Source organism: Mesocricetus auratus, unplaced genomic scaffold, assembly GCF_017639785.1.
Source record: "Mesocricetus auratus isolate SY011 unplaced genomic scaffold, BCM_Maur_2.0 Super-Scaffold_100714, whole genome shotgun sequence".
In the NCBI taxonomy this organism is placed as follows: domain Eukaryota; kingdom Metazoa; phylum Chordata; class Mammalia; order Rodentia; family Cricetidae; genus Mesocricetus; species Mesocricetus auratus.
The window spans coordinates 9703794-9775882 of record NW_024429270.1 but is presented as its reverse complement, the minus strand read 5'-3'; the positions used below and the strand labels follow the sequence as shown (position 1 = coordinate 9775882).

Genomic DNA, 72089 nt, shown 5'->3' with positions numbered 1-72089 from the left:
AGAAACATCTGCAGGGTGAAGTGAGGTAAAGTGGATATGCTCTGGACTTCCAGGCAGAGGGATGGTGGCTAATTAAAAGACTCAAGTTTTTCTTCTTAAGCACACAATAGCTTTCGGGAAAATGGCTGACTGTCCCCAGCTGCATCTAAATAACCAACCGGAAACGGCAGACAAAGCACTGATTATGACAGAGTGGCACGGGCCTGTGAGAGAGGAGCTGCCAGATGCTGTTAACAAGTGGGAATAAACGTGAGGTTGGCAACTTGCCTGGAGAGAAGCGTCTTTGTAACTCACAGAAAATCGGGTGGGCAGTACAATGCAGACCGAGCTCTGGCGGGGCGAGGTTCAAGGCTGGAGATGGAAGCGTTCCAGCCGCGGTCCAGAAGAGCACGAGCACCCCAGAGGCCTCAGGAGATGAGGGATAGGCCGGAACTGATGGCAGGCAGGAAATGAAGCCAGGCTGAGTGTTAGCGGCTGAGCTGTGTTGAACTATGTCCCTCCTCAAAGACATGTCGATGTTCTAATCTTCATACTACATACCTTATTTGGGAATGGAGTCTTTACAGGGTAATAAAGGTAAAAACAAGGTCATTGGAGTTAGCCCTAATGCAAAGATTGTCATCCTTATAAAAGGAGGTTTGGACTCGGGCATGCGTGGAGATCGTGCAGCTGAGTGATGCATTGACAAGCCAAGGGCCACCAAGGTTTGGTGGCAGGCTCTGTCTGTAAGGATTCTGTCTCGTGTATGTCAGACAGCTCCAGGCCCTGCCCACACTTCAGTTTGGAACTTGTATCCTCCAAGGCTGAAGACTGAGCAGCCCATGTGCTTACACCAGCACTAGGGAACTGAACACAACTTGCTTTCTTTTTACTGAGGAGCATTAGGCTTCCCAGACTCCTCTGCTAAGACAAAATGGGTGATACTTTCTGATTCATACAGGAGTGAGGTATTAATCTTCCCAGGGACATTTGTCAAGAACTCAAATACTTACGGCAAGCTGGTCATTATGTCTGTCTGTATAGTGCCCAGATTTGGTCCTGTAGGAAATGTGCCCATAGCGACAGCAGGTACTCCACAGAAAATCAGACTCTGCATAAATCTCAACATGGCTGCCCCTAAACTAGGTAATCCTGAACATGTTATCCTACCAGAACTCAATTTTCATTTTGGCCAAATGAGAAAGATAACCTTTCTTTCTGGGTTGTTGTGGTGGCTCCTGGAGAACGCACAAGGGGAAGAGATGCTGAAACCCATGACTGATGACTGTGAATTTGATCCTGCCCAACAGATGTTTCCTTAAGCTAACAACATCCTGTGGCTTGGGTATCAGATACTGTGGGAGGAGTTCCCACGCTCAAAGGTGATGGGAGCGGAGTAGACAAAATCTGCCACCAGCACACTCCCACATCCCTCTAGCCTGGACCAAGGAGATGGTGGCTTGTTTACTCGAAGCTTTTCATGTGCATGAATTCTGCTGTTCCCTGCTAAGGATTTCTTTCACATATTTCCTTTCTCTTGGGTCTCAGTCAAACTCACACATGCCATTTCATTATGACTAATCCATACATGCCTAAGTTAGGAAGCCAATTTGATTTTTAGACAACTCTTCAAAGGTTTGAATGAATGATAGTTGATAATTTGTGTTTGTAAGCATGTTTTATCATGTTTCAAATAGTTTGTTAACTTCAAAGAGGTTCTATTTTATGGGATGAATGTGGGAAGTATTGTTTTACTGGACTTGGGGAACAGTGCCCCTTCTTGAGGACACTAGTAAAAGGATCAATGTATCAGTGATATGACTATTCTTTTTTTCTTGAGACAGGGTATCATGTAGCCCAGGCTAGTTTTGAACTTTCTGTGTAGCCAAGGATGACACTGAATTCTTATTCTCATGCTTCTGCCTCCTCAGTGCTGATATTGCAGGTTTATGCTACCTCATCCTACCTATATGACCTAGGGCGTGGGATCCAGGGCTTCCTACATGCAAGCGCTCTACCAGTGAGCTGCAGTAGCAGCTCTGAGAGTTTACTTTTGAAGGCTATCTCCATGGCAAGAAGGAGGCTTGGGACTTCTTTTCCCTTCTTTTCTTTCCTCTCCTTTCCTACCTCTTTTCTCCCATCCTTCCCCCTCCTCTTTCTCCTTCTTCCAGGGCAGAAGTCTTCTTTGAATCAGCCACATCAGTGTTGGTTAGCTCACTTACTATCCCTATATGTTCTACTTATTTCCATTCTAGTAATCGTGTTCCATGACTTTTTTCTTTTAGTATGCCCATTTTAACATCATCAACTCAAAATACAACCTGTAAACTTTGACCATGGTCTCAAACAGCACTAGAAACAATTCTGAATTCATCCCAGACTCTCACTTTCCACCATGATTTTCCCCCCACCTGGGACATCCTTTCATCACCATATCCTCAAGGTCAACCCCTGCTTACCTTTTGGGGTCATGCTCATCACTTGAGGTTGTCTCTGACACTCTACAACCTTCCTGAGGTGTCTGGCACACTGTGTGGTTCATATATTTGGCTCTGCCTATAAACTTAGAAAGTTATTAGGAAAGGAGGTAGTTCATAGGTCCTGGAACATCATTGGGGTTATTAATAACTGAGGCACAAATGAATAAATGGGAAAAAGAGATGGGGAGAGATGAATGATTGGGAAGATATAGTTCTGGAATATTGCAGCGTCTCTGCCTGTGGTTTAATTAAGATTGAATTTATCCCCATGTTTGCCGTATCTTAAATCCTCATCACTGGTGATACAGGAGTGCTCACTGGTAGGTAGGTAGACAGACAGACAGATAGATAAATAAATAGAGGAAAAGGAAAAGGCTTGAAGCTCCAATCGAAAAAGGAAGTTTGGGGAAGAGATAAAGAAGAGGAAGAGAGTTTGAAAAGCAGAGATTGGGAGGTGACTAAATAAACACTTTCTAATAACATAAAACAACAGTCCATACCTTCCTCTACATATTTCATAAATGGAAATTTTTGAGAGCTACATGTGAGATTCATGTACCCCCATGCCCTGCTTCTACCCAGGACACAGGGCTTGCTGCCCTGTTGGTGTTTGCTGTTGGGATCTGGATAATTGCAACTCTTCTTCCTCTCTGCCTCAGAAGAAATGGCTGTATTGTTTTCATGTAAATGAACCTGCAGAACCTCTGAGTCCTGCATGGTGGTGCCAGAGAATCAGCAACCCTACTGCCCCCATGTAAGGTGGAAGAAAGAATGTGGGTTTGGAGTCAGGAGTGGCCTAGCTGCTGGCTGTGGTGTGAGGATGAATGTGTCACTCCATTGCTGCCGAGCTCCTAGCTGCTTTCATACAGAGGTATCTGCATGGTTTTCTTTACTATAGTTTCTCCTATTCCAGGTGAGCCATGGGAGGCCTGAGTCAAGAAACATTTATGCTGTGTCCTGAAAAGAGGGTTGACCAGTAATAAAGTTTTATAAAAATTCATGGTTCTTAAATGAGAGAGCTGTGTGATTCAGGGTCCTGAAGAGTGATTTATATGAAATGTGTGTAGTCATCCCTTGATAGGGATAGGGCATTCATTCCAGGTTCCCCTAGGGATATTCAAGAAGTAGATGCTAAATGTTCTATACAAAATGACATAATATTTGCATACAATCTATACATACCTGCTTATAGTTCCTAAATCATGTCTATCACTTCTAAGAATTAGTAGAGTGGAAATGCTGTCAGTTGTCAGTGTGCTGCTGAAGGAATAATAATAAGAATGCCTGGACATGGTCAGTGCAGAGTCTTTCCTCCTTGATACTTTCTGTTCATAGATGATTGGTTGCTGAATGTGGATCTCAAGTATAAGGTGGGCTGACTGCACCTGCCATTATGAAAGAAAGGAGGTGTGGCCTTTCCCCAAGGGACAACTGCATTTGGAGGCAACCCCCAGCTTTCACGTATGAAAAGAATCCAAGGCAATCCCCTAGCTATATTAACCTGGTTCCCAGGTTCTAAAGGAATTGTATTTAGGGAGACTGAGACAATGTCTTGGGTTTAAGAATATGTGCAATGCGCCGAACTTTAGCTAGTTCGCTTTACCTCCCCAGATCTCAGTTTTCTTATCTGCATAGTTCTAATTATACCATCGCCCTTCTTCATGGAGTGATGCAGATCTAAGTTCATATAAATTGTAAAATGTTAAGCAAATGCTAAGGTTTGATGGTCATTGTTATGAACAGAGCACAAGCCATCTATCTCAGCACAGAGGAAGTCTGGAGAGTGACCTGGAGAATTAATGGGACCAGTGACATTTATCCCCGGGCATCCATCTTTTCTGCAATCATCTGTCTTAGAGTCTTTGGGTGAGATCATAAAGGCATAGGCAGGTAGGGAAGTTGAAATTATTTTGTGCCCTTTGTTTGAATATTTCTGTCTGGCATTTGTGTGGGTTGTTAAGGAATGTGACCTGAATGGGAGCTCTTGTCTTATGAGAAGGCATTGCTGCCACCCAACATGTCCAATGTCTGCTCATCAGCTCCACCTGCCACTCCCCACCCTTATGTTCAGTAACACTGTTCTTTTTTCCAGTCCATATATCTGCTTCATTGAGGTAGGTGTTCTTCTTTTCAGGAACCCACCAAGATGGAAGATGGATCCTGTTTCCTTACTTTAGGTAGAGCTTTTCCCTTATTTTCAGATGCTGTACCGAGGGCTGGGGATACATCTCAGTGACAGAGCATATGAGCATTCACAGGTCCTTAGTTCAGTCTCTAGCACTGCAAGAACATAAGGGTGGAGGAGGAAGAAGAGGGGAAGGAGATAGAGGAGGAAGAGAAGAAATAGGAGAAGAGGAGGAGGGACATGAGGGACATGGAGGGGGAGGAGAAAATGAAGAAGCAACATCCACAGAAGGAGGAGGAGGAGGAAGAGAAGGAGGAAGAGGAGGAGGAGATGAAGGAGGAGGAGAAGAAAGTAATTGTATTATAAGTTTAATTACAGCCAGAGAACCCAGGAAATCTTAAATTTGGTTCTTAAGTTCTTTCTCTTGGAGAAAAATGCCCAAGACAATGGAAAGAACCAAAACAGAGCTATCAAGAAAGGATGCTACGTTCTTGTGTTATGTTATATGGGATTTAAGTCCAAGAACTGAGGCAGATTTCTGGCATTAGCAGGTTGGACACGGCAGAACTTTTGGGTAACCTAAGTCAACTCCAGGGATTTCAGTGCACCCTGATTTATCCATGAGCAGCCGGTCTACTCATCTGAGAGACATACTTGGGGGCCTGAGCAGACCATGTCTGAGAACAGCAAGAACAGAAAGAAGGCTCTTCCTAGAGTAATCTGTCATAAGCATCTGCCCCTATGTTTGTTCTTAGTTGCCATAGAGTCTGGTACCCAATAGAGAAGGAAGAATGAGCCAAAGTGAGAGACATCCAGGACCTGGCTCCATATCCTGCCTTTCTGGCTTTTAGAAAGAATTCAAATCTTTCATTTAGGCCCACTGCCACCTTCAACTCAGGAGCCCTCCTCCTTCCTCTCCCACCCTTCTTATGATACAAAAATAAGTTTTTATTTAGAACAAAAATAGTTGTAACAAATGACTCATTTAACTGACAAATACAATGAGCATGATAAAAACTCGGCAGAATAAGATGATTTTATTATTTTCTTGACATGCCTCTAATATTTCTCCCACAATCCCTGGCTGTATACTGTCACTGTCTCTTCATCTGACAATGAATCTATAATATAATTTTCCATAGAGGGCAGGATAATTCTGCCTTTCTTCTAGCATGATTGATTGAAATGTATTTATTATTGATGCTTGAGGATAGTTTCTTTCAGCTTCACTACTCTTTACAAAGTAATAATATGCATGTTTTTGGACTGTTTTCCAATTTATAAAATCATCTATCAAATTCCTTTCATGTTGGATCTTTTCCAATTGTAGGGCATTCAAAAAAATCTCTTACGTGGTTGCTATTCTTTTAAAAATATTTATTTTTATTGAGATAGAATTCATAACCATAAAATTGCCTCTTCAAGATATACAGTTCATAGCGTTGTACAACTATTGTCACTGTCTAATTCCAGAAAATTTTTGTTTCTCAAAAGAGAAGCCCAGTGCCCACCAGCAGCCACTTTCTGTTTCTCTGTCCCTCCAGTACCTAGAAAGTAACAGTCTTGTTTCTATTTCTGGATTTAATGTAAATGGAATCTGTTTTAGTCATCTTTAATGACAAAATACTTGTCGAAATACTTAAGAAAGGTGGGGTTTATGCTGGCATTTGTTTAGAGCACACAACCCACCATGGCCGGAAGGCCTGGCAGTGGAGGAGCAGGGCAACTGGACACACTGAATTGTGATCCAGAAGCAGGGTGAGATTAGTGCTGGTGCTTAGGGGCCTTTCTCCTTTCCTCTGCGTTTCCAGTCTGAACACCCAGCCCCACAGGATGGTGTCGCCTACTTCAGGGAAGATCTTCCTTCTTCAGTAGACCCTTTCTGGAGACACCCAGAGGTGTCTTCTAGGTGATTCTCAACCTGGTCAAGTTGAAAATGAGGATTAACCACCACAGAGTCACACATGTAGCCTTTGAAGTCTGGTTTAATGATTTCATGGCACAGTCATTCTACAGAAGCTCATCTATGTCCATGAACATTTTGTTTATTCATTCATACGTCTATGGCTGTTTGGGGTTTTCCTTCATTTTAGCTATTATGAATAGTTTCTATGTGTTTTCTTGTGTAATTTTTTTAAAGAAAGGTATGTCTTCAAGTCTGTTAAGTAGACATGTAGTTATGGAAATGAGAGATGGTACAGTAACTCCATGTTTAACATTTTTATTATTCTTTTTATTCTGTGTGGGGTGTTTTGCCTGCCTGTATGTCTGTGCACCACATGTATACCCGGTGCCATGTAGGCCTGAAGAGGGCATTGGATCCCCTGGAGCTGGAATTAAAAATGATTGGGAGCTGCCTAGTGGTTGCTGGGAATTGAACTGTGTCATCTGGATGAGTAGTACTCTCAGCCTCCCATGCTTAACTTTTGGATCATGAGTTTTCTTTTCTTTTAATTTTGAGATTATAATGTTTTCATTTTATTGAAAATAGATGTGTTTCTCATATGATATATCTTGCTTGTGGTTTCCTCTTCCTCTGCTCTTCCCAGTTCCTCCCCACCTCCCTTCCCTTCTGGAACCATCCCCTGTCTCTCAGAAAACAAACAGGCTTCTAAGGGATAATAATAACATGAAATATAATTTAACAATATTAAACAAGAGCAAACACACTGGAACAGGACAAAACAAAGATTAAGGAAAGGAGTCCAAGGAAAGGCATGAGAAACAGATATAGATGCAGATCCACTCGTTTGCACACTCAGGGATCCCTTTAAAACTCTTAACTGGAAGCTGATATGTATATATACATATATGTATATTTGCATATATATGCAAATCATCTGTAGGGCAAAAGGAGAGAAAAATGTGAATCAAATAAAATAAACACAAATTTAAAATTATAAGATAAAAAGACTTGACATGAATGAAATTATGAGCCAAGGAACCCCCAAAGATGCCATTGAGTTTGTTTTCTGTTGGCCATTTACTGCTGGGCATGCAGTATACCCTTAAGAGTAGTTTGTTTCCCCTAAGTTTTCATTTGTAATTGGTTATGCATTGGCAATAGCATCTGGGTTAGGGATGGGGGCATGTGTCCAGTTCTCTTTCAGCTTTAGGACTCCATCTGGTAAAGACCAGTGTAGGCCTTGTGCATGCTGCTTGGGTCTCTGTGAATTCATATGTGCATTGACTCTGTTGATTTAGAAGGCTTTTCCTTTGGTGTCCCCCATCTTCTCTGGCTCTTACCCTCTTTCTGCTTCCTCTTCTGCAGGATTCCCTGGGGGGAGAGATTTATTGAGATTATGATATAATTACAACATTTCTCCTTTTTCTTTCTTCCCTCCAAACCCTCCTCATATACTCCTTCCTGCTCGTCTTCAGATTCATGAGGTTTTATTTAAGGCTGCTGAATGTAGAGAAGGCTGGGATTGGAGGTATTGTGGGCTGGGGGAAGGAATGCAGGCAGCTAGTTGAAATGTCTAGAGCAGTGAAGGAAGACCTGGTGTGTTAGGAAAAATGGATTTAAGGGCCGACTTTCTCCTTTCTTTCCTTCATTGTTTCCATTCCTTCCTCATCTCCCATTTCCTTATTCATTTCTTTTTTGAAATAGGTCCTATGTGATAACCTCAAATTCTCTCTCCTCTTGTCTTTGTTTGCGGCATGTTGGGATTACAAATGTGTGCCATCATGCTGGCTCTATGGCTATGCTTTTTCAAAGTAGTAAATGAAAGTAATTTTATTCAGCTCTGAGAGGAAAGATGCATTTTTGCTTCTTTAATTGCTTAGTGCCATGGGGGAGCACATGTGATACTACACAGCTTGATTGGTGAAGAGCTGTGACCTTGCCTGAGCTGCTTCACCTCTCTGGGAACTGACATCATCACCTGTACAGTGTGAGCTATGAACAGTTGTGTCTTCCTTGTGGAGTTGCCGGAGCGTCAGGAGAAGTAGTGCGTATACCATGTCCACCAGAATCCCAGAAAAAAAAATGCTCAGTTCTTGTAAATACTGGTACTTTTGTTGGTTTTCTGTAGCAATGAAACATGGCAATCAGGATGTCTACAGGCTCTTTTGTCACTAGAATGTTTTTAGGACCTGTTTAAGAAGTAGTGGGCAATAAAGTTACACAAAAATATGACTCTCATATATAATTAAATTAATTGCTGAAGGAACACTAGTGTGGCTTGATACGAACTTCAATAAGGATCAGAAAACTTCTATTTGTCAGGTTCCAGAAATGTGGATTGTGAGACTGTGGCCGTCTTTGGTAAGGAGATACTGACTTAAGTCAGAATCTTCCAATGTGTTCAATTACATGAGCTTAGACTCTATAATCTTTAGGAACATCCTACAAGTTGAATTTGCCAACATGTGTTTCATTAGCAGAAAAGAAAATGAGTTATCTATTATGTGCTTCCCAGTTCTTTTATAAAAAAAATTCTGCAGGATTTAACTTGAGAGAAAAGTAAGTATTTTTCTTCTTTTTAGAAAAAAGAATGTATCACCAGGGGGATAGATGAGGAATATTTAAGTACTTGGAAATCTGTTCTACCTAACTACCTGCTCAACATCCATCACCTATGTATGTATGTATGTATTATATCTTTCATATCTCTGTCTATGCATGCACATATCCATCCCTACCCATGTATTACTATTTACTTACCTACCCATGCAAGCATTCTATCTTTTCCCCTCTGTTTGTCTTTCTTTTTCACACGTATCTATCCAATCTGTTATCTATCAATCACATTTATTTTTTCCTCTGGTGGGTAGGATTTTTCTTTTCCTATTGATTCATTTAACTAACTAACACATCCACTCACTCACCAATATTTATAAACATTTTATACCAGATAGTATTCGCAAAGATGGAATAAGGAGTCAACAAGAAACATAGGAGGACATGTAATTGGAACAGAATATGAAAAATTCAGAAACAGAACTACACAATGTAATAGAATGGTCTATAAAGGAGGTGATATTTGAGCTTGGAGCATGGTTAAAATTAAACAACAGAAAAAGTACAGAAGATTGTACCAGGTAAGGGAAATCCTGGTTTTCAGATATAGGGGCATCCTCAAGGAGGCTGGGGTAGATGTAGATGATGTGAGACAGGAATTCCTGGGAGATGGAGTTGGCTTAGCAAAGCCTTGAATTCTATGATAAGGTACTTGGATTTCCCACTAAACTCTTGATACTTTAAGCAGATAAGTGACTACATTTTATAAAGCTTTCTCTGGTAATGGGTGTGGAGGAGGATGTTGGTAGGAGAAGGAGACAGGGATAATGATTAAAACTCTTTAATCTTTAAGCTTCCAATCAATAAGCAATGCACTAGTGTTTCATAAGGCTTTAGTCAGATAATCTAGGCCATGACCCCAGCTAGACGTCATGTAAAGCACAGGGGGATGTACTATATTTTATTATTCTGCCTGGTGATGTTTAGTTTACTCTATTTCTCTTCTACTATAATCAAAGATCCTAGATCATTGACATTTTATCTAGGGTCTCTCACCCCACCATACAAGCTATCAAACCGTTGAAGCACATGTCCCTGGGATGGCCTATTACTATGTGACTTGATTTGGTAAGGTATCAGATATAGAAAGAGGTCACACAGTAAGTGAGTCCTTAAAAGTAAGACTCATTCCTTATTTTCTTTGAGCCCAGCAATAGAAGTACAATCACATTCCCTGAGGCTAAGAGCTATGAGCTGAGCACTTCTCACTTGCCAGTTACCCTGCAGAAGGCCATGGGTCTCTTCAGGAAAAAGTGAGGACTGGGGAAGACTTACAAAATACACACAGGTCCTTCCTCAAAGGAACCTAGCTCCTGTTTATTCAAGAGGGTCTAGATCTGTAAACTGGCTCAAGTTTAGGAATATGCTAAGGGGCCACACGATTCTCTATTCCTGTGTTTTGAGCTAGATGTTTGCTTGCTTGAGTGGAAGGGTTTCTTACTTATACAGATGAAGCAGCAATTTAGTAGGCACTCCTTCTGTTTCCCTTATATGGGCACCATGATCATGTAGCCAGTGCTACAGGTCCACATGAGTCAGGCGATTCTGATGGTTGTTTTGTCTTTGCTGTTCATTACTATAATTATACCCACCTTACTCTTGGTAGACAAGTACTGCCATTGGCTCGTACCTCCCCTGCTTCCTATTATTCCAACTATACTTAAGGTTTTTTTTTTTTTAACAGAATGGCTGCAGTTCCTACTGAATGTTCTGGCCCATAAAGGGCAATCACAGAACACTTCCAGGATATCTGCCTATGATCTCTGTCTTGGCTTATTTATCTATGGTTTGTTAGCTGTCTATCTGTCTATCTATAATTTATTTTCTATCAATCTATCTACAATCTAATATTTATCTGCTGATATATAATATACATATATATCAATCTATGCATGTATCTACAATATATCTGTCTATCTATCATCTGTACCATTTATCTATCTTCCTTACAAAAATAATTTCCCCCATATTATGGTTTGAAACCTAAGTGTCCCTAAGCATGTGACTAAGGCTTGGTTCCCAATATTGGTAACATTGTTGGGAAATAGCAGACCCTTTAGGAGGTGATGCCTAGTTGGAGAAAGAAGATCCATGTGGGTGTGACCTTGAAAGCCATTGTTGCTCAAAAAATAAAAGACCCAGTGGCTGATACTGGGGTTCAAACTTCAAGATGAAGGTCAGAAAAGCAAAGTGGCAAGCCACTAGCTCTTATCACTACCTTGGGCTGAATGTGCTGATCCTGTTGCCTCTCCTCAGCGTGACTGGAGAATGCTGAGACTGAATGTCTTCCTATCTTCAGTGTGGCTGGAGAGTCAATGCCTGATACTGAGACCTTGCTCTACAGCTTGAGGCTGACTTTGTTTTTCTGAATCCTCAGGCAATCTTTAATAAATCATAAATAATACATTACTACAAGCTATAGTTGGCCCATGGTCTTCTCTTTTTTGTTCTCCTGCTCCCATGTGATGAGCAGTTTTCTCTACCATATACTCTGTGGTGATGATTTGCTTCACCACGTATCCCAAGCAGTAGTGGCGAGTGACCATGGATTGAAAACCCTGAAACCCTATCTTCCTCAGGTACTTTATGACAGCATCAGAAAGCTGCCTAATATACCATGTGTTGGTGAAACACATATTTTCTGAACCCTCCCATTGTGGGTAAGTCTTAAGTAGTTCCCTTCTCCTTCCCTACCAGAGGAGTTGATGTACATGAAAGGAACTGATAGTAGAGAGTGAAATCCGCTGTGTGAGTTGGATCTGTGTGAGGACCCTAATGGGACCTGGTCACCACACAGTACAGCGTTCAGCTCATTTCCTAACGCCAGATGCTGTGGCCCTTTCTGTGTCTCTTGTTTGTAAGACACCAAACTGTATTCACAGTCACTGTTTGAAGGTCTAGGCTAGTATTTCTGTTCCCAAGCTAAAGAATACTATTTAACTTTCAAATAAGAGCATCATTAGCAGCTTTTGGTAAATCAAGCCTAGCTGATCCTTAGAAAGAGGTAGAGTGGGCTACTTTTATGGATCTTATTCCAAAATACTATCAATGACTTTACTTGGAGCTTAAAAAAAACACATTATTTGTATCTTCCATTGGATCAGTAAGCAGGCCATTTCTGCCCACAGTACAGACAGTACAGGTGGCCTCTGTGGGCCAGCATGCCTAGTGGATACAGGCCAATCAGTGTGGCCAGGATGCTTCCTACAGGCAGGGACTCTGTTTTCTATAATACTCCTTTTAGCCCTCTGTCTAGGCCTCTGACCTCAGCAAGTACTCCATTAAGGTAGGCTATTCAAATAACTGACACTCTCCCAACACCCTGGGTCAGCATCCCACATCCCACCATGCCAGGGTGCTCACATGGGTGAGCAGCCAGGGTAGCAGCTGGAAGGATGAAGTCCTTGTCTCAGCATAGTGGCCTGCGAAGCCCCTGATGCTCACAGTCACTCTACAGTGAGAGAAGCTAAATATGTGTGTCAACTACCATGGAGGAAACGAGAGTGTCCACACATGTACTTCCTAATTGCTTTCTTTATCCTGGAAAATGTGTGTGACTTTCCAAGAACCCACACTTTGCTTATTCTTAGCGGGAAGTTATTTCCCTTGTATTTTTGAGGATTATGGGTGCCAGACCCATGCTGACACCATATTTAAGTCTGGGCAGCTGCACGAGCCTGACTTTGCCTTGGTAATGTTGCATTTTAGGCATGGTATTTTGTTGAAAACTCAATATAAAGTAAGCATTGTGCTAACCCAATCCCTTACTTCATTCTCTAAGACAGGTGATAATTGCCCCTACTTTGCAGATGAAAAAACAGAGGCCCCAAGCACTTAAAATAACTAGCCCAGTAATGATTGACTAGGCCCTTTATATGAGCCAGACTCTTAACACTCAGTGCCCTAGCATTATCCTTAATCTTCCTAGTTACAGGCATAATTATTATTATAAAATTATTCAAGCAGGATGGCAAACAATGGGAGAAGCTTATTTAGGGTCATAGTGATGATCTGTGACTGCCTTGGGACAGTCCCTTAACCAGGGATAACTCAGTTCTGTAACCCTGATGCTGTCTGACAGAATAACTTAGATATTTGTAGGTCTTAGATATACAGTTGGATTTTCTCCCTCAGGACACACATGAATTGCTTAAAATGAGTCATAATTTATTTCTGTCTTGGAAACCAATCTACAGACTTCAAGTATATCAGGCTGAGCACTAAATGACATTTCTGCACAGTTTGGGGAATATAACCTGAGGTATCTATTAAAACAAACAACACTGTTTTTTTTTTGGATTTAGTTGTCTCCCTTGGGGAAATTCTCCCATTGAAAGACAAGGGCTAGGGATATTAGGCACACACACAGTTGTAGTAGCAAGAACTGGGGAGATGGAAGGCATAGTGGTGCATGCGTATAATCACTGTCTTCAGGAGATTGAAGCAGGAGGGTGTCTGTGTACTCAAGAACAGCTTGGGATACATGCAAGACCGTGTGGGTAAAGTGATTGCTGTGAGAGTCTCAATTTGGGTTGATTGGCAGCATGCATCTGTAATCCCACAGTTGGGAGGATGGTGAGCTCCCTGGAGCTCAGTCACTAGCCAGCCTAGTGAAAATGATGAGCTCCAGACTCAGTGAGAGACTGGGGCTAAAAGATGAGGAGCAGATGATAGAGGAAGCCGCCAAGTGTTGACCTGTGGCCTCCACACATACAGGATTGGACTTGTATACATAGTTTCTCTGTTTGTCTGACTCTCTGTCTCTGTCTCTGTCTCTCTGTTTCTCTCTCTCTCTCTCTCTCTCTCTCTCTCTCTCTCTCTCTCTCTCTCTCTCTCTCTCTCTCTCTCTCTCTCTCACACACACACACACACACACACACCCCACATATACACACCAAAAAGAAAAGAAAGAAAAAAAAACCAAAACCAACTGGGAAGAGTTTGACAGTACATCACTGTTTTTGTTTGTTTGCTTGCTTGTTTGGTGTGTGTGTGTGTGTGTGTGTGTGTGTGTGTGTGTGTGTGGGTGTGGGTGTGGGTGTGAGTGTGTGTGTTGGGGACATGTAAATTGATAGTTTGTGATTTTTTTCAATGAAATATTGTATAGCTTTAATCTCCTGACTTAGAGCATGGCCAGATGACAGAAGCAAAATGTGCATATGAAGCCTCATCAAAGACAGCAGCAACAACTGAAACCAAAACCAGGACCTAGAAGGTAGCTCAGGGATTGAGCACTTGCCTTGCATATGAGAGGTCCTGGGTTCAATTCCCAGTAGATGTGATAGATGAGGCATATCTGGCTGTAGCAGTCTGAGTGTGAGAAGCAGGCAGATGCACACCAGATCAGTAAGATCCTTCGTTGGGAAAAGTAAGGATGAGAGGGGAAGGTTGAACTTGAGCATTCTTGCTTTCCTGTGTTGATTTGCAGTGGGGAAGGTCTGAGATTTCTGAAGTTTTAAGAAAAAATAACTTAAGAATTGAACATTTTCCAGGTGAATGCTCAGCTTAGAATATCCAGGTACATCCTACAGCTCAGCAGGCAGGTACAGTCAAGTGTTGACCACATGGCTTGATCAGTTTTGACAGACGCTTTCATCCATGTGACACACATCCTTCTAAAGACTTAGAATACTCTGTCACCCAGGAGGGTTGGCTTATGCTCCCTCCCAGGTAAACACTGCCATCCCAACTATTGGAAACAGCTGCTCTTATTTCTTTCAAATTGAGTCTGATTGTCTAATTTGAGAACTTCTTATGTGTGGAATCACAGAGTGTCTCTCATGTGATTCCTTTTGATCATAGATCTGTGAGATTTATCTATATTGTTCTGTGTGTCTGAGGTTCAGTCCTGAGTAATACTCCATTATATGCACATGCCACTCACTAGTCTTCTGGTGGACATTTCAGTTATTTCTATCTTCTGGCTTTTATGAATAATCTGAATTTGTGTGTGTGTGTGTGTGTGTGTGTGTGTGTGTGTGTGTGTGTGTGTGTGTGTAAGGAGTCAGAGGATGAGAGGGCAATCTTCAGAAGGATATTTTCTCTAAAGTGTAGAATCTGGGGATTGAACTCCAATCCTCAAGTTTAGCAGCAAATGTGTTTACCAGTCTAATCATCACACAAGTCCTATTTTTATGTTTTGATGTTTTTGTTTGTTCTTAAGTGGTGCATAATGCCTAGACATATTTATGAGTGCAGTGACTGTTTCTAGGAATGAAAACATTGTGTAGTAATGCATAGCTTATACACATAATCAAATCAAGGTAGTTAGCATATCCATCACCTTCCACAGCTAAGAGTACTCGAAGTTCTCTCTGTTGGTTGTTTTGAAATACCCACTACAATATTGCTACTATAGTGACCTCACTGTGTGATAGAATGACAGGACTCACCTGTCCTCTCTAGATATGACTGTTCCCACCAACTCCCAGCTTCCACTCTTCTTATCACTGCCTTCTAGAGCCTAATGACTACCATTCTTTTTTTTTTTTGAGGGTTGTGTTTTTTTAAATCTATTTTTATTTAAATTAGAAACAAGCTTGCTTCACATGTCAATCCCAACTCCTTCTCCCTTCCCCGAGCCCCCACTCACCCCTCCAGCCTCCCACCCAATCCCCACTCCACTCCCCAGGGAGGGTGAGGCCCCATGGGGGAATCTCCAGAGTCTGTCATTTCATCCAGGTCAGGGGCTAGGCCCTCCCCCATGTGTCCAGGCTGAGACAGCATCCCTCAATGTTTGATGGGCACCCAAAATTCATTTGCATGCAAGGGCTAAATACTGACTTACTACCCAAGGCCCTATAGATTGCCTAGGCCTCCTCACTGACACCCATATTCAGGGGAGCTGGATCAGTTCCATGCTGGCCTCTCAGCCATCAGTCTGGGGTCCAAGAGCTCCCCCTTGTTCAGGTCAGCTGTTTCTGTGGGTTGTGCCAGCTTGGTCTTGACCACTTTGCTCATCACTCCTCTCTCTCGGCCACTGGGTTCCAGGAGATCAGTTCAGTGTTTAGCTGTGGGTGTCTGCCTCTGCTTCCATCAGACACTAGATGAAAGTTCTAGGATGGCATATAAGGTAGCCTCTCCAATATTGCTTAGTTTGCCAGTTGGTGTCTTCCTTGCTGATCTCCGGAAAACTCACTAGTGTCAGATCTCTCTTCAAACCTATAATGACTCCCTCTATTATGGTATCTCTTATCCTGCTCTCCTCTATTCTTCCCCTGACTCCACCTTCCTGATCCCCCATTTCTTCCTCTCCCCTCCTCTTCTTCCCCTCTCTCTTTTTTGGAGCTCCCTCTCCCCTCCCCCCATGCTCCCAATCTGTTCAGGAGATCTTGTCCTATTCCCCTTCTCTTGGGTACCATGCAAATCTCTCTTAGGGTCCTCCCTGTTTCTCAGACTCTCTGGCAGTGGGATTGTAGGCTGGCACTCCCTTGATCCATGTCTAAAATCCATATATGAGTGAGTGTATACCATGTTTGTCTTTTTATGCCTGGGTTATCTCATTCAGGATGGTTTCTTCTAGTGCCATCCATTTGCTTGCACATTTCAAGATTCCATTGTTCTTTTCTACTGAGTAGTATGCCATTGTGTAAATGTATACATTTTCTCTATCCACTCTTCAGTTGAGGGGCATCTAGGTTGCTTCTAGGTTCTAACTATCACAAATAATGCTGCTATGAATATAGTGGAACAGATGTCCTTGCTGTATGAATGTGCATCTTTTGGGTATATGCCTAAGAGTGGAATTGCTGGATCTTGTGGTAGACTGATTTTCATTTTCCTGAGGAATCTCCATACTGATTTCCAAAGTGGCTGTACGAGTTGGTACTCTCACCAGAAGTAGAGGAGTTTTCCCTTTTTCCACATCCGCTCCAGCAAAAACTGTCATTGGTGTTTTTGATTTTAGCCATTCTGACAGGAGTGACATGGTATCTCAGAGTTGTTTTGATTTGCATTTCCCGGATGGCTAAGGATGTTGAACACTTTCTTAAGTGTCTCTCAACCATTTTTGACTTCTCTAGTGAGAATTCTCTAGTTCTGTAGCCCACTTTTTAATTGGATCTTTTGGTGTTTTGGAGACTTGCTTTTTGAGTTCTTTGTAAATTTTGGAGATCAGCCCTCTGTCAGATGTGGGGTTAGTGAATATCTTTTCCCATTCTGTGGGCTGCCTTTTTGTCTTGCTGACTGTGTCCTTTGCCTTACAGAAGCTTCTCAGTTCTCAGGGGGTCCCATTTGTTAATTGTTGATCTCAGTGTCTGTGCTACTGGTGTTATGTTCAGGAAGCAGTCTCCTGTACCAATTTGTTCAAGAGTACTTCCCACTTTCTGTTTTAAGAGCCTCAGTGTGACTGAATTTTTGTTGAGGTCTTTGATCCATTTGGACTTAAGTTTTGTGCATGGCAATAGACATGGATCTATCTGCAGTCTTCTACACGCCAGCACCATTTGTTGAAGATGCTTTCTTTTTTCCATTGTATAATTTTAGCTTCTTTGTCAAAGATCAGGTGTTTGTATGTGTATGGGTTAATATAGGAGTGTTAATTTGATTCTATTGGTCTTCCTGTTTATGTTTGTGCCAGTATCAAGCTGTTTTCAGGACTATAGCTCTATAATAGAGCTTGAAGTCAGGGATGGTGATGCCTCTGGACATTGTTTTGTTGAACAGGGTTGTTTTGGCTATCCTGGGTCTTTTGTTTTTCCATATAAAGTTGAGAATATTTCTTTCAAGATCTGTGAAAAATTGTGCTGGGATTTTGATGGGGATTGCATTCAATCTGTAGATTGCTTTTGGCAAAATCGCCATCTTTACTGTGTTGATCCTACCTATCCAAGAGCATGGGAGATCTTTCCATTTTATGGTATCTTCTTTAATTTCTTTCTTTATTTTTCTCAATATATGTTTTTATTTAAATTAGAAACATGTGTGCTTCACATGTCAATCCTAGCTCCCTCTCCCACCCCTCCTCCCTTGTCCCTCCACCTGCCCCCCCAACCCCCCACCCAATCCCCACATCATTCTCCAGGGATGGTGAGGCTCTCTTTGGGAGGATCTCCAGAGTCTGTCATTTCATCCAGGGCAGGACCTAGGCCCTTCCCCTTGTGTCCAGGCTGAGAGGGCATCCCTCTATATGGAATGGACTCCCAAAGTTCATTTGTACACTGTGGTAAACACTGATCTACTACACAAGGCCCCAGAGATTTCTGAATCTAATCTCCTTCATTAAGTTTTTTCCCTGACCATGACTAGGAAAAACTTGTAACCAAGCCCCCTAAATGATGATAGACATCTATAATCCACTGAATGACCAAAAATGACCCCCCCTCACCTCTTGGGAATGTGGTTGTTGTGTTCTCTAGAGTGCTTCCTGTTGTCTGGGGGTGGTGACATCTTTAGGATACCCAGAGAAATTTGGGATAATGGTCAAGTCCTGGTGGAGCTATCTGTATTATTTTTTATTTAGTCTCTATGTTATGGGAAAGTATAGAGCATATCTGAAGTCCTGTGGAATCGACTGTGAGGCTGGACCATGTCAGTTGGCAGCTTTGGAGTTTTCTTGGATGTAGATTTTTGAGGAAACTGTAAAGAGGTATTCTGAGAAGCTGGATCACCTGGAATAGTTGTCTCCATTGGAGTCTGGTCCTCTTTTTCTTTATGAAAACACACAAACTTTTAAAGGTAACATATATACCTGCATTAACACAAGTATGAAATGTGCAAAAGTCAGCTAATGATTTTTTTGTTCTATGTTTGAATAGGTAAAAGGCATTTGTCAACTTATAAGTCCATTTGGACTGCATATCCAAACTGTAATGTAAGTCATGAGGACTTGGTAACCAGCAAGATTGATCATGTTTCGTCCAGTCTCAGAGCTGTTCCCATAAAGAGGGATTAGCATCTGTCACCTGTCCTGTAGTCTTTTCCAGCTTTCTCCCTCATGTCTGTAGCCTAGATTCTCAAGAGGTTTTCCCCGTCACATCTGATCTTTATTAATTTTTGAAGAGAACCATAAATTTTTGTTTCCTGTGGAAACAAAGGTATAAATTCTCCCCCAACAAAACTCGTTTTTTAATTTTCATTTTGAAGTTAAGTCATTCTTAAAATACATAGAGGCTGGTTTAATTTAGCAGTTCCACAATCCAATGTCTCTCAACAGCTATTTTTTTGTACATTAGCATTTAAAAAATTCGAAGTCAACAAATGTCATACAGGATCCAGACACCCTGAGTATTTTCCATTTTTATGTGGCTTATTCTTTTCATATTATTTTGTCTTTCTTTAAAGATTTTACTTTATTATTTTTAATATTTATTTTTTATGACTGTCTATACCTATTTTCTTGTCTTTCTTTAGTACCTAGGTATTTTTTGAAAGTACCATATCTTTTTATAGGTTTTCTGTGTCTGGACCTGGCTTCACTAAGCACCTAGAGTGTTCTCTGACCACCTGAGACACATCTTAACCTGCTAGGTGGTTGCTACATCCTCTACCACTCTGAGCCACTCTGGTGGCTGACTCTACCCCCTTTGGTCCTTAATAGCCTAGCCTCCTGCTGGTACACACCAGCAGGAGCAACATTTGCCACCCCAGCTCTGAGAAGTTGCTGAACCCACTTCCTGGAGTCCCTACTGGTGGCAGCCCTCAGAGAGACACAGGTGACGGCTGTGGCAGCATTGGCAGGTGTGACGTCTCCATCTGTATACATCCCATGGAAAAATAAATAAGAAAAGTAACTTTTACAATTTTTTCACGAGTACCTCAAATAATAACCAGTTTCTCCTTGTGGCTGCAAATGACTGCATTGCCTTCTCCTCAGAGGATAGTCCTTTACTACTGAATGCATTAATTATTTTTCTCCTTGCCGACTAAATGCCTGATAAAAACAACTTGAAAAGAAGAGTTTATTTTGCCAGTTGGTTTGAGGGTGCAGTTGGTCATGGGGTGACAGGCATGATGGCAGGAACAGGAAGTGCCTGGTCATATTGTGCCCACAGTCAGAAAACACATCAGTTCTGGAGTTCACTGAACCTTCATCAGATTCAGCCTAACACTGTCTATGAGACTGTGCCTCCTTCTACCTTTCCAAAAATATCCTTCACATACATCTAGACGTGTTCCCATCATGATTCTAAATTCGGTCAGGTTGGAAGCAAAGGGTACCCATTGCGCAAGGGTCTAACCCAGTGCTGGGTAAGCTCTCCTGTCCCTGAGGCACCCCAGCCCTGGGTTTCCTTATTTATAAGGACAGAATAGCATTTCACTGTACATGCATCCCATGTTTTCTCTCTCTCTCCATCTGTTTGTGGACACTTAGTTTGATTCCATATCTGAGCTGAACAAAGCTGTAACGACTGTGAGAGGGCAGACAGAGCTTTTCAGCTAACTGATCTCGTATGTTTCACATGCACACTCTGAAGGCAGGTTCCTGCTTTGCACAGTAGTCCTATGTTTACTTTGTGGATGAATCCCTATATTGTTTTCCAGAAAGGCTCTATTAATGTGCAGCTCTGTCAACAGAGTTCAAGAGCTCCCCACTTCTCTGTGTCCTTGCCAAGGCTTATCTTTTGGTGATTGCCAGCCTAACAGGAGTAAAGCGATATCTCACTATGGTCAAGCTTGTGTGGCAATCAGGCTGTCTGAGCATCTCTCTTGCCACACAAAGTTCTACACTCTGGAAGCTGGTGGCCTCTGCTCCCGCAGGGACCCAGTTCCATTCACTGTGCAAAAGAAGAATTCCTCTTGGTGGCTGATTATCTTGCTTCCTCCTCAACCACACCTCTGAGGCTCCTGGTAAATTATTTTGGGAAATTAAAATCTAGGCAGATGGGAATCACCACTTTGATCACTGGGAATGGTTCCCTCGAATTCCCAATTTAGATTTTTGGGCAGTCAGTGTAGAAACAGCTTTTAGAGGGAACCCACATTGGGTCTCTGATGTCTAAAGATGGAGATGAATGCAGGCTTTGGAAGCAGCCTTGTGAGCTCAGCAGAACTCTTTCCACCCACTCTTGGATTTAGAATAAAAAAAGAAAAAGAAAAACCTGTCTGAATACAGGCTTGATTTGGGAGCCCCAGCACCATGCAGGAGGGAAACAATTACAACCCAGTGACTTCATGTTACAGAAATAGAACAGGGGAACTGAGATTAGAGATGGCGTGACATCCTCCCCACACTGCAGTGGGCTCTGGCAGATATTTGCCAGACAAGAAATCTTAAATGGAAGGTTTTAGGAAAATCCAAACTGTAGTGTGTCTACATGACATTCTGCCTGTTTGGAGAGATTGCTGCAGTGGCTTGTGAGCTTTCAGGATAAAGCAGTCTTAAAATTGCCACGTGCCCAAATCATGGGTGAGAGCCAACTCGTCTGGATAAAGGGAATGCTCTCAGTGTCTGCCTATGAATGTAATTTAACTGCTGAGTCAGTACTTCCCTTAATGTGGACACCTTATGCATGACTAGCTGTTCCTTTCCCAATCAAAACACATTACAGGAAAGAAGAAAACAGACAGGACACAGCAAGACAGGAGGGATATTTCCAAGCACAGTTTTAAGAAAGCCAGGTGTGGCCAGGCAGTGGTGTCCCACACCTTCGATCCCAGCACTCGGGAGGCAGAGGCAGGTGGATCTCTGTGAGTTTGAGACTAGCTTGGTCTACAAGAGTTAGTTCCAGAAGAATCTCCAAAGCCACAGAGAAACCCTGTCTTGCAAAACCAAAAGAAAAGAAGGAAAGAAAGAAAGAAGGGAAGAAGGAAGGAAGGAAAAAAAGAAAGCCAGGCATGTAGTGCATGCCTATAATTCACTCAGGAGGCTGAGGCAGGAGGATTGTTAAGTATAGAGCTAGGCAGAGAGTATAGAATTCTCGACACCCTCATCTACAAAACAATGCTTTACCTCAAAAACCAAAACCAAAACCAACTAACTAACCAACAACCCCCCAAACAACAAAACCCATAGGGCCTGGGGAGATAGCTTGACCAGTAAAGTGTGAGGACTTAGTTGATCTCCAGAATGCACAGGCATAGTGGAGGTTTTGTAGTCCCTGCACTGAGTAAGTAGAGACAGGAAGAAAGGAAGAACTGTGGAATGGCTGGCTGGGCATTTTGCCTAGCCTAGCCAGTATCCCAGGTTGACCTTTGAACTCTATTTGAACACACCCCTCATCATCACCTATTTTATCTCCATATGAAACAAAACAGCAACCAAGCAACTACAATCAAAACTCAGCTTTGGGACCTGAATTTCTTATTAAGATATGTATCTTGGGTAATGAATTGTCAAAAAGTCATCCACATCTTGAGGTTGGCCAAATATTAAGTGGGTTCTTAGAAAAGGTTAAACAGGCTGTGCTTACTCATGAGTCAAGACCAGAAAGTCCTTCTTAAGAATCAGAGGCTAAGGAGCAGAGGAGCCAAATTTGACTTGGGATATCTGGTTCCTGGGTCTGGTGGCAAGGTCTCTCTGTCTTAGTTACTTTTCTATTGCCATGATAAAACACCATGACCAAGGCAAACTGTAAGAGAAAATGCTTATTGAGACGTACAGTTTTAGAGGGCTAGAGTCTATGATCATCAAGGCAGGCAGCAGGCTACATGGTGCTGGAACAGTAGGCTGGGAGATTACATCTCATCCTTAAGTAAGAGGCAAAGAAGTCACCTTGGAATTGTGATGAGTTTTGAAACCCCAAAGCCTGTCCCCAGTGACATACCTTCTCTAACAAGTCCATACCTCCTAATCTTTCCCAAACGGTTCTACCAACGGGGGACCGAGTATTTAGATACATGAGCCCATGAGTCTCTTACAACATGTGCTTCTGGTGTGTTTGGTTTTCTCAAAACTATGGAGTCATTAACCCGAAGCTGGGGTGGTGTGGGGTGTGCACACTCCTTACTGCTAACATCAAATAAACAGGAAGTGAAGGAAGGCCAAAAGAAATTCCCAGCCTGGGGCTGTGGCTCTCAGATAAACCTAGGAGTAGGAGTGAGAGGTAGCTTCCGTCCAGTGGCTCCAAGGAGTTTGCAGGAGGCCCCTGCCATTGCCAGCTCCCCCAGAGAGAATGGAATTGGTGGATTTGATTCCAGCAGGAGGTGAAATGAAGAGCCAGTCTGTTTACCCGGCTAGTCTCATGAAAGGAGTCGGATATTGGCAGAAATTTCAAATTCTGACTGTGGGGACCGAGCTATTTATGTTGCAAACATTTGAATGGCTTCCCTCACACCCCTCTTCTCCCACAATGCAAGATGGGCATCCTTCCAGGCCTGTCTTTGCACCCAGCCAGCCTCCAGAAACTGCCTGGCATTTTCTCTGCCTAACCTGCAAGGCAAGGCGTCCGGCTGAATAAACGCCCCAGCTGGGCTCCCTGCATGCTCAAGTTTAATATGCACTTGACCTCTTTGTCTTTCAGAAATGAAATTTATTGAGTTTGGATTCCTGCGCCCCCTGGCCCCCACTAACATCTAATTAACCAGACCACACTTTGACTTCAAAAGTGCAGGAGAAAATGAGGAGATGTATTATGATGTTCTCTCGGCAGGAACCCCCGGGGAGGGGCTGGGGAACCAGCCAGGGGTCTTTTGAAGTATCTGAGTTGGTGGTCTGCAGTTCTGCCAGAATGCAAGATAAGCAGGTCGAGTCTGCCTTTGTGGTTCTTTTTTTCCCAGTAAAAAGCCATTATCTTTCCTTTTGTTGTGATTGACTCTTCTTGGCTTGAGTTTCCCAGGCTCTGAATCTGAGCTCCTTTGATGCAAAAGACAAGGGGGAGCGGGTGTGCCAAACAGATTCCCCCATCCTCACCCCTTCAATATTCCTGTACTACCTGAATTCCCACTGTGAAACCACCTCTTTATCTCCAGGGCAGTGTGTTGGAGAAAGCCACAAAAATATATCATCAGAAACTGAATAACGCACTGATAATCCCACTAAGTGCAATCACTATCCTTTGGAGTAGAGATTAGGAGTGGCTGGAAAGGCAGAAAGATAGAAGAAAAAGATGGGCGAAAGTGTGTGAAGCAGCTAAAAATGACAGTGGAGGCTTTCTTTCTATTCTCCCACCCCTGAGTAACTTAACCATGAATGATGCTGATAGGGGTTTACCCTTGAGAGATGGCACTAATTACTAAGATGGGACAGAAGAGGGGGTCTGGGCTTTCAGCTGCCTGACATCACAGAGACATATGTATAGGCTTGGGCAGTTTATGGGCATGGAACTTCAACTAACATGGCCAGGCCCACCTGCAAAAAATGTCTAGGAGTCTTAGGCACTCTATTAGTTACATGTCTGGTTGCTGTCATAAAATACCCGGCAAAGCATCCTAAAGAGGAAAAGTTTATGTTGCCTCACAGGTCAAGGGGATACCATCCATGGTGGTGAGGAACTCATGGTGGTAAGAGCTTGAGGAAGAGAGTGATGGACGATAGTGTTCAATTTGCTTTCTCCTTTTTATTTGGTTGAGCAGTTAGGGTGGGCCTTCTCACCTTATTTAATTTAATGTAGGAAATCTCTCACTGACAAGTCCAGAGGCTAACCTAATCTAGATTATCTCCCGCAGGCATGCCCAGAGGCTGGTTTCCGCTCGCTTCCACATCCTGTCAAGTTGAAAATCGATGCTAACTGTCACAGGCACCTTAAAGTTGATATAAATTATGGTCCTTCTGAGAAGGCCCCAAGCAAGGAAGGAACACATGGCCATGGTTGTGCTGGAGATTTAAATGAGTAGATAGTTTTACATCATGTGGATAACCCCGTGGCTCCAAGGCAGAAGTTCTCAAAGGTGGTTTATTTGCTTAACATGGTTGATATGGATGAAGGGAAGGGAGACATTTCAGAGCCTGATTCATTGGGACAGGGGTGGAGATGAAGATGCAGATGGAGGTAGGGATAATACAGAAATTAAGATGATGGGTGTGAAGGAAAAGATGGTTTACAGGTCAAGAATTCAGAAGAGTGGAATCAAGGACTCCCTAGTGGGTGGTAAATGGCTGTCCACAGGCTCAAAACACACAGTCCATACTCCAGGCATCTGGTATCCCAGGCTTTGTTCCCAGCTCTTCTCATTCTGCTGTGTGTGTGTGTGTGTGTGTGTGTGTGTGTGTGTGTGTGTGTGTGTGGTGGGGGAGGGCTTCCTCTTTTGCTAGCATGATCATGTACAAAGAAGAGGTTTTGTGCTCACAGCCCCAGTGTCGGGCATTCTTCTTGACTATGTATCCTGTAACAAAGAGGAATGCCCTCCCCTTTCATGCTGTTTTTCAGAAGCTGCCTCTCTTTACCTCTTCTTCTTAATGATCCTTTAATGGAATCAGTCAAGAAACTCACCTGCCCTTTGTAGCTTTATCTCCAAGAGAGGTTGAGAAGATAGGTTAACAATGTCTGCCCTGCCAAACAAAAGGAGCCATATGCAGAGAGACAGCCCTGTGGGACAGATAGAATCTGGGTGTCTAGGCAATCTTAGCTGCTGCTGAGCCTTTCCTCAGAGAAATTTGTTAAACAATCTCCAAGTCTTGTACAATTAGATGACAACATTTATTTGCAAATAGTGCGGCTGATGGTGACAGCACTATAATTTATGTCTTCAATAAGTGACTCACGTCCAGTGCCAGAATGGATCCATTGCCATTCAATCTTGCCCCTGGTTTTCACAGTTATGCGTTCATATTGGGGAACTAAGTGATAGAATACAGCACGTGACGGCCCAGGTCGTTGGAGGCTTCATTCTCAGATTGCCAATTGCACTGGGCTTTGATAAGATAATTACTTGATTTTGTGTGTGTTTCTTGCTTCTCTTAGGACAAATTGGACCATATTGGATGTCTCTGAGGCATTTCTCCTCACGCACTGCGGACTGAAAGTGCAGATAGTGTTTTGTTACTTGCGGCTGGGAGTTTCTCAGCTAGTCAGAGAACATTCTGGGACCTCCAGGTAGACGGAAACCACCATTGTCTTTTTATATATCTCACATTCAGATCACCAAGTTGCCTCCTTAGAATTACTGACAAATGCCATTCCGCTGAGGAGGCACACAGTTTTCATCTAAACTAGAGGCCTTTTGAAGATAAGGGGGCACTGTCATTACACCCTGGCTGCTGTTGAATTTGGGCGTGTGGACATGCTTACCTTCTTTGCTGATAAACACTTATGGAGGAGGAACTTCTTTAAGTAGGCGAATGCACAAGTTAAACTCTATAGAACCCCTTTATGTTATGGGGAGGGACAGGGACTGGGTTCTTAGCATTTCCTTTCAGTATGATATCAGGAGTCTCAGTCACACAGTGATAGAAGGACACAAAGCAGGAGAGACAAGGAGAAACAGTGTTTCACAGGCAGTTTTGATTGGATACTATATAAATATAAAGAGAGGCCAGAGGCCAGGTGTAGTGGTTAGTGCCTCTAATGCCAACATGGGAAACAGGAGGACCTCTATAATTTAGAGGCCAACTGGTCTACATAGTGAGTTTCCTATTAGCTAGGACTACAAAGTAAGACCCTGTCTCAAGCAAAACAACAAACAAAAACAAAAACAAAACCCTTAAACAAACAATTTTTTGTATTTTATTTTTTATTTAAATTTAAATTAGAAACAAGGTTGTTTCACATGTCAATTCCAGGTCCCTCTTCCTTTCCCTCCCCTCCTCCCACACCCTTCCACCAACCCCTCCAATATCCCTTCATTTCCCCAGGGAGGGTGAGTCTATCATTTCATCTAGGGCAGGAACTAGACCCTCTCCCAAGAGTCCAGGGTGGGAATGCATCTCTCATTGTTGGATGGGTGCCCAAAGTCCATTTGTATACCCGGGAAAATAGTGATCTACTACCCAAGGCTCAATAGATTACCTAGGCATCCTCACTGACACCCACATTCAGGGGGTCTTGATGAGTCCCATGCTGGATTCCCAGCCATCAGTCTGGGATTCAAGAGTTAACCCTTGTCAGGTCAGCTGTTTCTGGGGGTTAAACCAGTCTAGTCTTAACCTCTTTGGTCATCAGTCCTCCCTCTCTGTTACTGGATTTCTTGAGCTCAGCTCAGTGTTTAGCCGTGGGAGTCTGCCTCTGCTTCCATTAGCCATTGAATGAAGGTTCTCTTTCCCAGACTCTCTGGACATGGGATTGTAGGCTGGCACTCCCCAGATCAATGTCTAAAATCCATATATGAGAGAGTACATGCCATGTTTCTCTTTTTGTGACTGGGTTACCTCACTCAGGATGGTTTCTTCTAGTGACATCTATTTGCCTGCAAATTTCAGTATTCCATTGTTTTTTTCTGTTGAATAGTACTCCATTGTGTAAATGTACCACATTTTCTCTATCCACTCTTCAGTTGAGGGGCATCTAGGTTGCTTCCAAGTTCTGGCTATTACAAATAATGCTGCTATGAACATAGTGGAACAGATGCCCTTGTTGTATGAATGGGCATCTTTTGGATATGTGCCTAAGAGTGGTGTTGCTGGGTCTTGTGGAAGATTTATTCTCATTTTTCTGAGGAATCTCCAAACAAAAATTAAAACAAAAACAAACCCTTAAACAAACAAATATTTTTTTTAAAAAACCAAGAAACACTAAAGACAATAACTATAATTAGAAAAAAAGTTCAAATTTGTTGGCTCTAAGATCAGCATAGGGCCAGTGAGAAAGCTTGGTAAAAATCTGCCATTAAGACTGAGAACCTGAGAAAGCAGACTCCCAAAAGTTGACCTCTATCTCCACATTGACCCTGAGAGATGCGTTTACCCACCACTCCCCCAGACAACAAAAATGTAAAGTCAAATAAAAAATGTTAAAGATCAGTATGCAAAATTAATTACATTCTATGTATTTGCAACAAAGCATTAAAGTGTAATATGCTGAGAAATAAATGCAATGAAAAGTTTGTCTAAGTTCTATGAAAGAATATTGCTACCCTTATAAGAAAATCCCACAGAACAGAGATATATGCCATGTTCTAGCACATGTTGAGTAAATATTAGAAAGATGTCCAAAATTAGCTTTACAAACCCAATATATCTACAATGAAAATCCCAACAAGGCATTTTCTAAGATGAATGTAGAATATTTAAGAGCTTTGAGTAGCCGAGGCATCTCAAACCAGAAAAGGGTGGGGATTCCCTCTGCAAGGCACCAAGACTTGTTAGAGAGCTGTGTTAATTAAAAAGGTGTGCTATTTTGTGAATTTGGACAGACAGAAGAATAGCACATAATCCAGAGAATCCAGGCACATTTATATTAGCCTCCCAGTGGTGTGTATGATACAGCAGACATGCTGATAGCATAGGAATAAATAATTAATAATCTACATTAGGAAACCTTCCGAGCCAGGTGGCGGTGGTGCATGCCTTTAATCCTAGTACTTGGGAGGTAGAGGTAGGCTGTTTTCTGTGAATTCAAGGCCAGCCTCATCTACAACCAGGACTACACAGAGAAACCCTGTGTGAAAAACTGAGAGAGAGAGAGAGAGAGAGAGAGAGAGAGAGAGAGAGAGAGAGAGAGAGAGAGAGAGAAGAAGAAACCATCCAATTGCCAATTTACAAACACATACAGCTACAGGTGAATTAAACATCTGAAATCAAAATGCAAAAGCTTTAAAAAGTTTAGGAGAAGATTTAGGAGGATTATACTTATGATCCCAGTATAGAAACATCAAAAACCTAATGCGTTAGGAAGATGTAATTGCATTAATTATAATTCTTAGTTTGGGCACAGTCTCCTTTTTTCCCTGAGTTACTTGTATTTGTAATATTTAGCTTCTGTTAAAAAGGCAACAAGCACCAATGAAGCCACTGCCCCAGGCACACATCAAACTCTTGGGTTAATAGCTCACATTTGGGAACTCCCACTCCGCCCTGCCCCTCAATTCAGCAGCCTGTGCAAATCTCCATTCCCAGTCACAGGCATGTCTTTCTACTTTCCCTTTGATGCTTTCTCATCCCAATTAGGTTTTCTTTACACTTTATGATTTTAGTTTATTTGGTAATTTTCTAACTTTACCAATGGGGACCTTAAGCCTGCACTAGGTCCCCTGAGGGGTTACTTGTGGACGACATGTAAGACACATGTTATTGTGTCTTACTGTAGTTATTGGTGGTGTTCTCTGGTGATTTTTCACACTGACTCCTACCATAGCTGGTTGATTTACTCTTCTAGCAATTGGCATTTGGGTGTTGAACTGTTGTTGTGCAATTTTTTGTTCTGACTATGTAAGACTTCTTTAAAACATAAAAGGAAAGTAACAAAGATGGCTGGTTATTTAAAAGGTCAGTAAACTACATTTTATTAAAATTAAGAACTTTTGTAGATATCCTAAGGAAAGTGAAAAGACACCTTTGAAACAGAAGACAAGACAAAAAATCAATTTAAATGTACACATTAGCAATGAATCCTCTGTAATACACACATTCTAGAAAGGATTGGGTACAAGAATATGAAATAACTGGTAAGACAAAAGAAAATCATACCCAAAGTAAAATGGTGAAAGATATGAATCAACATTTTGCGTAAAGAGTATCCAGAGGGCAAATAAACACACAAAGAAACATTTCATATAATCAGTGACCCGGGGAATGTAAATTAAGGCCTCAATGATATGCCATTCTTAACCATTCAACTGGCAAGAATTTAAAAGTTTGAAAACACCAAGTTGGTGGTGTTTGATGCACTGAGACGTTGACTTGTTGGTATAAAGATGCCAGGAGACATTTGATCTTTTGGTATAAAGATTTGATCTTTCTCTTCTAAATTTGAACGTTTATACATGCACCTGGACATTGTGTCTCTCGTAAGAAATGATCCCATAAGACACAAATCACAGACCCTGTGAAGGATGTTTTTTTTACTAAGAAATATCTACCTTTTCCAAACCTGGCCATGAAAGCACTACCCCTGACAGTCGGGGTGGTGCCTGTGTAGTGTTACACTAGAGAACCTGTATCAGAATATGGGAAAACCTGTCAAGATCGGGAGGGAGGCAAGCCCCATCCTGGAAGGTGGGCGAGGCCATGGAGGGCAAGCTGTTGAAGACCACAAATGGCTTGCTTTCTCTAGCAATTAGAGAAAATGCAAACGAAAACTAGAAGATTCTATTTCATATGCACAGTACGAAATGTAGTTCAGAATCTGATATCACAGAAGATAATTAATGGTTATCTTACATTGCTGTTGGGAGCATAAACTAGCAAAACCAATTAGGAGAAAAAAATTAAATTTCCTGAAAAGTCGAACATACTTCAACATCTTTAAATGCACACCCTAGATAATTTCACAAATGTGTGCAAGATTTCCAACCACAGTCTAAATAGCATAAAAGTGAAACAACCTAAATGCCCACCAATAAGAGAAATACAATGGTGTACTTTATAAGAGGATGGGGGACGATCAGGAGGCTGACAGAAAAGACCAGATGGCAAGCATTGTAGGCTTAGTAGGCCACACCATCGTGGCTATAACTATTCCACTACTGTAGCAGGGAAGCAGCCATAAGCAGTACTTAAACGAGTGGCCATGGAAGTACTCCGACAACTTTATTCACAAGCAAAGAGGAGTCTGGCTGGGTTTGGCTCAGGGGTCAACATCTGCTCTATAAAACAAAGATAAATCCCTTTGTTCCTTTGAATAACATGTACCAACATGGGTTGAGTGGAAACATTAACTGCAGAAAAAATATGTGATGTGTTCTCATTATTTGGGGATGCCTGGGTAGGGTAATGAGAATATATCTATTATGAATGAGCCTAGTATCTTATAGTATCTTCTCTCCACCTCCATCCCACTCCCCTGTTTTGTCTTCAGAAATTCTGTTATGTAGCCCAAGAACTATGCAGTCCAGATTGGCATTACACTTGCAACCCACCTGTCTCCACCTCCAGAATGCAAGGTTACCATACATGTATTGCCATACCTAGCTCTGTGAATAGTCTCTATTTCTCTTGGACCATATGGTTCATCTGGCCACACAAATGTCATTTGGACTGAATGGTTTGGGAGGCTAAAGCAGCTTTGAGAATGGACTGCATCAGAGTGATTTGCTGCCTGTCTTAGGTGAGGGGTCCTCACCCTTGGAAGTTGTCCCTTGACTTTCTGACCAGTTCCTAGCATCACTGTGGGGGGACCATGTTTTTAACCTCGGACAACTCGATTGCCTTTTCTGAACTTATTTCTTCATCTGAAGATTAGGAGTCTTGTATCTGTGAGCATAAAGAGGGATGTCACATCTAAAAGAAGCCAATAGGTAACCTTTCCCAACCCCAAAGGTCTGAACAGAGGAAGGCATAACTTACATTCCTGCAAATGCTTCCACTTTTGTGATAGTCCACAGAGACTGATTCCTTCTCCCTTGAAGACAATTGCCATATGCTACTGCATTGCTTGTGACATTTGCTTTCTTTGCACTTGTGGTGGTTTGAAAGGAAATGGCCCCAAAAGGGAATGGCACTATTAGGAGGTGTGGCCTTGTTGGAGGAAGGATGTCACTGTGGGGGTGGGCTTTGAGGTTTCTTTTGCTCAGGCTTCTCTCAGTGTGACAGTCAGTAGACTTCCTGTGGCCTCTGAGTTAAGAGGCAGGACTCTCAGCTCCGGCAACACATCTTCCTGCATGCTGCCATGCTCCCCACCATGAAGGTAATGGACTGAACCTCTGAAACTGTAAGCGTGCCCTCTCAGTTAAATGTTTTCGTTTATAAGAGTTGCCATGGTCATGGTGTCTCTTAGCAATAGAAACCCTAACAAAGACAGGAGTCTTAGGCTCATGCCGGTTTATGAAAACCCACCGCAGTCAAGGGGGAGGGACATGAAACACAGAATTTAATCACGTTTCTTTCCGAGCTTCTTGCATTGGGCAGGGCTTGCTCATCTCTGCTGCTATTATGGCTCTTCCTATTTTTCTCCATTTGAATTCTTGTGCTTTTGTGATGAGTGTCCTACATGTCTAGAATCATAGAACTACACTGGTCGGGGATTCCCAAGTGGCCACCCGTTGCTTAAGGCATCTTCTCTGAGGCTTTCTGGAGAGATAACATTGATTTTTAAAGATTTGTTTTTATTCTTAGTTATGTTTATGTATGTGTATCTCTGCATGCATGGTGGGGAGTGTGTGCACGTGGGTATAGTTGCATAAAGAGGCCAGATGTGGATGTTGGATGTTCTGGACTTGAAGTTAGCCGTGGCTGTGAGTTGCCTGAAATGGGTTCTGGGAACCAAACTGAGGTCCTCCTCTAGAGCAGTATGCACTTTAACTGCTGAGCTCTGTCTCCAGCCCCGAGAGCACTGATACTGATTATCTTCAGAGCTGATGAGGGACTCATTACCAGTGCAGGAAGCACAACTGAATTTACTTCACCTGATCTAGGAAGGCAAGAGGCTAGAGCTTTCAATAATTGGCTGAGTAAGGTTAGGCAAAACTGCTGCTTTTCTGTTCCTCATTTTTCTCATCTGAAAAATGGGATGACTCCAATAACTACACGTTCATCTTAGCAGTGTTATGAGAGGTACAGGAGAATTTGGGAAAACTCAGTGCTTTTTGCACAATATGGATGGATACAAATGAGCTATACAGATGTATCTGTACCAAGCCCAGGTATACAGAGGCATGGCCAGGAGTCTTAGCCATACTACAGTGATAAGGACAATGATTTGCCTAGAGAAGTTGTGTTATGAAAGAGCTGGTCATAATTCCATATGGAAATGTTGACAACTGAAAACTACAGGAACACCACTTCTATTGTAGTTTCTCTAAGTATTCTCTTTCAGAGATGGATGAGTTTGTCAGACTTGTGGAATATGATTACAGGTGCCTATGAGAACCTTGAGAGACATCCAACTGTGAGGTACAGGCTTTGATGAAGGTATTAATTAGGGGCTTAGTTTCTAGGGGGGAACTTAAAAATAACACATCCTGTATATTGGCAGGGCTTCAGAATAAACTCCCATCTCAATTGCTCTGGCACAGGGGAGTGTCTGGCATCTGTCCTATGAGTTTATAATATAACATCACACACACACACACACACACACACACACACACACACACACACACACACACCTGATATCCTTCCTACTGTCCTCCTGCAAAGATTTCTTTCTTTCTTTCCCCTGCTGAGTCTAAAAAGAAAGCCCCCAGTCCTTTGACTGTGGTGTGCTGGAGGAGATTGCTGGCGTGTCACAACCGCTGGAGAACTGTTCCTGTTCCCAGAGCATGCAGATACACAGGTTCCCTGTGTTAACGGTGTTTGGAGTCAGGGTTTGGGCCTCTTATTCAAGGAATCTAAAATAAAACTCTCTCTCTCCAGGTTTTCAAAAGTGCCAGGAAACTTTATTTGGAGCATATTTACAGAAAGGATCAGAATTCTCTGAAAGGGAGCAATGGTCCACAAGAGTAGTTAAGAGCCCCATTTTGTAACCTGGAGTGATTTTTGGTGAGGCCTAAGGAAAGGACTGGCTACAAAGGGAGTCAGTGTGGGTGGTCCTCCATTAGAAAAGCTTTGCTTTTAATGATGTATATGTATTTGTTTGTGTGTATGTGTTTATGTGTTTACGGGTGCAGGTGCCCCAGAAGCCAGAGGCGTTTTGGGAGTCACTTGTGGGTGTTGGCCATCAAACTTGGGTCCCCTGGAAGAGTCATTTATATGTACTCTTAACTGCAGAGCCATCTCTCCAGTCCATGGTGATTCTCTATTTTGATTGATAAGTCACATAATCATCTTCCTCCTGGGACTGTCAGTTCCCATAATGTAGCATATTTTAATCACATACATGACTCTGGATGGGCATAAGATGGAAAATGGAATTCTCCCTCAAAGTTCACTCATGGACGGGGTTTGTCTTACTATGCACTCACCCCAAACACTTTAGGCTGGATTGACATTTTCATTCTTAGCTCTGGATGCCTTAGGACTATAGTTGGCTAGAAACTAAATTTGATTTTTGTTATGTCAGAAGAAACTTGTTTCATTGTTTACAGGTGTGTATGTGTATGTATAATGTAGTGTGTGTGTGTGCGTGTGCAAATTTTCTGGGTGCTTGGAGAGGGGTGTGTGCATATAATCCATGCAGGTGATGGATCTGGGCTGCCACGTGCATTGCTAGGAGAATAACAACCCACACCAAGTGACCCCAGGTTACTAAGCTTCTCTCTGTGCTTGCCTGTGATACTTGGACTTGAGATAGAAAATTGCAAGCTGCTGTCAGTTCTTCCTGCGAGATCCTCTCAGTGGGGGAGGAACCTAACTTTTCCTAAGTTTATTTAAAAGTCATTTTGTGGTGGTAGAGGTGAATAGGTCTTTTGTCAAGAATACCAGACACATACTTAAAGGCATGAGACAGAAGATGGAAATTGCTCTGTCTCACAACCAGAAACCCTGCCTGTTCACCATACAGACTGCAAGAGATGAGGAAACTTCATAGATGTGGTCAGGGCAGGATGTTAAAACCCCCTATTATCAGCAAGAAGCACCAAGAGCAGCAGGAAGCAAAGCTTCCCCTGAGCATCTTACCAAACATCTTACCCACTTTTGACTCAATTACTTACCCCAAGAGGCAACTCTGCCTGCCTGATCTCCATTTCATAGATGAAGGGACTACATGTAGAAAGCCTTTTTTTGTTTGTTTTTTGTTTTTGTAATTTGGTTTTTCGAGATAGGGTTTCTCTGTGTAGCTTTGGAGCCTATTCTGGCATTCGCTCTGTAGAACAGGCTGGCTTCGAACTCACAACGATCTGCCTGCCTCTGCCTCCCGATTAAAGGGATTAAAGGCATGCACCACGAATGCCCAGCAATGAAGAAAACTTAAATAACTGTCCCAAAGGTAAGTGACCTGGTAGGTGACACTGCTCTACAACACAATGTCAGGTGGACAATAGGACTATTTATTTATTTATTCATTCGTTATTTGTTTACTTTTGAGATTGAGTCTCCCTCTCTATTGCTTGGTTACCTTGGAACTCACTCTGTAGACCACACTGGCCTTGAACTCACAGAGTTCCACCTGTCTTTGCCTTTGAGTGCTGGGACTAAAGGTGTGAGCCAACAGGCCCAGTGTATTCATTCTTTGAACATATGGTGTCCTGTGCATTTTAATTTATTCACCTGATCTTATAAAGTAAATGATAAACAAGGTGCCAATGGGCTTTGGACTCTGTAATGGCAGTGCGTTTGGGTGTATGTGTAACTAATACACTTTGTGAACTCTGATATACTCCAGTGAATGCTTGCTTGCCCCATAATGTACTTAAATGTCCCCCTGGGTCTGTGCATTTAGGTTTATAGAAAGTACTATTCTCAAAGTATACATTTTGAGGCAGGTTTTTTTTTTTGTTAGTTTTTTCTTTTTCAAGACATGATTTCTCTGTGTAATCCTGGCTGTCCTGGAACTCCCTCTATAGAGCAGGCTGGCCTTGAACTCACAGAGATCTGTCTGCCGCTGCCTCCTGAGCACTGGGATTAAAGTCATGCACCACCACTGCCCATTTTTAAAACAGGTTTTTTTTTCTTTCTGGCATTGAAAATTGAAATGGCTTGTTCTTTTCTTTTCTCTTTTTTGTTCTGATTTTAAATTTAAATTATAAAAAGCTTGTCTTACTTGTCAATCCCAGTTCCCTTTCCCTCCCCTGCCCCCCCATTGGCCCCTTATGCCATCACCTTTCTGCTCCCCAGGGAGAGTGAGCCTTCCATGGGGACCTTCCATGGGGATCTTTGGAGTAGGGGCCAGACATTCCCCCGTGTGTCTAGGCTGAAGGGTATCTCTCTATGTGGAGTGGGCTCCCAAAGTTCATTTGTGTACTATGGATAAATGCTGATCCACTACCAGAGAGGCCCCATAGATTGTCCAGACCTCCTACGTTCAGGCAGTCTGGAACAGTCCTATGCTGGTTTCCCAGCTATCAGTCTGGGGTCCATGAACTCCCCCTTGTTCAGATCTGCTGTTTCTGTGGGTCTCTCCAGCCTGGTCTTGACCCCTTTGCTCATCATTCCTCCCTCTCTACAACTGAATTCCAGGAGTTCAACTCAGTGTTTAGCTATGGGTGTCTGCTTCTGCTTCCATCAGCTACTGAATGAAGGCTCTAGGATGACATATAAGATAGTCATCACTTTCATTATCAGAGAAGGGCATTTAAGGTAGCCTCTCCACTATTGCTTAGATTATTAGTTGGGGTCACCCTTGTAGATCTCTGGACATTTCCCTAGTGCCAGATTTCTCTTTAAACCTATAATGGCTCCATCTATTATGGCATCTCTTTTCTTGCTCTCCTCTATTCTTCCCCCGACTCAATCTTCCTGCTCCCTCATGTCTTCCTCTCCCCTTCTCTTTATCCTAACTCCCTTTCTTCTCCCCCTATGTTCCCAATTAGTTCAGGATCTTATCTCTTTCCCCTTCTCTGGGGGACCATGCATGTCTCTCTTAAGGTCTTCCTTGTTTCCTAGCTTCTCTGGCGGTATGGATTGTAGGCTGGTAATCCTTTGCTCTATGTCTAAAATCCATATATTAGTGAGTACATACCATGTTTGTCTTTTTGTGACTGGATTACCTCACTCAGGATGACTTCTTTTAGTTCCAGCTATTTGCCTGCGAATTTCAAAATTCCATTTTTTTTTCTGAGTAGTACTCCATTGTGTAAATGTACCACATTTTTTTTATCCATTTAGTTGAGGGGCATCTAGGTTGCCTCCAGGTTCTGGCTATAACAAATAACGCTGTTATGAACATGGTTGAACAGATGTCCTTGTTGTATGAATGTACATCATTTGGGTATATGCCTAAGAGTGGAATTGCTTGATCTTGTGGTAGACTGATTTCCATTTTCCTGAGGAACAGACTTGAAGAGGGTCGCTGGGATTTTTTTGTTCCTTGTTCCAAGGTTCTCACATGGAATAAATCTCCCTCCTTTCTGTTTTCACTATTAATTTGGCTGTTTTCATTGTCTTATTGAGAGGACAGGTGACTAAACCTGGCTTACTGAGGCACAGGCCCTAACTCTAATAGCATATCTGTCCCCCTAAATAAGTCAGAGTGCATACGGGAGAGAAGCCAGACCTCAGCTTCTGGCCTTTTCCTGTGTATGCCTGTGTGTGTGGAGAGTAGTGTTGTATGGGAAGGCGCCATGTCATGGTGGGAAAGGCACTGCATGCCGTGACAAGGATGGATGCTTTTCTCTTAGGCGGTCACGGCGGAATGTGCTTTAGAAAGATGAACTGGCCAGTGTATTGGCCCTGGGGAATGTCCTGTTGGCATTGGGAAAGCAATTGGTTAATGGTTTGAGTGCTCTTTCCCTGCCCTCACAAACATCTCTATGACACACTAGGCCATAATTCTCTCTAATAAAATAATATGAAGCTCAATTATGCTCCCGTTCCCATGCTCCTGGACTTCATTAAACACAGAGGGATTAAAAACTTGTATAAATTAATCAATGTAGCATAATCCTAAAAATTAGAAGACAAGTCCTTGAGGAAGTAATGTAATACGGGCTTTTTAATTAGCAAGGCCCCTGAGATTCATTGCTCTTGCCTGCAAGTCTCCTGTTTATGAATTACTTCATCCTTTGAAGGGGAAGGCTCCACAGACTCTGGGCCTGTCATCAAGAAGTAGGCAGTGCTGTATTAATTCCCAGGCTGATGTCCTCCTCAGAGTCAGAGCAAGAGCAACAGCACTGGTCTCGGCTTGCTTCTTCCCGAAGAGCTAACTTTGAAAAGCAGATGCAGAGAGAAGGAGCGAGAGGGGAAATACATGCCTTTGATTCCTGGTGTCAGGAGCACAGCTATTTGGAGTCATGGAGATCTGGGACCTGAGTTTGAAGCCTATCTCTGCTGCTCACTGACTCTGAAACCAAGGTGACCACCTGGCCTCTTCACTCTCCATTTCTTCATCTTTTCTCCCTAGCTTACGCTGTCCTTCTAATAGCACTTTCAGAACTTTCAACATCAAGTGCGAAACTCTACGGGCCTGGTGGACTCTCCAGCATCTTCCCCTTTCTTTCTAAGATGGGACCAATAGTTTCTTGTCCCAACATGTGTAAGATCTTCCTGGTGTCAGTTTGGATATGAAGTTCTCCCCCAAAGCTCATGTATCAAAAAACTTTTGTTGGATGGGCTTCAGGCAAGTGAGTGGGTTGTAAGGGTTATAACTCACTCAATGGATTGATCTATTAATGGATTCATAATCTGATAGCAGTGTGTGGTTCTAGAAACTAGGAGGTTGGCCATGGTTGGAAGAAGTAGGTCACTGGAGGTTATGTCTCTGGAGAGTCTATCTTGTTCCTTGCCCCTTTCTCACTCACCATGTCCTGTCTGCTATCAGGCAAGCTACTTTACTCTACATCATGGCTATTCCTGCTATTATGTTCTGTCTTACCACACAAAGGTTCAAAAGGAGTACACCTAACTGTCCACAGATGGTAACCTTGGAAATACTGAGCCCAAATAGATGCATCTCCTTCAAAGTTGTTCAAAGATCCTTATCTTATCGACCTCCTGACATCAGTGACCCATTCCTCCTCCTCAGAACCAGAAGCCATGGTTTTCAGATAAATCTCAGATCTACACCACATTGTGTCCTGAGAGTATTGGGGTTTCTCAGATTTGTTTTCTATATACTCCGAGGGGCTACTCGTACATTATGAAACCACTTCTCTGCCTACTTATGACTGCCACCAGTTTCTGTCTCTGTCTTCTCTACTCTGCTGCAGACCACAGAGTCCAAAAGATTATTGATCAGTCTGCTTGACCCTTTATGGGCCCTTTAAAGTTAGTGCACCCTTACAAAAATCTTCCCAAGAGCATTTCTTCTTTGCATACTATCAATATCCATCCAATAGCTTCCTTTTATCCACAGGAACAAAGACTTGGTGTGTAGTACATTCTAGCCTCTAGCCTTGCCCGGAACATGAACAAAGCAGACCATGGGAAAACATTGCAAAGATGAATGGATGGTTCCACTGTCTTCTTTTCTCCCAAGCATTTGCTGCATTGGATCATGAAAGATAGTAGGCTTGCTCTGAGTGCCCATTGTCTAATTGTTTCCCCTAAGAACTGAGGCTAACACCGACCCTGAACTCAGAGACTATCTCTTGACTTTGTTTGGGAAGGATTCTGCATTTCTAAACAGACTCTCTCCATTTTGAGACTTGTTCAGTATTAATAATGTCTTATTTAATAGTGGGCCTCTAGACAAAGAACCAAATAAGGTCTGTGTAGTCTCCCTTTAGCTCATTAAATACAAGACTCTTGTTCTGTAGTGAAAAATTTCAGAATTTCACTTGATGTTTTCCCCAGGCACCGACATGTTTCTTCAGTGACTGAGGACAGAACCACCTTCGTGTTGTATTCACTTTGACCCTACTGCCCTACCCGACTCATCTCCAGGAGAGACACCTTTCTGAAAAGTAACCAGCAGGGCAGTGATTACACCTGCAGGCCCTGGTTGGTTCTCTGCTATTATCTATTTTTATCCTGACTCATTTGCTCTGTGTGCTTAGGAAAACACAGGGACATACACACAGCAGCAGGGTTGCCAGCATTCACACGTCTTCTCTTACAGGATTTTCCCTTAAAGGCTGGTGCTCTAGGAGAGCCAGGGCTGCCTCTGAATGGGGCTGAGGAACTGGGGAGAAGCCAGATGTTCTTCAGTAGGCAGTTTCTCTACCTTTGGGTGTCAAGACTGCATTAGGTGGGGGAGCCTCTGGTGACTCCATAATGCCCCCTTTCCACTTCCTCCTCTGCCACGTAGGGTCTCGCCTCTGCCTTCACCCTGAGTTTCAGAGTTGGATGCTCTCCCCTTTGAAGACATGGGTCTTCTTTTATTTATTTATTTATTTATTTTTCAGTTTAAATTTAGATAAGAAACAAGGTTGCTTCACAAGTCAGTTCCAGGGCCCTCTCCCTTTCCCTCCCCTCCTCCCGTGCCCTCCCCCCAACCCCCCATTATCCCTTCATTTCCCCAGGGAGGGTGAGGCCCTCCATGGGGGTGTCCATAGTCTGTCATTTCATATAGGGCAGGGCCTAGACCCTTCCCCAAGAGTTCAGGGTGAGAGTGCACCTCACATTGTTGGATGGGAGTCCAAAGTGACATGGGTCTTCTTACACCCACAGTTGTTTCCTCTTACCAAAATCTATCAACAGCACAGTCCTGATCTTGCCACTGATTTGCTCGAGTCATGGGGGACAGAGTGGGGCACTGGGTCAGGGGTAGTCATCTTTTTTGTTGTTGACAAAATGCCCGACAAAACAACTTAAACAGAGAAAATGTTTATTTGCCTCATGATTCCATATGTGTTAGTCCATTGTTGTTTGGCTCTGCTTGAAGAAGGTCTTACAGTCAAATCTTATCTAGGCCAAAGAACTTTTCATGCCTTTGATAAACTCTAATTAATGGGAGGGCCCTTAACTTTCCAGTAAGTTCCAATTCTGCCTTGAGTACCCCCAGGGGCAATGAGCCAAAGAGACCTTTCTCATTCTGTCCTAAATCGAGATTAACTCTATCAGTTGTGAGGTAGATTACTGGAATGAAGATAGCTGGAACTCAGGGGATAGCCTGGGGATGTGTGATGCTGTCAATCTGACCACATCTGGAATCAGCTAAAACCCAATCAACTTGGCACGTTTGTAAGGGATTTACTTGATTGGATCATTTGATTTGGAAAAGCTCCCTCAAAATCTGGGCCACACCTTCTGGTGACAACCCAAATGCAAGAATGGGAAAGAAGGAACCTTTGGCTTTGCCTGCTTGCCTTTATTCTTGCTGGCAAGTTCACCCATCCCACTGCCAAAGTGCCAAAAGTATTGGAACCCATTTTTTGGGGATTTGATGGGACAAAAGACCAGAATCTCTCTAAGATCCTTCTGGACTATTGAGACATTCAGCCTCCTGGAATGAACAACTGTCACATTTTTGGTCTTTCTACTGAGTATAACTACTGTTGGACTAGCTGAACCACAGCATGTAATCTACTCTAATAAATCATATACATATAATTAGTTCTATTCCTTTAGAGAACCCTAGCTAAAACAGGAAGAAATGACAAAAGCATACTCTTCAACTATTGCCTTTCTATGTTCATCGTTATAAATGTGTGCATGTGTACATGTGTGTAAGTACACACACACACACACACACACACACACACACACACACACAGTTAGAAATGTGTCCCAGGTTGCATATCCCCTATACATACCAGAACTAAACCCCTTTTTTCTATACACAAATGACCACATGACTATTATTCACTCTGCAGAGCCCAGCCTTGGCTTTGCAAAAGTGGCAGACAGAACCTAGCCTAATGGTCCAGCACCCATAAATTTTTATTTCTTCATAAGAGCTAAAAATGGCAACACAATTACACAAATCCCAATGCCCCAGGGACCTAATAGCCAGAGACAACTCTTGGTTTGTCTTAAAAATATGAAGCAGTGGTTCCCAGTTGTTTTCAGAAGGTCCTGTTTCAAAATAAAAGTCCCTTGTAGCCTCTCTCATTGTGAAAAGGGGAGAGTGAGGCAGTTAGTCTGAGCTGGAGATGTGTTGTCAGTTCTCACAGCACTTTAGGGATTCTGTGGAGTACAAGAAATCATTGACCCAAGTGACTGAAGCCATCTACTTTCTCCCAGGGTTCTATCCCAGATTCCTAAGTCCTAAGACCAGAAAACATTTTTGTGCCACAGAAGTTGGTGAAGAAATGACCGATGGCCAGCTCTCTGAAGGGAAGGGAAGAAGAGTCCTTTATCTGAATCCTAAGTGGCCTGGTGGCTCTTTAGTACACAGGTATTGTACTTAGAATGAGAAAGGGTCACCAAGGTTCTGCTCAGGCGTGGGGGCTCTGATGCTTCCTCACAGTCTCTTGCTCCTCAGGTCAGACAATGTCCTACTTTCCTAACGTGCAAGCCACCAACTCTTGCTCTAGTTGCATCCACAAAGTAGGTCTCTTAGTTTTCCTCAAATTTATGATGATATATTCTACAATTTTGGTGTTGGCTCTATCTACTGATGTCTGTCAAGTTGAACCATTATAGATCTTGCACATGTCCCCTTACTCTGGGGCAATGTTTTTTTTTTTTTTTTTTTTTGAGTCTTTGAGTTAACACAGAAATGAAGAGGTTGGGAGTGGGATGGGGTTGGGGTAGGTGACAGAAGTATTGGTAGAGAGCTGGTCTCTGTGTGTGTGTTACAGTGAGAGCTCTGTGGTGGCGGTCTTCATATGATGCATCTAAGGAGCCTTCACCAACTACAGGTCCTAGCCCCAGTTCTGGTTCTGCTCCACCCGCCATCACCAGTGTGACCGGATCACTTGTAGGAATGGGGCTCGTTTATCACTGTCAGCAGCTCTAAACTTCTAATGTCGAGTCTCAGAGCTAGTCTCCTATGCTATTTTGGTAGGAATCCGGCATTTTATAGATCCCTAGACATTGTACAGGCTTCAACCAATAATCTTAGTGAAAGGTTACTTTGGGGGGAATTTCTTCAAGTCCAGGACCAACAAATCACAAGTAAATCTATATAATGCAGACACTAAATGATGACTATGGTGTGGATTTTAAAGAAACTCTCACTGCTGCAGATATCCCGAGACCACCTTTTCTCCTAACACTTGCATTGTCTGTCCCAACCTCTTTCTTTCATGTTTAACTCAAAAAGTGCTGGTGTTGCTGGACCTTGCTGTCTGACACATTGTGAAGTAGATTTGGAAAAGATGAGGCCTTTCCTAATGTTGCTGTGTACAGAAGAGTAAAACAGAGCAACTCAACTCTCGTTCTCAGTTTGTCTCTATTCAGGATCCCGAGAGCGATAGCCCATGCTGGCCCAGCATTCATGTGAAGCTAGAGTTTTGATTTCTACATCAGAAAATAATTAAAAGATAAAACTGTATGAAACTAAAGCTGCAGTTTATTAAGTAAAGACACACATATAGTTAAGGAGTACGTACTGGAGGAGATAGAGGCAAAGAGAGACAGAGAGACAAAGCCAGAGAGAGATAGGGGGGAGACAAAGACAGACAGACAGACAAAGAGGTGGGGGGAGAAGGGGGGGGAGAGAGACAGAGAGAAGAGGGGAGAGAGACACTCATTTAAGTGTCTTAGTAAGTAGCATTTTGAAGTTAATATGGCCGAAGGATATAATTTGCAAGCAAGTGCAAAGATTATGCAAAGTTTAAAATTTAAGTACAAAGCTGTGAGCCGGTTTACTTATTTTGCTTATCTTTTATAAATGTGATTGTAAGGTGGTTTATGCGGTGAGCTGTGCGGGTTTATGGATGAGACAAGGAGTGCTGATGAAGTTAGACTCAAAGGTCCACATACATTTTGGCCTTTAGCACGGTTCATTAGCTGTTTTACTGCTCTTGCCTGAGCTCTCTCTCTCAGGAAAGGAGTAATGTTTCTGTGCAGGCAGGCTTCACAGCGCTTTTGAGTTTTGTCTGCTGTGAGTCTTGACTCTCGGCCGTTGAGAAATGTGAGTCAGATGCAGACGGTGTTGGGTGAGGGGCTCCTTCCTCCTTCCCGTGCCCCTCTGAATTTCCTTGTCCTTTTTTTCTGCCCTGAGCCAGCCTCTGTGACAGTGCTGTAGAGACCTTGGCTTTGACCAGAACCTTTCTGGGGAAGCAGGTGTTTGGGGCCTGCCTTGACTGGGGCTTCTATTGCTTTCGACAAAACACCGTGACCGAATGACAAGCTGGGGAGGAAAGGGTTTATTTGGCTTACACTTCCACATTGCTGTTCATCACAGAATGAAGTCAGGACAGGGACTCACACAGGGCAGGATCCTAGAGGCAGGAGCTGATACAGGGGCCACGGAAGGGTGCTGCTTACTGCCTTGTGTCCCCTGACTTGCTCAGTCCACTTTCTTATAGAACCCAGGGCTAGCAGCCCAGGGGTGGCACCACCCACCATGGGCTGGGCCCTCCCCCATCGATCACTAATTGAGAACATGTCCTTCAACTGGGTCTCATGGAGGCATTTCCTTAAGTGAGGCTCCTTCCTCTCTGATGACTGTAGCTTGTGTCTAGTTGACACACAAAACTAGGCAGCAGGGCCCTTGGGCATGTCCTGGATGCTGAGGAGTGAGGTCATCGGTGATAAGAACATGGATTTCCACTTGAATACCGAAAAGGAGGTGACAGTTGTGCCAGTCCAGCCGTCCTTTGTTCTTCCTTCCTTCCTTCCTTCCTTCCTTCCTTCCTTCCTTCCTTCCTTCCTTCCTCCCTTCCTTCTTTCCTCCCTTCCTTCCTTCCTTCTTTTCTTTTTTCCTCTCTTCCTGCTTCCTTCTCTCCATCATTTTTTTCCTGTTTTTGCCACTGTTCTATTATTGTGAATAGACATCATGACCAAGACAAATCTTAGAAAAGAAAGCATTTAACTGGGGGCTTGCTTATAGTTTCAGAGGGGAGTCCATTATCACTACGGCAGGGAGTGCGGTGGATGCAAAGGTGGTGGGGCGCAGTTGAGACCTCCACCCTGATCCACGGACAGAAAGGCGGAGCCTGGGCCTGGTATAGACTTTTGAAACCTCAGAGCCCACTCCCAGGGACATACTTCCTCCAACAAGGACACACCCACTCCGGCAAGGCCACACCTCCTAACTCAAACAGCTCCACCGTGTGGTGACTAAGCATTCAAACACGAGTCTATGAGGGCCGTCCTTAGCAAACCATCACACTTTTCTTCCCCCTCTACCTCCTTTCCTTTCTCCATGCAGCTTTATTTTCCTTTTTCTTTTTTTCCTTTTCCCTCCAAAGTTTCATCCAGAATCTGAAGTTGGGTCCTTTTCTGGAAGAAACCTGCAGTCTCGAGTGCAAGAATCTAATCTGACGATGACAGGACACTGTAAAGGAGGGTATGTGTCTCATGTGGGGACCCAGCACTGGGTCTCTCGGAGAGACAACAGTTTCTCAGAATACGTGATCCTGAAGTTACACTGCGAAGAAAGACACACGAAGTGAGAGGCTGGTGGAGTGTCTGACAGGGGCTAGCGTGTGCGAAGGCATGGGGCAGATTGTGTGAACCCTGGCCACTCTTCTGTCACAGCCACCAAGGCTGGCTGTACTGTTGATAGAGTTGGGCCACCTCTGCCTTCCTCCTTTGCCCCCTCTGTGTAGCTCCCTGCAGCTGTACAGTTCCCACCTGCACCAGAAGCCATGTCAAATGTGGGCCTTTTCCACCCAGGAAGTACCCACATCCTGCATTCAGGCCTGTCGAACTGCCTGGCACCCTCATCACCAGGGAAAGGCATGCTTTCGGTGTCAAGAGCTGAAGTGAACCAACCAACCTGGAGATTAACAGGAGCAAAGCCAAGTCGGGGTACCTCCTCCTGAACAAACATGGGGTGGCTGTGGTTTGACACTGTCCAGCCAGTGTAATGTGAAAGAGAATGAGCCTTCTGGGTGTGGGTGTCTGCAGTCTCGGCAGTTGGAAGGTTGAGGTAGACTTAGACTACCTACCCCTTCTTTTCCTTGAGCAAGAAGCTTTGAGATTCCATCTCCTGTAGAGTAGGTGGGCTCTTTCTTGCCAGCTGATCATAGAGGTCATGCTAACTGAGGCTAGGAGGTTAAAGTTCAGGTTGGGAAAGGCAGGCAAAGCAAATCTGTTGGCTTGTTATGTGGGCTGAGTCTAGGAATTTGGTGATTTGAGGTAAGTTTCAGGCATCCAAGAGGAGTGTCGGATGACTAGGCAAAAGGTAGCAGGATCCAGTGACAGACAGCTTCCTTTGACAGGGCTATCACCTTCTCTTTACCCTTCTCAGAAGTGCTACCACAGATCAGGATTGGCCAGCCAAAGGATTTAATGGAAAAGGATGTGAATACTTCCAGTGATTTCTAGAAATGTCTTTTCTGGGATCTGATGTGCAACAGTGACATAGTCACCTGGCACGGGAGCTGTGGTTGTCATGCATGACATTGAGTGCAATTATCTAACAACCTTGGCCTAGGTCTGTATTCTCTAAGTGCTGTGGTACAGGGCTGCTCACAGCCTGGGTCCTGGCTACAGTCACACTAAACACCTTTCTTACTACCTCCTAGTTCTGCAGACACCTCTTCTGCAGACACAGCTAAGGTGAGAGGCATCCTTTCTTAGGGTTTCTGGGAGAACCAGTCCTCATGACCCCTTGATTCTGGGCTTCTGGCCTCCTGAGTCATGAGAGAGTAAACTTGTGTGTGTGTTTTAAAATTTGTTTTTGTTTTGTGTAGATGAATGTTTACCTCTATGCATGTCTGTGTACCATGTGTGTGTATTGCCAAAGGGGGGCATTAGGTAGATCCGCTGGAACTTGAGTTACATATTGTTGTAGAGCATCATGTGGATGCTGAGACTGAACCTGAATCCTCTGGAAGATCAGCACACACTCTTAGCCACTGAGCCGTCTCTCTAGCCTTTGATGCTTGTGTTTGCTGTAATTTGGTCCAGAAGCACTAGGAAAATAATGCAGTGTGCCTGGTTCTTTTCTATTTCTATCCTCATGCTTTGCCACATGACATCTTCCCTGATACAAAGCATGTGCTGTTTAATTTTATATCAAACTTGACAGAGCCAGCAAGTGCCCAGAAACCTGGTTAAATGTGATTTCTGGGTATGCTTCCCATATATTTCCATTGGGAATTAGCTTTGGAACTGGTGGGCTGAATAAAGCAGATGGCTCTCCTCATGGGGTGGGCATCCCTGAATCTAATGAGGGTTAGAATGAAAAGACAAAGAGTGGTTGAATTGGTTCCCAACCCACCTGCCCAAGCTTATTCAGGAGTCCTTGCATCTCCAGCTCCCAGGACTTAACTGCCCTGCTGGCTTTCTTCAGTCTTCAGCTCTCATGTGGTACATGAGAGGGCCTCTTAGTCCGAGTTTGATAATATGAGCCAGCATCTTACAATATATCCTACATGTGTATGTATTTACACATGCATGCAGGAACTCCAGGGGGTACTTGAAATTGAGGATGCCTAACTTTGTATAGACTCTGTTTTTCCTATATTTACCCAATTCATACCTGTTTACACTTTAAATTGGGTACCAGTTATCAATGATTATAACCAATAATGGAACAATTTAGCAATCTAGTCTAATATAAGTGTTTAAAATTAATGAAGTATTTATTTCAGGAAAACTCCACTTTAATATTTTTAGACTGTGTTTGATTGCCGTTGGCAGTGGTAACTGAAATTATGAAAAGGCAAAAACACATGGATGAGGAGGACTGTGTCTAATCTCCCAGTGGTGTGTTTCTCAAGAGAACACCAGCTTCAACACAGAGGGTTCCGCAGAGAGCTGATGGGTCAGCTGCACACAGGTGGAAATAATTATTTGACCTCCAATAAAAAGATGTGAGTGTTACAGGAATCTGAATACCCAACCCATGGCTTCATGGTCTTGCCTTCCACACAGGATCCACTGACTTTTTTTTTTTTTTTTTGAGAAAAGGTCTTGCTGTGTAGCTCAGCTTCATAAGTGTGTCAGTACAATCAGCTCCCAGCTTCCAAGAACTCTCTTTTCTCCCAGCCTGCGGCATCCTCTTTCCGTAAAGTGAAATATAACAACAACAACAACAAAAGGTGGCAAAGAGGCCAGGGTGCAGAAACATTCCAGGCTTAAGGGCCTGCATTTGTGTGGGTCCTGGGGCACCGGGGACTGAGCATACCTCTGATCACACTTCCCTGTGGCTTCTCAGCTTAAGGAAACAGATGAGTGACAAGACCCCTAACCCTGGTCTTGTTGACAGCCTGATGACCGGTGGTTCAGCTCCCTGTTCTGCAGGTGAGGATTCGGGTGGGCTTCTGTCAGGAGGTCTTCTGGTGTGTGCTGGGTTCCCTCCGCTGACTGTGCTCACATTGATTTGGCTGGAGGCTAGATAGTCTAGCGTGGTCTCATTGTGTGTCATAGGTTCATCAACGACCAGGACATGTGTCTCCTATTTTATAAGAAGACATTGAGGCTGCCACGTGACAAAGGTCAGATTTCAAGAGAAACAGGGGTGAGGGTGGAGAAGCTACCAGGTTCTTAAAACCTAGCTCAGAAGAGTCTTAACTCTTCAACTGCATTTTGTTGACTAAGCCAAGTCACAAGAGTAGATTAGGTCCTGTCTAAGTTCTGGGGGAGAGAGGAAGTTTCACTAGGTAGTGTGGCTATCAGTGGGCCAGAGAACTAGGTCATCTTAGTTAATGGTGTACTCCATGCCTCAGTGGGGAAGCTTAGCCTGCTTAGCAGGCATCTTTGCTACACAGAGGAAGAGCAGAGTACAGCTTTTGTTGCCTCTTATGGCTAAATCTCAAGATGGACCTCTAACATGTCGTTCCAAGAATACTTGGTATACCAAACATTTATTCTAATGGTCAGCCCAAGGCCAGGCACAGAGACCCACAGAGGGAAGGGGACAACCCTGGCAGGTAAGAGCTTTGACTTGGGACGTGGTTACTTCTGGTTTTGAACCCTTACGCTTACAGGTCATGGGCTTAGTGGGCAAGTGCCTGTCTCTGTCTCTGGCTGAGAAAGTTTTTTTTAATCAATAAAATGCAGATGGTAAGGTCTGTCTCACAGAGAAGCTGCGAGACCTGAGTTGCATACGGTAAGTTAAAGTGCTTAGCAAGCACCTGCTCTACTGTGGGAGCCACTAAATGGTAGCTATTATTATCAATAATAAATGCAGGCTGAAGGAATGCAGAGTTGAACGAATGTCTTGGAAACTTCCAGCCAAATGGGCACTATTCATACTCCCTCCTTCCCTCACTCCCATTTTGGCCCAGGTAAAATATACACAAGGTTCAAGGTAACTCATCTGTCCATTCATAACTTTTTTCCTACACAACAAGAATTCATAGCTACAACCAGGGCTCTTTGGTATTCCAGGTCCTGTGATGGATTAAAAACACCCCAATCTGCTTCTGGACTTCTCCACAAGCGTGCAGCGTGTGTCCCCCTCCAAAAACCCCCTCCCCAACTCCTTTCCCGCTCTCTGCATGGGCTTAGGAAAATGGAGTTGCACCTGTGCTAGCAGCCTGCCTGCCGAGAGGCATTTTCCCCTCTGTTGCCTGGGCGATTGTGGCTCCACACCTGCAAGCAGCTTTCTTTTCTTCTCCCTCTCCAAATCAAAGTGAGTCTTCACTCTTCAAGCCGCCTGCGGGGGGGGGGAGCACAAGGAGGATGCAGAGAGAGCTCTGAGCAATTAGACACTGGGCTGGCCCCTCTCTGAGGCCTGAGCTGTTTTTAGATCTGCCTCTCAGGCAGACAAGGCCTGGCCTTGGGGTCTGGACCCAGCCTGATGAATTAATGACAAAGGAAGCCTGTGGCTTTGCTTCAGAGAGGGGAGACGGTACTCCCTCTGAGGGGCCCTGGCAGGGAGATGTTCCCTTTGTTTTTCATTTCCTTGTAAATGACAGGTTTCCCCAACAAACCTGTACTGCCTACCTCTGTCCAGACGTTCTTAGTCAAACAACCCAGTGCAATCAACAACAACAATAAACTCCCCCTCTGTATACTTCTAGTGGGAAACAAAAAAAACATATTTTGGAATCTAAAACTACATGCCTATTTGAGAATTAAGGACTGTGGATGAGGTAAGAGTTTGGCGCAGCGGCAGGATTCCAGAAGCTTCCAGGTAGAGAAAAGGTTTCTTTGAAGGCCCGGGTTAGTGACAGCCAAGGAGAAGATCCTGGAGGTGGGATAAGAGGAATGGGGTTGTCTGGCAGGCTGCAGGTGGGTTTTGCTTTTTACGCAAGAGGGACCCTTTCTGGAGGCAAATGAGCTCCAGGCTGACACAATCTGTTGGCAAAAATAGCTCTGGGTTTGGATCTAAGGAAGACTATAAAAGAGGAGCTCGGAGACTTGTTTTCCAACCTTGTGGGAGTCAGGGTAGTTTTAAATGAAGGGCAGATGCAGCCTTGGGCTAAAATCTACCTCCCTCAGTCCAGTGGCAACCTTATTAAAGAATAAAAATAAAGGCAGGCCTTTTATGAAGAAAAGGCAGGGCCGGGTGGCTTCCCCAGCAGAAGGGTGGGGGTGGGCTCGGGCTCAGGGATTTGTGTGAAGGGTATGGTTGGGTGTGGCTGCCTAAGGTGCACAGATGAGGGGAGGGGCCACGGACAGAGTCAGAGGTTTTCAGCTGACTGGCCGGGCTGGGTTGGGGGCTGGGTTGGGGGCTGGGTTGGGGGCTGGGTTGGGGGCTGGGTTGGGGAATGGGTTGGGGAATGGGTTGGGGAATGGGTTGGGGGCAGGAGGCAGAGTTGTCCTTCTGAGGCCTGGACTCTCTGCCAGGTTGCTTGCCTTCTTCCATCGTTAGAAAGGGGCTGAAATGGGACCCTGGCTTCCTAAGGTACCCTGGAAGGGCTAGCCCTGTGCTGATGGCATCCTAAAGAAAAGCTACATGCTCTTTGTAGTGTGGGCTCTTTAACTTTAGGGCTTTGTGAGGGTGTCAGCTAGGGACAGGGAACCCCAGGTTGAGTCCATACCAACACCGGTGTTCCCTGGAATAGTGCACACCACTGCATTCTCTACTTCCCATCCTTTTGTAATGGGGCAACCTCCCCTGCTTTGAATCATGGTCATGAGAAAGGGCCTAGCCCAAGGGTCTGGACATTGGCCTTCAGTGAAGACACCAATATGGTCTGGAGAGTCAGGCCAGGGAACAGGGTGAGCCCAGGGACAGGACAGTGAGGAAGAACCTTGTTTCTTCAAAGACCCAAGGAGGACTCAGTTCCTTAGGAGTGGGTGTAGGAAAAGCCACACCAGACTTGAGTCTGGGGAAGGGTGGAGGTCAGTGAAGCCCTCTGATGCTGGATTCTGGGCAGGGCCGAGGAGGGGTGGAATCTACTGTTGGATGGATCCAGATTATCCCTGAATGCTGAGGTGGACTCATGATGCAAGAGTAGGGCCAGGCTGGGAGCATTGCAGCCAGGCTGGAGGGACAGGAAGAGAACTTCTTTCAGATGTGTAGGGGTGTGTGTTGTAAGCTTTGGCTTATCTTTGCATACTATTCTCCCTCTACTCCCTAGATGACTGATTCATGGCTCCAAGCTTTCTGGTTGTTTTTACTTTTACTTTTGGTTGGTTTTCATAAATCACAAACCTGGCTGTGCTCCTGTACTGCCCTGGGTTTCTCCCATGGCTCCGCGTGTTTCTCCCATGGCTCCCAATTACTCCAGGAGAGCATCCAAATCCTCTACTGCCTGCTGCAAAGCTGTCTGCAATCTTGAACCTGTTTTCTTCCTTCCCTTCTCCATCCTGAGGTGAATGGCTACACATTCTCTTTACGGCCAGTTAGTCAATTGTCGCAGCTAACATCAATGGTCTTCCCCAATCCTTAGCCCATCTTCAAGGTAGGCAATTGGTTTACGATTCCCATCTTTCAAATGGCTTCACATTTCTAAGGGTCCCATGCTTTCTTCTGAGGTCTTACTCTGCCCATTGGAGGATCTGAGCCTGCTTATAGGTTAGGACACTGAGCAGAACAGAGATGGGAGACCCTTCTGGAAATACCCTCTGTTAGTGACTACAGGAATGGAGAACAAATATCTAATTTCCAGGGACATGTGATACAGCTAACATATGTTCTACAATCTCCCAGGATTCCCTTGGAGATTGAGTCTTTGGATCCGCTCCTCAACCTTCTCAGGCTTCTGGAACCATCTCCCCAGTATTCATTCACACCCACCTGGTCATCTCATGACTGAAAAACAGTATGTCTCCACTGTTTCTTCTGCCTGGGGCTCCATGCCAGTCTAGAGACCCACTGGCAAGATCTGTACTCCAGACCCTCAGGTCTGTTTTCTGCGGGCATAACACTGGGGCATTCCATTAGGGTCGGTACCCTCAGTACTGGGACCTGAATTCTCTCTCATTTCCTGTACACGAGGCTGCCTCATGCTGGCACAGCATGAAGTCAGCAGTCTGGTATTTGGGACCCTACACAGGAACACTGGCAAGTGTTAGCATTCTGGTTGGGGTTGAAGTGGTAGCAGCCAGCATCTTCCATGTTACACAGACTCCTCTGCAGTCAAGGTGTTTAATGGGCTTCAACAAACAAATGAACAAATACTCCCTTGCCTTTGTTTAGTGCTGACAGCTTCTCAAAGCACTTTTATATGTAGCTTGGATTGGCTATAATCCTCCAAGAAGTAGATGACCTTGAGGGACAGAGACCTATTCAAAAATGGTAGCCATAAACCAATACAATCAGAGGCATTAGGTAAATGACCCAGAAGCACAGAGCACAGAGCCAGCAGAAAAGAGCTGATGAGATCTCAGACCTGTTTGTCTCTAAAACAATGTTTTCCCACTACCAGCAACACTTTGTCTCTAAAACAATGTTTTCCCACTACCAGCAACATGGACAATACTCTGGTGTTGAACCCTTCCTGCATACCTCACCCCAATCTCATAAAGATCATCTGCACTGGGGAGTACAACTCCAAGTTCAGGTGAGGTACCCGAGGCTCTGAGAGGTCTGGACACAGAGCTGTGTGCCCTATAGGCCGGTCTGCCTCTGAACACAGTGCTCTTTCTTGTCAGCATGTCCATTTTTATGTTCTCAGCTTTCCTGTAGTTTATGCTTCAAAGCAGACAGCTTGGAGAGAGGAGTAGCTGAGGAATCTATCTGAGAAAGATGAAGTGTCTGGCACTGATCACAGCCCTGAACATTAGTGTCTAAGGAGCTCAGGGTTCCAACCAGAGCTGCTGACGGTAGGTGGACCAGCAGTGATGAGGCAGCTGTCTGATACTGGCTGGACCACATGAATATTTATATCTGAGATTTAGGAGGACTTTGCCAGCAGGGGGAGGGGGCAGAGGAAGAAGAGAAGGTATTCTTGTGTGTGTGTGTGTGTGTGTGTGTGTGTGTGTGTGTGTGTGTGTGTGTGTGCATGTACATACCTGTTTGGGCCAGAGGTCAGGACCAGATGTCTTTCTCAGTCCCTCTCTATTTTATTTTTTGACATGGGGTCTCTCACTGAACCTGGAGCTCCCTCGTTCAGGAAGACTGGCTGGCTAGTGAGTGCCATCCTCTGTCTCCGTGCTCTCAGTGATGTATTACATGTACACAGTGCCAGGCCTGTGTGGGTGGTAGGGATAGAATCCAGGTACTCACAATTGTACAACAATCACTTTCTTGTCTGAGCCCTATCCTCAGCCCTTGTTGCAACTTAAACACGTGCTACTGATTGGGTAATTTATAAGGAAAACAAAAGTTTCACAGTTCTGGAGGCAAGGAAATACAAAGTTAAGGCACCAGCATCTGGAGAGGGCATCCTCTTGGGTCAGCCATGGTACTGGGCACTGTGTGGAGAGAGGGTGAAGGCGTGTCAGCCTAGGTCTCTCCCTCTTCTAATCTCATTAGGAGGCCCCATTCATAACCAATATTAATCATCTCCAAAGGCCCCACCTCCAAATGCCATTGACTTGTGAATTTGGGAGCTGACTTGCCAACATGTAGCTTCTAGGGACAGTTTAGAACACAGCAGAATGGAAGAGGGAGGAGAAAGAGGGTGGTGTTGCTCTTCCTAAGCTAAGGCTGTAGACCTCTCCCTTCTCTGTCAAGCCTGCGTCAATCAGTCCTGGAGGGTTTTCTAGAGTCAACTCTACAAGTCTTTCTTGAGGAGGGAGATCACGTGAAGAGGCCTGACATTTGTCCCAGCTGCTTCAAGCTCATTGGCCTGGGCTCCTCCTCTCTCCCTCTGCTATTCTGCATCTCCACTCACATATTGACTCTTAATTTTACAGCCTTTGGAGCCACCTAGGAGATTTGGGCGTGTCCATACTGGATTAATTGAAGTGGTAACATACACTACAAATGTGGTGATCATCATTCTGTGGGCTATGATTCCAGACTGAATAAAAAGAAGGAAGTGAGCTGAGCACCAGCATCCGTCTACGTCTGCTTCCTGTTTGTGGGTACAATGTGACATGTGACAGGATGTATCAAGCTCCTGCCACTGCAACTTCCCTGCCTTGATGTACCCAACTCTCAAACTGTGAGTAAAAATAATCCCTTTCTTCCTTAAGTCACTTTAGCAAGGGATATTAAGGCGGCAAGAAGGAAATAACTAGTGATTCCACCGGTCACTGAATCCTCAGCCTACCTCTGAACTGGTTGGGGCTTCTTCTCCTGCTCCTACCCATGTCACTCTTGGCCTTTGATTGAATGGTGACCCACTATGGCCTCCTAGATATGCCTCTGCCTCTCCATACTAGTCCCAGAGAGACAGATTTAGAAGTGTAGATCTGACCACATCACTCTCTTCAATTGACTCGTTAGTGGTATCTAACAATAATAGTGTCCATTCCTGTACTTTGTGCTGGCAAGCTGGTTAAAGAAAAAAAAATCAAAGTTCTAATTCACAGTGTTTACTAATTACCATGCTGGAAAGATTCTTCCTATGGCCAACTTCAAGTGGCCAGTGGTTCTGGAAACATTTGTGAACACTGAGCAGCAGATGACTCTCTTTGAGTGGTGCCAGTTGGTGTAACTCTACTATGACCAGGCCTGACCAGGTGTTTTGCTCTGTTGTAAGAATTTTAAGTTTTCCTATGACTTCTTCTGCTTGGTATGTGTTCCCTTATCTCATTTTCTCACATCTTAATTACTCTTTCATCTCCTCTAGGATATGTCCACTTACAGGCCCCCATTGCTCCAATAGAGAAAAGTACTTCTGCTGATTTTCTCAACTTAACAGAAATCCAGCCATCCTTCAAACAATCTATTTCAGAGGCCCAGATACCACTGTAAATTCCAGCAGTTAGCATGTGACCTGAAATGTTCCCAGAAATACTCACATAGAAGCAGCAATGCAGTGGTCTTGTCATGACTGCTGGTAGAGGAGCATTACCCAGAACCCTTCCTTCAGGGTCCATGGACTTGGCTGTGTATTTGGGGCCTCAGAAGCTGGAAGTCACAGGATTGCAGCTCTGGCCCTTGGATGAGCCCTCACCTGGAGTCTCTACCTGAACTGACTGGTTTTCCACATGTGTCCCTTCCTTGCTAGAGGAGGCCATCTGTCTGTACTATCAGAAGTTGTGCTCACTAGTGGAAATCAAAAGGGTGATTCCAGAGCAACTTCCAAGGTTGGGAAGTGCCTTGCTGTTGAGGGTTCAGCTCTGCAGGGAAAAGAAGGGCCTTTCCAGCTACTTTCCCCAACGGGACACAAAGGCACAAAGGAGAAGAATGTCCCCTAGATCCTGCCCTCAATCTGTCATCTCTACTCCAAACCTCACAGCCTCCTGATCTTCACAACCAAAATACAGTGTGGTGTTAAAGAACCTGAAACATGAAAATAGAGCTAAGTTCTATGCTAGTCCACCAGCAAAGCCTAGGTGCTCAGGAACACCCAGCATGGTCTCCCCATACACCCAGAATGGTCTCCCCATACACCCAGCATGGTCTTCCCATACACCCAGCATGGTCTCCCCATACACCCAGCATGGTCTCCCCATATACACCCAATGGGTCACTCACTGCTCCTCATGTACACACAATGGGGCAGTCACTAGCGAGTCTTGGTTTAGGATAGTACTTTGACACTGTTAGGAGAAAACAAATGACAACTATTTACATTTGAAGGATCTGTAAATTTTGTACAAATGCTAAAATGAATGCTGCATGTGGATAGATTTTTGCAAAACTGGGGAAAGAAGCCAGGTTCTTGCACACACTAGGCAAGGCTCTCCTGAACTAAACCCCAGCCCCTTCTTCACTTTTTTATTTTGATGCAAGGTCTCACTAAGTTTTCCAGGCCAGCCATGAACTCACAATCCTCCTGCCTCAGTAGCCGGTGTTAAGACATCCTCAGTTTGAGGTGGAATGGTCAGTAAGAGGCTGCTCCATTGTATTTTGTGCGTTTTCTGGATAGTTTGAATCTGACAGTTGTTTATGGTATTTTTGCAGAGAATCAGACAGAACTGAAAAAAAGATTCTTCAGCATCTTTTCCCATCACCATGCCGGGTTTCTGCTGTAAATACCTCTAGTGGGCTTGTGTGCATGCACGCACATGCGCACACACACACACCAACACATGCATGCACTCACACACTGCTGTTGATGAGTGGAATATAGGGTATCCCCCTCAAGTTCACATTTTTTAGTAGTTGGTCCTAAGCTGGAAGGAAGGAGGTTGTAGAGCTTTTAGGAGGTAGGGCTTTTAGGAGGTAGGCGGTGGGGCCTTCCTGGAGAAGCAGTTCACTGGGATGACTCTCTAGGGGTATATTGTCCTTTGTTCCTTATGTCATTTCCTCCCTCCACTTCCCAACTGCTGCAGTGTCACCTGCTGCCTCATATTCTGGCCAACCTGGATTGAGCCACTGCTCCATGCATATCTTGTCCACTACAATGAACTGAAGTTCCCCGAAACTGTGAGACAAAAGAAACCCTTCCTCCCTTAGGTTGCTTCTGTCAGAATTTTATTTACAGTGATGAGAAGGTGACCTTTGCAGGTCTGGGGACCAGCCTAACCTCTGCTACTACTTTACCTCCGGATAATGAGAGACCTTCCCATGGGTAGAAGAGTGAATCATACACACAGCAGGTATCACAGACAGTGAATCACTCCTAACAGGCAGGGGTCTCTCATCACTTTTCTGTTTGTTTTGTGTTTTTGAGATGGAAGTCTAATGTTGCCCAAGTTAGTTTTGAAATGAACCTACTGCCTCCACCTCAAGGGCTGAGAGCAGAGAGAATACCCCATTTCTCATAGCGTTTAACTATCTTTTATCTTCTCAGAATTTCATGTATTCTCTCCCTGGTTTTTATATCTCAGGGAATTTTCCTGAGTTCATCAACACATCATCGGTTGTGAGAACACCAGCAGAGGTGAATACCCAGGAAATCCAGTTCAATTCTGTCATTTTGTGGAAACCAGGTCTCAGAGGCGTTGAGCAATTCACCTAAATTCACACAGCTTCCTAGTGGTAGGCATGCCACCTACACTTAGCCCCTAAGCTGCCTATTTTCATCACATCATTAGGCTTGGCAATAATGCAGAATCTGTTTTCTCAAAAGGGGCAGACATGTCTTCCTTAAGGGGAAAGAGCTTCTCCTGGGACTTTAAAATCCTTTGTCAGAGGTGATATCTTCTAGTTCTGAGAAAGGGAAAGGCTGACTCATCTTGGCTCAGTGACTCTGCTTCAGCTACAACTTTTGTACTGACCCCCCTTTCCTTTGTAAGGAAAGGGTTCCCTAGTCACCAGCCTCGGAGTCAGGAAGATCTGAGTTCAAAACCATGCTCAAATCAACTGTGACCCTTAAGCCCCTGAGCTGTGCAATGGCAGAGTAAGACCTGTTTGTTGGGTACATTTGAGAATGTGGGCTACTGACACCTCATACATGGCTGGTGTAGGCTAACACTTCACACATGGCTGGTATGGGCTCTGACACATCACAGTGGGCTACTTGGATGGTGGGAAGATCTGAATCCATTTTTCTGGAAGCCGTTGTCTATGTCTTCTGGAGTCCCACAGCAAGGCAAGAAGACAATGCCTGTGACTGCTCTCATAGGGTCACCATAGTTACCATTTGGCCATTTTCAAAGTCCCTAAGATACATGGGGAAACAGCTTATGCCTGTAACTCCAACACTGGGAAGTTGCCTCAGAAGTTCAGGAGTTCAAGGTTAGCCTAGAGTAGGGAGACCAAGTCTGAAAAAGTGAAAAGAAAACTATCTGTATATGGGTGTGTATGTATATGAGTATAGTAAAGCAAATAAAAGCATGGTTCTGGGAGTCTGAGGGTCTTGAATTTGAACCTCATATTCATCATTTACAAATTATCTGACCTTATGCAAGTACTTTGAATTCCAAAGACTTGATTTTTCATCTGTAAAATCCACCTCAGTAGCATCAACCTGGTTGCATGGATTAAAAAACACACTCTTAATCACAGGGTCATGGGTTCAAGCCCCATGTTGAGCTCCAATTGATGGTGGGGTTTAAATGAGTCCCCCAGACCCAAGATAAATGATAAATAGTTATTTATTAGGGAAGTACTTACACAAATAAGAGTAAATAACTACCTCGGTCTTCCTGCCCCAGAAAATGTAGTCTCTGCCCTTTTAGTGTTTTCTGTAACCAAGAGTGGGTGAACCAGCTACTGCTCTACCTTATAATGGGTCACATCTGCACCTGAAACCACGCCCAAGAGTGTGGCCATCACTAAAAGTTCACTGGCAAGGCAAGATGCCACTATACTTAACTTCTTTTTTTCCCTCTTTCTTTCTCCTTCCTTCCTTCCCTCCTTCCTTCCCTCCTTCCTTCCTTCCTCATTTCCTTCCCTGACTTCTTCCCTTCTTTATTTCCTTCCTCTCCTTTGACATAGCCTCACTATATAGCCCATGATGTTCTAGAACTAAGGAATCCCCCTGCCTCAGCCTCCTAAACATTAATTACATGTATGCACCTGCCACCACACCTAGTTTTGTCTTCTTTTAATGCTCTGTCACCAGTTTTTTGCTTTTCCTGTGACAGTGGGACAGTCACTTAGCTACTCACCAGCTCTTTCCTGTAGTTTCTGGGCAGATGAGATCACTGTATCTCTGTCACGGAAGTGACTGTTGGACCCTGACTTTCCTGGGCCTAACAGAATGTAGGCTGCTGTTCTCAGGGACAGAGAGAAATCTGTTGGCTTCCCTCTGTACAGGGATGATGATGGTGGAATCTCAGCACCTGAGCACAGTCTAAGGGGTGAGCCCATTGTGGGGTGAGCTGCCCAGAGTGGGGATCAGCTCTTGTCGTCTCAGAATTTGCTAACCTTGACTGATACTCAGGCCAATCTTGGGTGACAAGTTCATGGGTGACACGTGGCCATCTATTTTGACATGTGAGAAGGCAGAAGAGAGTCAGAGGAGTTCATGACCTCTCACACAGGAAGTCATTAATGCTCACAGGCCCTGTACTTCCTTCCCACGGCTAGAAGAACTAGGGTGTGTGTGGTTGATTGCACAGATCTGGGGCCAGGCTGTAGCTGTGCATTTCCTCAAGAGAGCCCAATGGTCCTCTGCCTGAGCCCCGCCCCCCCCATGTTTCTCTGCAAAGTGTGAGCCAGGCATGCTTCCTGCTGCATGGAATTCCAAGTGACTTCTGGTGATCACTGCTCATGACGATTTACAATTGCCTTCCCTGGAGGCAATCCTGGTTAAAAAAAACAAAAGTCCCTTTCTACTTTCTGCCAAATCCACCACCAGTCTTCCTGTGTGGGCTCTGCAGTGAAGGATCAGCTTCCTTCCCTCCTTCAAGGATCCTAGGAGGAAGACTGGAAGCTCAGGAATTCTGGAATGAGCTGATGTTTTGACTCACACTCATTTATAAGGTGTGAGTTATGGATAGATGTTTTCCAGCATTGGAATAGCACAGTTTTAGAGCAGATGAATAGCAAGGTGGCAGCGCCTAAAACCAGAACTGTGGCATGGGAGCTTGTAAGAAGAGATACTGATGAAGGAGGAAGATGACCACTCTCTCTCACTTCCTCTAGGAGGGGAGGGAGGGGTTTTGATTTTCTGCCCCTTGACTGCTGTGTGATCATTGAAGTTCAGGGTGGGTATCTAGGTCCAAAAAAGCATACTGCTTCCTCTGTTCTGGAGATATGCAAATAAAAAATAATAAAAGACTCAGGGTTATCAGTGATCATCTGAAAATGCCCCTTAGTCAGAATGCTTTGTCCTTTGCCCCTTACATGACAATGTCACCAATTTCAAGTGTCGAGAGTCATCTTTACTTTGTTTCACTGATGGGTTAAAATGAAAGTGATCTGGTTTAAACATAGGGTCATATGGTGACCCTATGAGAGCAGTCACAGGCATTGTCTTCTTGCCTTGCTGTGCTGAGTTCCGGCTAGCTGTGAGTGCTGGCCCTGGGTTTGTAGAGAGAAGAAAGGATAGAGCTGGTGGTGTAAAGGTGTCTGGTCAGGGGACATTGTTTCCCCCTTTGGGGACTCAGGTTCCATGCATGCCATAAGGGCAGACCTACCCCATTTCCCTCAACATACACTGGGGTCACTAAATGGAAATTTCAAATAACACACCTTTGATTATTGGTGAGTCAGTAAGTCATGACTGTATCATGTTAGAGTTCACTTTGTGTGTGTGGGTACAGCACACACACAGAGTGTGCGTGACTCTCGGAATTGGTGACAGTGTCATTTAAGGGGCAAAGGACAAAGCATGGGGGCAGCATGTGGATGTGGGTGTTGTCTATCTTCTCCTCCTGAGACAGGCTCTCCCACTGAACTTGGAGCTCACTTGTCAGTGAGACCAGCTGTCCAGTAGGCTCCAGGCATCGTCCCGTCTCTGCCTCCCCAGCACTGGCATGTCAGGCATGTGCCCCTACACATGCCGAGGATCAGAGTTCCTGTGTCCATGCCTGTGTGGGACACACTGTACTGACGGAGCCCCAGGGTTCTCCATAGGATGATTTGACTGAAGACATTTGAACAGAGTTAGTCAGTCTTGAGGGGACTGGGCGGCTTTCCACACAAATCTCTTTGGAAGACAGAGGGCTGTTGTTCCCACCCTATGGCTGTTCTTCACCAAGAGCCAGGCCCCCACATTCCTACTTTGAGGAGGGAGGGGAAGTGTATCCCACTGGAGAAATGTTATCCATCTGGCCCAGAGGCCCAGGGCCAGAGGATTATCTTCAGTTTGGTGGCAGCAGGGAGGCTGGGAGGGGCAGCTTAGTCTCATCAGGGAGGCGGTGCAAATGGTGAGATACTTGTAAGCCTCTCTGTGCCCTGGAGAATCTGGAAACTGTTTGCTTTTTTAAACATCGCTGGCTTTTGTGCTGTCTGAGCCCAGATGGGCCTAGGAGCTTCCTGATAATTTTTTTTTGAGATTAAAATAAAGTCATATGGCTTTAGCTTCAAGCATGATCTGGTTACCATTACGGTTTGAATGCAAAATTTCTCCCACGGGCTCATATTTTGAGCATGAGTTCTCCAATTTGAGGCGCTATTTCCAAGGCCGTGGGGCCTTTGGGAGATGCAGCCTGGCTGGTGGAAGTGGTCTGTGGTGATAGCCGTATCCCTGATTCTGGTCTGTTTGTCTTGTTTTCTGGTCTGTCATGATGTGCACAAATGTTGCTGAATATTCCCACTGCCACACACTCTGTCATGCCTTCTTCTCCAGGACGGACCAAAATCTTTCTCAAACTGGGCCAAAGTAAACTGTTCTTTGTTTCTGACATGTGTTTTGCCTTTACCACCCAAAATCTTTCTGACGCAGTAGGGAGGTTTTGCATCCTTCTAGCCTAGAGCTTCTGGGGCAGTTAAGGCAGGGTGTGAATGAGATAGGTTATGAAGCATCCCTCCCTCTCCTCCTACCCTTTTACCACTGAGTATCAGGGAAATAGTCAATTTGGCTGGAGAGTGCTGGAAGTAAGTCAGTTTCTGTGACATTAAACCACGGAGCAGGCTGTACTTGGAGTTAACGCGATGCCTGATAATGGGGGAACAAAGTCAGTGCTGCTGGATAATCACTAAAAAGCAGTGCAGAAAGAGGAAGTTAAGTTGCTGATGACTCAGGAACACGGGAGCCTGACTGGTGAAGGTGAGGTGTGTGAGGCGCTCCATTCAAAGCAGCTTGAAGGCTCCCAGTGTAGAAAGGGCAGATGAATGTATTGGCAGAGGGGCCAGTAGCTGAGAGCTGAGAGAGATGGCCTTGAGGACTGAGAAGATCTAGTGGGCATGAGGCTGGGGAAAAGGGTGGAATCCAGACTGGGAGGCCTGAAACCCCAGGCAGACGCAGATATCACACCCTTGTTCGGGAAGGTCTTTTTGATCACACCCTGTGATTAGGAAGCATACTGTCTGGGTACAGGGTGGGAGGGGCACTCCTTCCATCTCTAGCTGTGCCTTAAAGACAGACGGGCTGAGGAGATGACTCAGTTAGTAAAGCTTGCCTTGCAAACAAGGGGCTTGAGTCTGACGCCTAGCAGGTGTTAAAATCGAATTGTGTTAGTGCTCACCAGCAATCCCAGTACTGGGGGGTGAAGAGAAAGGACTCCTGGAGCTTGCTGGCCATCTGGTCTAGCTGAATTGGTGAGAGAACCTGTCTTAAAATTTAAGATGGAAGATACCTGAAATTGACCTCTGACCCTCCCCACATTCCAAAACAAAATAATGTTTTGAGCCATAATTGGTTGGTCCTTTAACAACTTTTAAAGTTTTTGATAGCATGATGGATATTTACTTCTTAGATCAGCATGTCTTCCTGTTATAGAGATCACTTTACAGGTTAGACATGTGTGCAGGATCTCTGGAATGTTCTTTAATGACCCAGGTTAGCCTATTCTGAAACATTGTAATTAATCTTGAATTCTCTAGGACCCAAGAGCTTGGAGCTTAGGCCCTGATTTTTTTTTTCAATTTTTTAAAAATTTTAAATAGCTTGTTTTACATGTCAATCCCAGTTCCCTCTCCCTCCCCTCCTCCCCCACTCCCCTTTCCCCTCACCCTCCCACCCTATTGCCAACTCCTTCCACATAGGGGATATCAGAGTCTGTCATTTTACTCTGGGTAGGGTCCAGGCACTCCCCTAAGAGTCCAGGCTGAGAGAGCATCCCTCTTTGTGCTATAGGCACACGAAGACTGTTTGTATATCAGGGATAGACACTGATCCACAGCTCAGGGCCCCATAGGTTGCCCAGGCCTTCTCGCTGACACTCACATTTGGGGGATCCAGATCAGTCCCATGCTGGCCTCCCCACTGTCGGTCTGGGATCCAAGAGCTCTCCCCTGTTCAGATCAGCTGTCTCTGCTGGTTTTGCCAGCCCATTCTTTGCCGATTTGCTCATCACTCCTCTCTCTCTGTCACTGGGTTCCTTGGGTTCAGTTCAGTGATTAATTGTGTGTTTGCCTCTGCTTCCATCAGTCACAGGATGAAGGCTCCCGGATGGTTATAGACATCAAGTTCATTATCAGGAATGGGCATTCGAGGTGGTCTCTCCACTATTGCTTAGCTTGCCAATTGGTGTTATCCCTTTAGATCACTCGAGGTCGCTCTGTTGCCTGATCTGTATTCGATCCTATGATTCCCTCTTCCCCCTATTCTACCCCCACCCCCTCAACTTCCTGTTCCCCCATGACCAACTCTCTTCCTCTTCACCCCCTCTCTTCTTCCCAGGTCCCACTCCCCCCACCCCTCACCGTGTTCCCCATCCATTCAGGGGATCTTGTCTCCATCCTCTTCTCTTGGGTACTATGCATATATGCATATCTTTTAGGTTCTTTCCTGTTTCCCAGACTCTCTATCAGTGGAAGTGCAAACTGGCACTATCCTGATCCATGTCTAAAATCCATATATGAGTGAGTACATACCATGTTTGTCTTTTTGCGACTGGGTTACCTCACTCAGGATGGTTTCTTCCAGTGCTATCCATTTCCCTGCGAATTTCAAGATTCCATTATTTTTTTCTGCTGAGTAATACTCCATTGTGTAAATGTACCACATTTTCTCTATCCACTCTTCAGTTGAGGGGCATCTAGGTTGCTTCCAGGTTCTCGCTATTACAAATAATGCTGCTATGAACATAGTGGAGCAGATGCCCTTGTTGTATGAACTTGCCTCATTTGAATATATGCCTAAGAGTGGAATTGCTGGGTCTAGTGGTAGATTAATTCCCATTTTCCTGAGGAATCTCCCTACTGATTTCCAAAGAGGCTGTATGAGTCGGCACTCCCACCAGCAGTGGAGGAGTGCCCCTCTCTCTCCACATCCTCTCCAGCATAAATTGTCTTCGGTGTTTTTGATTTTAGCCATTCTGACAGGAGTAAGATGGTATCTCAGAGTTGTTTTGATTTGCATTTCCCTGATGGCTAAGGATGTTGTCTCAGCTGCCCAGCAGCTTCCTGACCCAAACAAATGGCCTTCTTCCCAGAGTTCCTCAGCCTGACACTGGGAGCAACGGTAAACATAAATAAAAATAAATATAAATATAAATCACTCTCTCTGCACAAGAGGACTCTGTTCTTAGGAAGGAGAGGGAATGTTCTGGAAGTGTATTAGGTAGTGTTGTCATTGAGAAGACTCAAGAGCTCTGATTCCCAGAATCACCTTGCCCTGTTCCCCTAGGGAGTCTCTGATGTGCTTGCTGCCCTGAACAGGACACTTGAGAAAGACTTTGCTGTTTCTTTAGGAGTGCACGTTTTGTTTACGGTTGTAAGTGGTACATACTATGGATTTGGAGTTTGCACAGAATGCATGGTTTGGAGGCTTCTTTGGCTTGTTTGCAGGGAATACACATTTCGACATCACTGTTTTCCTTTTCCTGTCTGTGTTTAGGAGTCATAGGTTTTCTCTCTCTGAGCCTTTGACTCTGGGACTCTGAAAGCTCTGAATGTCCATAGGATCTGCCTGACTGGTCACCTATGGAGAGAGAAGGAGGGATTATTCTCATAGCTCTTTTTCAGAAAATAGGGTAGACCTAGGGGTGGGGTGGGTGCTCAGAGATGGAAGTGGCTGGGACTTGTTTAAGGTCACAGAGCGAACTGTGGCAAAAGAGGTTAATAGCCATCGAGATGTTCTCTATGGACCCCAGGGTCACAGAGGTGCCATGAAAGCCCTGAATGAGGAGCCTCAGTTGGCTTGTGCTACCATGTCTCTACAAATTCCCATTCTTCACTAACAGATAATTTATGTTAATGGAGCTGATTAACAATTACAGTGATGGCAGGGAGAGCCCTCTAGTCTGCAGGAAGTGACTTAAAATGATAAATATCTACTATTTTTTTCTCCTTCAGTCTTACTGGAAAAAATAAAACATAAATGGCAAGCTGCAAGTATTCTGGAATGTTCTGCACTTGCTGCTCAGCTGTGGTTTTCAAAACCGACATGCTGAACAAGTGTATTAATTTGAATTTGAAGTTCTTTTCATATTGAAATGATGGGTACAGGAACACATAAAATTGTTGTCTTTGCTATAAGATATATACTCAGACTGTCCAACATGACAGGAGACAACTTTATTTTCCTGACAAGGGATAAAAGATGCCTAAACACTCTGATGGTTAACATCATGAGTCGCACTTAGACATCAGGACACTAAATTTGGAGCATGATAATAAGTTCTCAGGGCACCCAACTTGTCTTCTGTGCCTGAAGCATGTGTTCTTCTACACATAGTTTATAGCTTTAATATCATTCTGCAGGTCTGGTCCAAATCATATTACAATGAGATCTCTCTCAAAGTAAGTCCAGCTGAGCAAAGAAAAATGATGTTTTCATAGGGCTTCATAGAGGATTCCATGAGCTGTGACTGAGCCTTTGGACTTTGCATTTTGTTAGAGGCTAATGCTTTGGTCATGGGAAAAATACTTGCTCCCTTATTTGGGCATTGAGACAAAGTTGGAATTCTGTGTGCCTTTTTTTTTTTAAAGAACATATTACTAATCATGTCCCTGATGGTGTTAGTTACTTTTCTTGTCTCTTTGGCAAAATCCCTGACACAATGGCTTAAGAGAAGCAGGACCTACTGTGGCTCATGTTTTTCAAGAGTTCTTAGTCCTATTCTTGGTCCTATGCCTTTGTCTGAGGCTGTACTTCACTTTCTGGTAGACAGAGACCCCCAAAAAGGACAATGCAGAAAGAGGTTTGTACAAAATCTAGCCCCCAGGGTCTTATGTGTATGAGTAGTTTGCCTGCATGTATATCTGTGCTTGCCTGTTGGCCTGCAACAGTCAGAAGAGGGTTGTGGATCCCTGGAACTAGAGATAGACGATGGTTGTGAGCTGATATGTGGGTGCTGGGGATTGAACTCAGGTCCTTTAGAGAAGCAGCCAATACTCTTAACCATCCAGCCATCTATTCAGTCCTGTCTTAAGCATTTCTTAGAACAATCAAGCTGATAATTAAGATTGCCCATTACAAGGACCTTGGTCTAGGGAGGTTGAGAATGTAGTACACATAGTCACATGTTGATATCTTCTCCATGATGGCTCATGTCATACACTGCATATGTGGGACTAGATTCCAAGCAGTCCAGGAGGTATTGTATAGTTTATTTAGGATGTCTAATCTCAGGATGGTAATGGGGGCCAAGTGGAGGGCAAACAGAGATGTGCAGGGGCAATGGTTCAGTAGTTAAGAGAACACATTCACTGCCCAATGCCACTGACATTGCTCCTGTGTGAACATGCACATAGGCAGCCCCTTCTTCTGGAGGCCAAACAAATGAGGGGTTAAAATGTTAATACTTACAATGTTGCTCCTGTTTCCGACAGATTAGGACTTTGGATTGGACCTGTTTCTTCTTAGAGTCTTCAGAAAGCGAACAGATGACTTTCATAGAAAACCTGCTAGCCTGCTTGGTGAGGCACACAATTAAGGCAAAGGGAACCAGGGAGAAAAGAAAAGGCTAAAACTCTAAGTTTTAACTGAAAATTGATGGTTTGTCTGTAGAGGGGCTTTTTCCTTGAAAAACAAATGATTTAGAAAGGAATATGGCACATGGGTGGATCTGACCATAGCTAAATATGCAGCATGAGGGGAGTGGAGCAGAGGACTCCTTCCTTTGTATGTTAAATGGCATTCATTGCTTTCTTGAATTATACAATGGTAGCACTACTTTAACACAGAGTCAACAGTTGTCAAGAAATTATTAAAAATTAGTGATTATCTTTTTAAAAAGGCAAGGTGACAGATTGGTGCCCAGGATTCTGGGAAAAGCATAATTTACAGCCTCCAAATGGAATCTTGGGTTGTGTATTCTCTGCTCTCAGAAGCTTAACACAACATTTGCAAGCATGTGCTGGGTAAACTCCTCCCCGTCCCCCCCCCCCATTAATTTGGAAGCTGCCATCAGCCCCTCAAGGTCTCTTTCCATGCTTTAGGAAGGAGGCATCCTCTTGGAAGGGAGAGGGTCTGACACAGTCTCCGGATGTGAGCTCACTTCAGGTCCCCAGAGAGGTCCTGTCTTGAAGTTCTGTGAAAGTGGACTGTGTCCACTCCTATTTCTGGTGCTTGGCACATAACAGGTACTCAGTAAAGATTCTTAAATGTGTGAATTTTGTTTGTGGCTTTATTTAGCTCTGGAGAGCAAACACTGTAGGAGGAATAAACAGAGATTAAGAAGGCAAAGGGAAGTAGGACCGGAGGATTTGATACACCATTTCTGTCTGGCAGGCTCCCCTCCCCAAGAATGGGAGAATGGGGTTCTTCTTTGGAGCTTGCCTTCTTCCTGTTCTTCATCTGCCCTATGCTGGTGGTCAGCCAGCTGAAAACATCAAACAGCTAAGAAGAAAGGCAGTTTTCATAGACATCCAACACAAGGGACTCTGACAGCAAGTGCCATTCCTCCTTACGGAATCCCAGACTCTGTTGTGGAATCCAAGTTCATTCACTGCAGTCCAGGAATTCCAGGAAGGGAGAGGCCACCACTCCTTGAGCCAACCACAGCATCTCAATGAATGGGAGAGCCTGATGATGGGCTGCTGTTTGGGAGAAAAGCAACCCATGTATCTATGATCACACACTCATCTGGACATTATTCAGCCTTTACTAATTGGCTTTACCATTTTCTCAGTAGTTAATATTCATCTGTCAAAAGGGGAAGCATAAATAAATAGCTTAGATCAAGTACTCCTTCTTATTAGGCCATACATCATGCTAGAGAGTTTGAATTCTTTAACCAGGAAGATAGGATTAGAAACATCTTGAAAAAGCCTTCTTATTATCAATCATGTCATCTTGAACATGTTTCGAAGCTTGCTGCTGGCATCAAGAGTAGATGTTTTATTCAAAAGAATATATTTAAGGAAAATGACAGCACTTTTTGATTTCAGCTTTTTAAAAACAGGAAATCTCGCAAGTCCTCCTCCATCCTGGGGCCCTGGAAAATGCATTGAAGCAACTTTCTCTTGATGCACCCAGAAGGTGAGCAACTTTCTGACCCTGCAGAATAAGTATGGGACAAAGAAACTGACCAAGCTGGGAGAAAGTCTTGTGCTCTGCCTGGGCTTCTGGCTGTTCACACTTACCGTGAATAAGCTCTGCAAGGCTAGTGTCTCAGTCAATTGGAGAGGCTATGACAACAATTCTATAGCTGTGGAGGATTAAATAACACTTGTCTCTCACAGTAGAGGCTGGGAAGTACAGGACCAAAGTGCTGGCGGGCCCAGTGTCTGCTGACAAGGGCTCATTTCCTGCTGTACAGACAGATGTCTTCCTGCTTTTCCTAAGGCAAAGAGCAGAAAATGGAGTCCCTCTCCTCCCCTCTCTTTTTCTTCCCTTTCTCTCCCCTCCCCTCTCCTTCCCCTGCTTTTTCTAAAAAAAAAAAAGGGTATTGTTCCCAGCATGAGGCCTCACCTTCATGACTTCATTTAACTTTAATTCCTCCAATGTTCCACCTCTAATCTTATTACACTGGGAGTTAGAATTTCCACACAAGAATTTTGGGGAGATCTAGATGTTCAGACAGACCCCAATGACTAGTGCCTTGTGAGGACCAGAACAGCCCTGTGTTCCCAGAACACCCAGGGAAGCAGATGACTCCAGTCACTGTCCACAGAGAGTCCCTTTTCTTCCTGGTACATGCTTATTTAAATACACAAGAGTAGAGTGCACATTACCTCTCTCTCGAGCGCACTGACCTTTAGAGACACTTGCTGTCATACTGGCAGCCATTCGGTCCCTGGCTCATTGCACATGGTGGATGAGACATTTGTCAATGCTCCTACAGTTCAGACCTTGAACCTCAGGAGGAATGAGAGGCTTGTGATAGTGCAAATGGCTCCAGGTTATCTATTCATCCCCTGGGAGGGTTGACAATATCTTCCTAGTCACAGTCATGCTTGCCCAGATGTTCCCTGTAAATCCCACAGTGCGGTAAGGTAACCCTAAACCTGCCCTTTTCATTTATGGTCTTGGAAAAATCATTTCCTCTTTCTGGGTTATTTTCACCTCATCTGTAAACAAGCAGTTGGATAGACCAATATCTAAGAACCAAGCTTCATGAATTAGCCCAAGCCTTACCAAGAGACTTAAAGCTGTATGTATTTCTGCAAAGCAAGCAGAGCCTGGTTTATTTCCCCAAGGCCTGACCTTTGGGGTGGTGTGGCCCTTGTTACAGAGACAGCTGGAGTCTGTGCATCTGACAGATGGGACCAGAAAGCACAGCCTTCAGTCTTTCAGGTCTAGAACCCCAAAAGCGGCCCTTCTGGGACAAGACCACTGAAAACTGTCTCACTTCTGATGGTCACCACACACACATCCAAACATCAATAAAGGCCGCTGACTTTGTGTTCAAGGACTTCTGGTGCACTGAACTTAGAGCGGGCAGTGGTTCATTCAGTCTGACTCCCCATTCTATGGCTGAGGAACAGAGACACAAGCGAGGATCCATTCTAAGGAACCCATTTTCCGAGTCACTCCGGGGGGTGGTAAGGTGAAGCTGACACTCAAGGCTTCCGGACACGTCTCCAGGCCCTTGTCTATAGCCTCAAATTAACTGTTCAGTGAACACCATTACCACAACTCCCCAAATGTGCAACTTAATTTTGAATTCTTTCCCGTCTTTATGCATAAATATAAAGGCGTCATTTGTAAAAATACATAAACACTGACTTACACTTCGAGCCATATGCTGCTAACCACACCCATCTGCCACTGTGAATTTGCAGCATGACTGGCTGTCAAAAACCTCAGCACTAACAGTTTACCACATACTTCCCAGACAAACGAGCTGATAATTAATAATGCCAAAGGTGTCTATGACATCCTTCAGGTAGGTTGACACCCCCTCCCCATTGAAAAACAGAAAGCAGAAGAGGGTAATGGGGTGAGTATGATCAAAATATATTATGTACATGTATGAAAGTGTCACAGTGAAGCCCGTTATTATGTGTAATTAATATATGCAATAAAACATTTAAATGACTATATAAATAAACAGTGACAAAAAGAATGAAAGGTATTGCATAGAATTATCAAGGGCAGTGGCCAGGACAGAAATAATTAGGGTAAGTGCTAGCTCATAAGAACTCATGGTCATGAAGGAATAAGACGCCTTGTAAGTAACAGTCAGTGACAACAGATGCACCGACATAGACCAGAGTGCTCCTGGGTACTGGTGGAACCGGGGTACTCTGGTAGAATGTGGAGTGGGCAGGCATCTGGCGAGGTCCTTGAGGATGAGGGGTGTTTGGGCCCCAGGGTGTAGAGAGCCTCAAGACCTGAAAACAAGACTCCCAGTGCAGTCAAGCAGTGGTGAGAGTCAGCACATCTGTGATTCCAGCAGTCCAGAGGCCGGGGCAGGAGGATCACTGCTAGTATAAGACCCGCCTGTGCTACACTGAGAGACTCTGTATCAAAACCCCAAATCCAGGGGCTAGTGATGTAGCTCAGTTTGGTAGATTGCTTGCCTGGATGAAGTCCTGGGTTCTATTCCAGCACCTCATAAGACACAGGGTTTGGTGGTGCTTTCCTGTGACTCAAACACATGGGGGGCAGAGGCAGGAGGATCAGGAGTTCAAGGACATCTTCAGCTATACAAGTTAAAGAACAGCTTGGTATATATGAGACTCTATCTCAAAAAGAAAAGAGAGCAAAATGAAATAACGACAGTAACAAGGGGCCAGGGAAGCAAAGGCAGATCAGACTGGAGTGGAACAGCGGGAGCCCAGCCTTAAAGGTAGCAAACGCTCACTGTGAACCTCAGTGTCCAGGAAGCAGCCCAGGTCCTGTGATTATGGCAATTGTCTAAGTAGGAAAAATTCCCATTTTATGAATTGAGAAGCACTAGCCAGGTAGAAGGCCTCTCCTAACCCCAGTATGCAGCCTAGGTTTCCCTCACGCTGTCTTTTCTCCTGCCCTCATCTCCTGGGAACTGGGATTGTCTGTGTGCACCATCACAAGTTCAGGTTCGTGGCCTTCAGCGGGTCTGAAAGGTAGTCTCGTGTCCTGAGGGTCATCTATGAGGTTGGGCTCTCTCTTTCTGTGTTCTGTTCTGATGGGTCTTTCGATGAAACTTGAGTTGGCCTCTAATTCATCTCCCCCCTGCCCCAGTCTCCCATGTGCTGCATTACAGGCATGCATCCCCATGCCTGGCTCATGAGGTTTTGAGAAAATGGAGGCATGAGTAGTAAACTTATGTAATGTCTGAAAGGATCCCATGACTCTCCACTGTGAATGAGGAAGTAAGGCTCACTAAGGGGGGTATCTGTTCTCAGGAGACAGATCGATGGTGTATGGAAGGGCAGGCATCAGTTGGTAGGCTGTTTTCGTGTGTGTGTGTGTGTGTGTGTGTGTGTGTATCTATGTTCATATATATGAGGATGCATGTACATATGTGTACATGTGGAGGCCAAAGGCCAACTGCACATGTTGCTCCTCAGCCTGGTTTTGAGATGGAGCCTTTGGTCTGGGGCTTGCTGATTAGGCTAGGCTGGGACTGCAAGCATGCATCACCACACCTGGCTTTTCCATGTAAGTTCTGGGTCTTGAACCCAGACCATCATGCTTGTGTGGTAAGGCATGTGACAGGGCCATCTCTCTGTTGGAATTGGTATTGCAAAAGATGCCCAGTGGTTCTGATGTGTAGCTAGAATTGAGAACCGCTAGTGGCAACCACCCACCCCTGCCAAACCCACTATTTAACCTAGGTTGCCCTGTAACTGCCAGTCCTCCTGCCTTCGTCTCCTGGGAGCTGGGACCTCTGTGTGCACCGCCGCAAGTTCAGGCTCAGCTTCTTCAACAAGATATTAAAAAATGAGAAATCCATGCACTTCTCTGTTCATGGTATCTACGAATTCTCCAGCCTCAAAGAAAATAGAGTTTGCATCCTACTGCTACCACTGTTGTTAGGAAAACAAAGGGCAGGGGAGAGAGGCTTTGTCAAGGGTTTAGATATTCTGATACATTAATAGGAATGCTCGGGGCAAAAATTGCTTTCACTTACCTGACAAGGTCCTGTTGTCACTTGCCAAGAGCAAACCTTATTTCATAAGATATTTAAAAGACTATGAACCGTGGGGTTTCTGAGCTATGGAAAGTGTGGGGTTTCAAAGGACAGAGCAACACAAGTTTCCGTCTCCATTAGTGCTCTTGAGAAGAGCGGTCATGGCAGGGCTCGGGGATAAATCAGAAGTGGAGA

General features: G+C 44.3%; 1 long non-coding RNA gene across 3 annotated transcripts; it reads left to right on the top strand.

Annotated features, from left to right (window-relative positions):
- Positions 1-47447: 47447 nt before the first annotated feature.
- On the top strand, positions 47448-57740 carry LOC110342545. Of its 3 annotated transcripts, XR_002384640.1 has the most exons (4): positions 47448-47798; positions 48888-49131; positions 53751-54001; positions 54632-57740. It is a non-coding gene; the product is annotated as an uncharacterized LOC110342545 (long non-coding RNA). The 3 variants fall into 3 exon arrangements; XR_002384642.1 differs by lacking the exon at positions 48888-49131; XR_002384641.2 differs by lacking the exons at positions 47448-47798; positions 48888-49131 and adding an exon at positions 48051-48427.
- The last annotated feature ends 14349 nt before the right edge of the window (positions 57741-72089 follow it).